The sequence below is a fragment of the Copadichromis virginalis genome, linkage group LG5, assembly GCF_057382275.1.
Source record: "Copadichromis virginalis isolate Kocher_CV1m ecotype Utaka linkage group LG5, C_Virginalis_male_GT1.1, whole genome shotgun sequence".
In the NCBI taxonomy this organism is placed as follows: domain Eukaryota; kingdom Metazoa; phylum Chordata; class Actinopteri; order Cichliformes; family Cichlidae; genus Copadichromis; species Copadichromis virginalis.
Genome location: NC_140622.1, coordinates 25093265 through 25164653, shown reverse-complemented (window position 1 = coordinate 25164653; position 71389 = coordinate 25093265). Strand labels below are relative to the sequence as shown.

General features: G+C 41.3%; 3 protein-coding genes and 3 long non-coding RNA genes across 17 annotated transcripts in view; 2 read left to right on the top strand and 4 right to left on the bottom strand.

Annotated features, from left to right (window-relative positions):
• The window catches only part of LOC146709817 (alpha-1,3-galactosyltransferase 2-like), a 21041-nt gene extending 1633 nt beyond the window's left edge, over positions 1-19408 (bottom strand). Inside the window, exons 1-7 of one of the 5 annotated variants that reach the window (XM_085456955.1) lie at positions 19208-19408; positions 18947-19042; positions 8441-8489; positions 8218-8307; positions 6862-6957; positions 149-286; positions 1-5 (exon numbers count right to left, since the gene is read on the bottom strand). The exon at positions 1-5 is cut by the window's left edge and continues 1633 nt beyond it. In XM_085456955.1, coding sequence (XP_085313081.1) covers positions 1-5; positions 149-286; positions 6862-6957; positions 8218-8307; positions 8441-8445 — 334 coding nt within the window. In that variant the 5' untranslated portion in view covers positions 8446-8489; positions 18947-19042; positions 19208-19408. The other 4 variants (XM_085456959.1, XM_085456957.1, XM_085456958.1 and 1 more) reach the window with 4 other exon arrangements.
• Positions 19409-20454: 1046 nt separating this feature from the next.
• LOC146709816 (uncharacterized) lies at positions 20455-23828 on the bottom strand. Of its 3 annotated transcripts, none has more exons than XR_014920490.1 (4): positions 23697-23828; positions 21929-22076; positions 21506-21674; positions 20455-21394 (listed from the first exon to the last, which is right to left on the bottom strand). It is a non-coding gene; the product is annotated as an uncharacterized LOC146709816 (long non-coding RNA). The 3 variants fall into 3 exon arrangements; XR_014920491.1 differs by lacking the exon at positions 23697-23828 and adding an exon at positions 22199-23689; XR_014920489.1 differs by lacking the exon at positions 23697-23828 and having other exon boundaries at positions 21929-23689.
• Positions 23829-28522: 4694 nt separating this feature from the next.
• znf362a (zinc finger protein 362a) lies at positions 28523-42026 on the bottom strand. Of its 4 annotated transcripts, none has more exons than XM_085456951.1 (9): positions 41865-42026; positions 38618-38681; positions 36294-36534; positions 35909-36034; positions 33946-34270; positions 33497-33721; positions 30941-31019; positions 30685-30843; positions 28523-30598 (listed from the first exon to the last, which is right to left on the bottom strand). In XM_085456951.1, the coding sequence occupies exons 2-9, from the start codon at positions 38678-38680 to the stop codon at positions 30479-30481; spliced, it is 1338 nt and encodes a 445-aa protein (XP_085313077.1). In that variant the 5' UTR covers position 38681; positions 41865-42026; the 3' UTR covers positions 28523-30478. The 4 variants fall into 4 exon arrangements, with proteins under 4 accessions (XP_085313077.1, XP_085313074.1, XP_085313075.1 ...); XM_085456948.1 differs by lacking the exon at positions 41865-42026 and adding an exon at positions 39161-39282; XM_085456949.1 differs by lacking the exon at positions 41865-42026 and adding an exon at positions 39161-39282 and having other exon boundaries at positions 36294-36501.
• Positions 39154-66445, top strand: LOC146709812 (uncharacterized). 3 transcript variants are annotated; one of them, XM_085456953.1, is made up of 4 exons: positions 39154-39210; positions 39465-39540; positions 62673-62822; positions 64894-66445. In XM_085456953.1, exons 2-4 carry the CDS (start codon positions 39471-39473, stop codon positions 65985-65987), a joined length of 1314 nt encoding a protein of 437 aa, XP_085313079.1. In that variant the 5' UTR covers positions 39154-39210; positions 39465-39470; the 3' UTR covers positions 65988-66445. The 3 variants fall into 3 exon arrangements, with proteins under 3 accessions (XP_085313079.1, XP_085313078.1, XP_085313080.1); XM_085456952.1 differs by lacking the exon at positions 39154-39210 and having other exon boundaries at positions 39444-39540; XM_085456954.1 differs by lacking the exons at positions 39154-39210; positions 39465-39540 and adding an exon at positions 62041-62148.
• Positions 52395-55336, top strand: LOC146709814 (uncharacterized). Its single transcript, XR_014920655.1, has 5 exons — positions 52395-53125; positions 53217-53279; positions 53392-53454; positions 53571-53737; positions 55147-55336. It is a non-coding gene; the product is annotated as an uncharacterized LOC146709814 (long non-coding RNA).
• LOC146709813 (uncharacterized) lies at positions 56128-57175 on the bottom strand. Its single transcript, XR_014920654.1, has 4 exons — positions 56810-57175; positions 56656-56718; positions 56481-56543; positions 56128-56364 (listed from the first exon to the last, which is right to left on the bottom strand). It is a non-coding gene; the product is annotated as an uncharacterized LOC146709813 (long non-coding RNA).
• Positions 66446-71389: the final 4944 nt, after the last annotated feature.

The following is a 71389-nucleotide window of genomic DNA, read 5'->3' as shown; positions in this document are numbered from 1 at the left end:
AGTACCTTTGGTGATAGTGGAGAAAAAGAGTTCATGCTTTATTTCACAGTCTCAAACAGTTAGAAGAATAGAGCACAAATATACAGACTAAATGGCAATTAGAAGACCAGGATGTATTTTAAATAGTCATACTAATGTGAAAACAAACCTTCCCACAGCAAACACTGTTAGAGCAACAGAGGATCCTTCCTTCTTGTGGTTCTGGTCGTAAACTTTAGGGTCAAACATCCCCTCCCAGAGAATAGGAGCTTTCCAAGTTGTGCATGTTTGAACGTCAGTTCGAGACCTGAAGTGGAAAGAAATCGGTTAAACACATATTACACTTAAGTTACCACTTAAGTGTGGTGGTTTTATCAGTTTATTTAAAAAAATAAATAAAAATAGAGATGTGGTAAGGCCTACTAATGCCTTGTTTGTGATAATGATCAACTACAACTATTAGTTTCTCTTTGCCAGTGTAGAAATGACTGAACAGTCCTCAGAACGATGGTAAAAGAAGTCAGTGAAGATCAGATAGGAGAACTGTAAATTTTCAAAACTGAAAATTCAAACAATTATACATAAGTATTATTTAGATGTTATGGCAGTAAGGACGGACCCGAACACATATTTCACTCTTCACCCTTTTCTATATTTCGGTTGTCGTCTCTTACAACTCTCAGCTGCAGCTTTTCAGCTGCCAGCCACATAACACGTCCAACAACAACAACTCCTCAGGTCCCGGCACGTTTAATAGGGGAGGGTGATGAGCTGATCGAGCTCAGGTGTGTCCGCCTCCCCCCACAGCCGCGCCACAAACCACGCACCACCACAGATGTGTCACTAGTTCTGTAAGAAAACCAAATCATCCTCAGATGAGTGGAAACTGGTCATAATGTTCTTTTGGGCTCAAGCATGGCTGAACTGGAAACTGCTGGAACATCAACGGCACCGTTTACAGTGAATTGAGTTTTATATCATCATGGACTGAGAGGAGAATACTAAAATTGCCACCATCAAGCTCAGCTCAAATTTCCTGTCAAGCATAGTAGTGGTAGCATCATGCTTTGGGGCCATTTTGCTGCTAGTGGTATTTGGGTATTGTACAAATTAGATGGAGTCACAAAGAAGGAGGACTACTGAAATTAAATCAACAACTGTACAGTGACATTTGGACATAATAGGTGTTGATTTTGGAATAGATAAAGCAGGTTAACATTAAACTGTTTGCAATGTACTTCCCAAAGCCCCAACCTCAAACATATTAAATTTGTGTACTATGCTTAACAGCCAGATTTGTGTCAGGAAAATAACTAATTTAAATAAAATTACCAATTCTGCCAAGAAGAATGCTCAAATATCCAACCAGAATTATACCAGAAGTCTGCTAATGGGAATCAAAAGTGTCTTAGTGAGGTGCAGTTTGCTACGGGACATTTAACCCAGTGTTAGTGGGGGTGTATGCATACCTTTTACTAGTGTAGATTAGAGAAAATCCAAGTAATTTCAAACTAGTTCATCCAAGTCTTTTTTTAAGTCATTAAAGATGTGTGCTATACAATTATTCCACCCTGGAAAATCAGTTCAGTTCAAAACATTCTTAAAATCCCCAAATTGCCATCACAATGGCAGTCCACGCCATCCATGCCACCAATTAATTCTTGGCTTTTGTGAGGGACATGAGTCTAAGACTTCTACGTCAAGCAAAATTTATGCCATCTAAATGATGGCAAATATAATTTATGTTGTAAATTTATGTTGAATGTAGCACCTTGGTTCTGGAGGAACGTTGTGTCGCTTCACTGTGTACTAACTGTATATGGTTGAAGTGACAATAAAGCCAACTTGACTTGACTTGACTATATGAGTCCTATAGTGCCAAGAGGACGTCCTGGGCTTTCTAGTGATGCCAACTTTACATCCATTACGGCTTCCATATTTTATGGCAATAAGGAAGCTTAAGTGCGATTCCCAAAAATTTGTTTGATTCCCAAAAATTTGATTATGTTCATTAGGGGTGCAACGATATTCGTATCGATATTGAACCGTTCGATACAGTGCTTTCGGTTCGGTACGCATATGTATCGAACAATACAACATTTGTAATTTATTTTATCAATTTTCCTTCTGACGATGCTGTCTGTGTTGAGCGCTCAGTGGATCTGCGCTGGACAGTGCAGCCTAGGCGGAGTAGTCGAACACAGATCCACTGAGCGCTCAACACAGACAGCATAGTCAGAAGGAAGAGCGCAGGGCACCTCCCCCACCCTCATTCAGATCTGGCGTTTGGAATTATTTTGGTTTTCATGTGACGTATGACCCTGAAGGTAAGCGAGTCATGGACTAAAGTAAAACAGTATGTTGGATGTGCCATGCAATGCTCAATTACATTGGTGTGAACTAGTGTGCTAGCGCAGTTAGCTCGTTAACGTGTTGGCCGTCTAGCCCCATGCACGGAGCGATCGGCGGTAGCTCGTTAACGGAGATTTGCCGTGTTGTGGCGTTAAGGTCATTTCAACGAGATTAACCTGAAAGCACTAGTGGGAACACAACGAATATGACTGCACATTTACGCAGACATCATCCTAGTGCAAAGACCAAAACAACAAGCATGCTACTAACTTTAGCCGAGTCATTTAGACAGCTGTTAGCACATGATTCTCCTTATGCTGCTGAGAATATAGCCCAGAAGAAGCGGATAGTATAGCTTTTATTTTGGAAAGAGCCATTTCTCTGTAATAAACTCTCTTTTCCAAAGATGAGTGATTCCTCAATCAGATACAGGGCTTGCAATATCGCTAGCCCGACGTCCTAGCGATTTTTTCAGTCGGGCTACCAAAATCTATCTCTTCCCTGAACGTCGGGCTATTGTAGGAAAAATATATGTCAATGCTTTTGCATTCTTTCAGAAATGTAGCTGGGTAATTATGTCATTGGCATCGGTGAGCCACTGTCAATATGTGACATATTGAAGTCGCGTTTGAATTTGCGCTTGTTTTTTTGCTTTCACTTTGCAATCGTGCGAACTGTGTATAGAGAGCGACAGCACTGATCTGTGAGTGATGATAATTTGTGCACCAATTCCTCTGACATCGTCTTATTAATCGTTAGCTTACTATGCAAACATGACAAGTGAAATCTCCCGCAGCAAGCTTAAACATGTGAGAGGTTGATCGCGCAGAGAATCGCTGAGCTTATGTGAGTGAGTGTGTAAAAGCATTTCAGTTCTGCTGAGCCAAATAAGACAGGTCAGGGTGAAGAAGTGACAGCCAAAGAAAAGCTTACCACAAAACGGAGAAGTTATGACAAATCAGACTATAAGGCAAAAAGAAAGTGCAGCTTTATGGTTTCATGGACAAAAGAATTTCTGTGGCTGCGATATGACGAGCTAAATAACCAGGGCTGCACATAAGTGGTCCGCAGGTGCGCATTCGCTGTCAAAATAAAAAACACGCACAAGGGTTAGGGTTAAATTTAAAAACTGTATTTTTGAGTTAAAATATATATTTATAATTTTAATAAATGACAAATTAAAAAGGCATGAACATTTTTTTGTATCGAAAAAATATCGAACCGTGACACCAAAGTATCGAACCGAACCGAACCGTGAATTTTGTGTATCGTTGCACCCCTAATGTTCATCTGGATGCAGCTTTTTCAGTGGGAGAAACATTTTGTCACTCATCCAAGTGACTTTAGTCTCAGCTGCAGGGTCACTTCAGGTTTCCCCAACCTTATAAAGAGTATATTTACATAATGATTGAAACTAGCACCACTGGTGAACAATGGGCCATGAGTAGGGATGGGTATCGTTTAGGTTTTATCCGATACCGGTGCCAAATCGGTACTTTTGAAACGGTGCCGGTGCTCAAACGGTGCTCAAACCGGTGCTTAAAGAATGGAGAACACAAACTTTGTCCAAAAACCTCTCATGTTCAGCTGTTTTTTGTAAAAAGATAACAATGTTAGCCTTTTCTGCAGCTATGGGGCATATATGGTATCACTCTTGGCTGGAAGCAGTGCTTAAACAATGGAAAAAACACAAACTTTGTCCTAAACCTCTCATGTTTAACTGTTTTCCACTTTTTCTTTGGTCATTTTAGCCTTTTTGGCCAGGGTGAAGGGAGTATCTGCCAAACAAGAGGACAGCCGCATGTAGCTATGATGATGTTTGCTAGTTCACCTTACATGCATTAATGTAATAACGTGGTTAGCCTACTCAACGTAAATTACACACGAACAACATTAAGCTACTCACGCAGAGAAGAACGGCTGCTGCTGCCATCATCATCCTCATCATTTCTGCTACACTGGCAGGGCTAGGGGCCAGGACTCTACTCTTCGGGTTCTTGGATGATGTTGCATAACAGGTAACCCACCCGCAGTAGATGTGCTCGGTGTGAGGTCTCGCAGCAAGCTATCAAATACGGCGCATTTCTGGGCTTTTAAAAAAACGCTATGCGTCGCCAGGTGTTTCATCGGATTCGAGGTGTTACCTCCTTTGACAGTATCACAGTATCAGCTTAAAGCACTTGTTGCAGGCTGCTGAGTTTGCATATTTTGCTGTGAAGTACAGCCATACTTTTGACCGCTTTGCCTTGGACATTTTTAATCTGTAGCTCTGCTCTAAAAGAACGTACGTACCTGGGCCCACCTACTATTCTCGGAAACGTAAAATGATTGGCTAGAAGTGTATCACAGCTCAGGAAAAAAAAGCACCGAAATAAAGCACCGAAATGTGCGCTGCTTTTCGGTCTGGTTACTACCGTTTATGTCAGAACCGGTGCCATCATGGCACCGGACACCGGTACCCATCCCTAGCCGTGAGGTCAGTTTTATAGTCAATAATATGCAAATTATCATGCCCATTGATCAACAACCACTAATCAAAGACAATTGATTAATGACCTTTGGTCAATGGCCATGAGAAGCATTCACAGAGAGTTGGGGAACAGCTGCAATAACAAGCTGTAAGCTGGTGAAAGATGTAACCTTGATTCAGAGACGACCTTTTCCTTTTCACATAAATGGCCACATTGATGTTTCACTCAAACCAGCGTTTGCGGTACCCCAGCATTTATGGTACTCATGGCTATTAATCAATACCATTGATCAATGGTCATTAAAACGCCACGTCCAGATGAACAAGATCAAGTTTTGGGGATTTCTCTACCTGGATGATTGAGCAGTTATTCAATACATGTTCTTATGCTTAATTTGGTATAATTTCTGAAATGTAATTTCAAAATATAAATTGTATTCAGCATTCTTTGTAGGGGAGAGTAGGGCTTTAAAAAAAAAAAAAAGCAGAGGTGAGACAAAGGATTTTACTTCAAATTGGATAGGGGGAATCAGATGTGTAGGTGTCAGGGGATGAGGTGGAGGAGTCCCAGTTATTAGAGCAGGAAGGTGAGAGCTCAGAGGACATACAAGAAGCCTGAGCAAAGGACAAAGTGACCACACTAGGGGTGGGTTTTTATAATCGATTTATCGATTAAAATCGATTCTGGCTTGGATAACGTAAAATCGATTCATTAAAATCCTGAATCGATTTTTTAATATTAATTTATTTTGCCCGAAATGCCACAATCTCAGGTGAAAGATCACAAAATTTCAACAACCACCAAACAGCTAAGACAGTAAATGAGAGCAGGTACATGGCTTCTGCACAAAGACGTAAACACACAGCGCGGACCCGCGGATCAGAATCAGTGAGATGTCACCTTTCTCAGCTGACGGTCGGGGCTGAAAGCCGACAGCTTGCTGATTCTGATCCGCGGGTCCGCGCTGTGTGTTTACGCCCTTTTTGCGCTGATCATATGGCTGTTAGTTTTATCTCTCTCCAAACAATATTGACCGAACCAGCAGCAAAAAAGATCCAAACTATGCTTCACATAAACATCGTCATGAATTCCCTCTGACTTTTGCTGACTTTTCAGGATAAAAATCACACTTCATGCACAGCTCTCTCTCTCTCTCTCTCTCTTTTCCGCATTGCTTGCTTCCAGGATGTGGGTGTGAATGCCAGAGCACTCTGGCATTAACACCCACATCCTGGAAGCATGGGAGAGGTCATACCTTCTTTTATTGTTTTATGGTAGGATAAATGTATCTATATATGTTTTAGTCTAAGTGCCTGGTTTTTTGATGAACTGCTGGACTTCCAGACCAGCAGGTTTATAATAATAATAATAATAGATTGGATTTATATAGCGCTTTTCAAGGCACCCAAAGCGCTTTACAATGCCATTATTCATTCATTCTCACATTCACACACTGGTGGAGGCAAGCTACAGTTGTAGCCACAGCTGCCCTGGGGCAGACTGACAGAAGCGAGGCTGCCATATCGCGCCATCGGCCCCTCTGGCCAACACCAGTAGGCAGTAAGGTAAAATGTCTTTCCCAAGAACACAACGACCAGGATAGAGAGCCCAGGGATCGAACCGGCGACGTTCCGGTTACAGATACGCTTCCCAACCTCCTGAGCCACGGTCGCCCATGGTCGTTAGGGAAGTCTTTATGGGCGCGCACGCACACACACACACACACACGGTATTCTTTGTCCACATGTACACTTATATGAAACATCATATGTTAATGAACCTATGCATATTCATGTAACCAAAATAAAAGGAGTGCTATGGGGAACCTGGCTGAGAGTCTGACGGAGGTCAAGTGGGTGGAACGACACTTGGCTCCAGGCAGGTCTCCCTCATGCATGAGTAACACAAAGAACTTTGCCTACTTGTGTCTTGCTTTTTGCTGTGTAGTAAATTGTCTTGAATGTTCCAGCGAATAGGTTTATGCTACAAACCTATCAGTGTTTGAGACCAGAAACGGTAGCACCTTGGTTGCCAAAATGAAAAGTCTTGATGGTCTTACCAAAAGTCGAGGCTGACATCAACGCTGTTGTCCAAGGTTGACAGCTTTCCATTTTCCAGTGAGCACTTTTCCATGGGTATGAAACCTATCAAAATACTGATATCAAAAGCATTTTATAGTTTGTTTTCTTAAATGTCATCATCACAATGACAATATGTAATACTCTGTGGTGAGTTAAAGACTGTCAATCCGGTCGTTAAGTGATGACGTGACGAATCCTACTTCCGGGCCTAAAGTAGCTGCGTTTAATATGGCTTTTGTGTTGTTAACATGTTTAATGTTATGTATTTTCTTCTATTTAATCTCAAAAAGCTCCTAAAACAGTCAGTGATCACTGTTGACCTCCCTCGGCTTTTATTACCGCTAATCATTTATTTAAGATCAGTTTTTAAAACCCTGGGATGTAACTACAGCCCAGCCCATGCAGCAGTATATGAATGACTAACCTCGTATTGTGGATGGATTATCTCAGTTGTTCTCCTGGCTGAAGTTTGGTCCTTTTACAGCATCCTGTCATGCGATTACATTTGTTCCTGACCACCGAGAACACTCACGTTAACTTTTATCGAGTGGGAAAAAAGTTAGCTTGTTTATATTATGCTAACATAGTTGTGTCGCTAGCGGTCACGTAGCACATCATTATATACCAGCTAGCCAAACTTCAGTAACCCTACAAACGTCACTGCTGTTTAGTTTTTTGTCTTCATTTATGTTGGAAGTGATAACAGAGCTGTACGTTTTAATTTGTTTCCAAAACCCCGCAGTCAGGACATGCTATATTGTATTTAGATAGAAGCTAGCGAGCTAACTTCCTGCTAACTTCTAAATGTCATAAATTCCGTTTTCATGGATGCCTGGATGTTAAACTCAATTGTTACACCTGGTAGAGCAGAACGCTGATCATTTTATTAAAGATAAAAGACTTTAGACAGTTTTTCAACTCTCAGTAATGCCATAGTGATCGTTTGATATATGGACCTGCAGCGGAGTTTAGGCCCAGACACGGCTAGTGACGTCAGACTTAACGACCCGATAGTACGCACCTTGTTTACTAATGTAATCTAGTCTATATTTAGAAAGAAACATGATTAAGGTTGTTTTATTTAAAGGAACATTTTGGATTATGTTTAGTGGTAATATGTATAATGATATCTCTGTCATTTACCTTACAACAGTGATTCAAACAGAGTGGACACAAGAAAAGCCAGCCACATATTTCAAAAACAACAAAATCTACATCTCCAAAACGATCCCTGTTGGATCCATGTGGTTGTGTTGCAGGAATGCCATTTCAGGGATGTCGAATTAAACTGGCAGCTGAGGGTTTTTTTGTGTTTTTTGTTTAAAGATACTCACTGCATGGATGGACGTGTGAAGTAGAGAGCACAGAGTGCAGCCGGAACCCAGAGCAAACATTTCAGCGTGCACTTTATCTTCTGGAAGCATCTGCAGGTGAAAGGTTCAAAATTAACCATAAATACTGAGACTGAATTTCAATTTTAATTTCAGTAACTGAGCAGAAGAAGTGTTACTGAACAGGCAAAGATGACATAAACACTAACCAGGGTGTTTTTAATACCTCATAGTTCACAGTGCTTCAACTTCACCAGACAACACTGAGAAATAATCTGAGAAAAGACAAAAAGGCATGGGTTTGGCTGAATTGGCAACTCTGACATTATTCTTAAGCTTTGCTATAACTGTTACCTGTAGAACAGCATCAGAAACCAATCTTTTTTTTTAAAAAACAAAAAAACATTTTACATATTTTACATACATATTTTCAGAAGCTTGTATTTAATCTCTATAAGAAACAATCATATTAAGCAGAATGCAAATTACACATTTATTGAGAAAATTACGTGTTTTTATTGGAAATGAAGGGAGGAAAATATATGATTCTCCAAAAGAGAAAAATAAACCAAAACTCCATATTACGGAGTTGACAAGGTGCTGAGGGTGGTGACAATAACAAGATATTATTTCTTTCAAAATGACCATTAAACCTTAGCAACCTTTGTAATATCACAAGACACATCATAACAATTCTGTTTTTGCACATGTCAAGTTCTACATCTTAATAGTTTACCAGCAAGAAGCCGCCTACTACTCCTTGATTCCTAAAGTACTCTGGTTGTGTGTTTAGACCCTGCTGTACTTTCTCTCCTTTTGTCTCTCTGTGCTTTCTTCCAAAAACTTCTCTGCTGCCTTTTTTCCTCTTTCTTTCAGAATCACTGATGTTCTTTATTTTTCTCTTTTTCACTCTATTTCTCCATCTTTGCCTTTCCTTTATGAGAAACTCTTTCTTCAACTCGGGCTGGCTGCTAATTTTTTCTCTCTATATAGTGATGTGCTACATGATTGCTAGCGACACAGCTATGTTAGCAGAATATAAACACAGTGAAGCTGGAGGATGAATGCTAACTTTTTTCCACTTGATAAAAGTTAACGTGATGGTTCCCGATGGCTAGGCTGACAGTGATCACTGACTGTTTTTAGGGGCTTGTTCAGATGTAATAGAACAAGATAAAAAGCATTAAAACATTTTAACAGCACAACAGGCTTAATAAACACAGAGTAGTTTAGGCCCGGAAGCAGGATTCATACATCATCACTTAAAGAACAGCTCTCGGGGTACAGCTAGCTCAGTAGATGCCACATGATCAGAAGGTTGGGCGTACAAATCCAACGAACAGCGGCTATCCTGGATTTGTAGCTGCCCACTGCATCACTGAGTGAATGGGTTAAATGCAGAAGACTAAGCATTTTCCTACAGGATTAATGATGTACACATAAACAATGAGATTCAAGATAAGACAAATTTGATAATATTTGACACCAGGGCCGTGCAGAGAGGTTTAAAGGGGCGGGTGCTCAAAGTTAAAAAGGGGCACATTGAACCAGGCTGAATAACAACAACACACATTCATCAAGAATCTAATATGGGAAGGGCAGGGCTGTGTTGATCTGAGACTGTAGACATTAAAAAGTCCATAGGAGAGATGGTAGCTGATTAAACAAGTGTCATGAGATAATAACAAAATGCAAAGATTGGTGACAGCACTTGGAACCATAAGGCAACAAAAACTGTGAGAAATAAATTAGGCTCTGCCTGTGAATCACTCTTTGCTTCTCTTCTTCCTTCCATCCCATCATTTCATATATCACTCTCCACTTGCTGTCTGAGAACAAGGCACAACTTGCTATTGCAATAAACTATAATCTAATTATCCACACCTAACAACTCCAGCACTTAATCTGTAATAAAATGATGACAGAAAAATGTTATAGCCCTGCCTTTAGTAGCCTCATACAGCTCCTACTGTTTCCTCCTCATGTCCTTACCAGGCACGTCTGGACGATGTTATATCATGAGTAATAATTTAAAAAAAAAATCCATTTACATAAAACACACACATGCGCGCACACACAGTGACATTTTAGACCTTCTTCAGAATACTGTATATACTATGGGCATCAAAGTGCTGATCCAGTATCTTTTTTTTTTTTTTTTTTTATTACTAGAGCTACAATAATAAAGCAATGAGGAGGGGGAAGTAATAAATATGAAATAATGTATTTATGATGATTCCATTTGTTTCACTATCCACTCTGTGCAGGGCAAAGCTTATTACATTTTTAAACTGTAGAGATACAATCATTTTACTGCTGTAAAATCCTAATTTTGTCTTATTTAAAATATAAATCTAATATAATCTGCTTCTTAATGTATGTTCTTTAAAATACAGCTTGTGTTTTTAAATATATTATAATTATAATAATTATTATGTGGACATGCATATTAGATCGTTTTTAGTGAAATATAATCCCCCCAGAAAGGCAGGAAAAGCCCGGAAACTTACTTTAAAACTAAATATGTTCCCTAAAACGGTGACAGAGCTACAAACCCATGACAGCCTTACACAGGTAGCCAGCAGCTATGACCAGCACTACTTGTGCAGTTAATAAAAGGACAGGTAATGTTTGTCGCGCTGTTGCACACACAGCACGCTCATTTGTTTCAGTTCGTCAGTTGCAACAAGACAACTTACCAACGTGTACGTAATAAGCTAATACTCCTGTGTGCTACACACTACAGTGTGCGCTGTACACCTACTCAGGCACGTGCAGAGGGGGGGACTAGAGGGGCTTGAGCACCCGCCCCTTTCCTGATGGGTGCCCAAAGTGCCCTTTTGTTGAGGCAACTTTTTAAAAAAAAATTATTTATTTTTTTATGTGTGTGCGTGCGGAGTTCTGTCTGTGCCCCTCAACAATAATATTTAACTATTAATCACAGTTTTGCTAAATAAAAGGATCTGGCTTGCATCAGTCACATGATCACTATTAACCAATGATCGCCCTTGACGGCAGAATGCGCTGGTTACGAGCCGGGAACGAGCTCACAAAGAGCACGCGCATTTGTTGCGGTCCGGAGCTGTAGGAGAAACACAAGTTAACTCAGAGACACGGACTGATGCGACAAACCCAGTAATACAGGTTTTGTCACTGATGCATTCGTTTCCTGTAAAGTAGTAACAAAGCAGCAGAGATGAGTTGGGGATTTTTCTTTCTTGCAATCAGGATAGCTCAGTAGGTAGAGTGGTGGCCCCATGATCGGAAGGTCGGGGGTTCAACTCCATTGAACGGCTACCCTGAGGTACCCCTGAGCAAGGTACCGTCCCTACACACTGCTCCCCGGGCGCTGCATTGGTGGCTGCCCACTGCTTCACTGGGTGAATGGGTTAAATGCAGAGGAACTATTTCCCTATGGGCACTAACACATACACATTATTATTACATCAGCCTGTGTCTCTGAGTTAACTTGTGTTGCTCCTACAGCAGAGTGAAGCTGACCCCCCACCCACTTGAAACGTAAAGGCAAATAGGCGGAGCGGTTAGTGCTACGTTTGTGCAGATTTGTGCAGGTAAAATTAGCGTTTGTGCTGCTACGGTTTCCGAGATATTAAACTTTATTTTATAGGTCATTCAAAGGTCACCATCCCCCCAGACTGCTCCAAAACGGGCCAAAATGGTCTACTTTTTTAGTGCTACGTTTGTGCTGGTTTGTGCAGGTAAAATTAGCGTTTGTGCTGCTTCTGTTTTAAAGATATTAATGAAAATGTAAAGGTCAACCAGCCCCCCCACATTACCCAAATCCAACAAAAGTGGTATCAAACGTTTGTGCTACGTTTGTGCTGGTTTGTGCTGCAAAGATTTTCGTTTGTGCTGCTATCATTTTAAAGATATTAATAACAATTTCTAGAGGTCATCAGAGGTCAACCAGCCCCCCCACATTAATTAAATCAAACAAAATGGGTGTCAATCAACTGTGCTACGTTTGTGCTGGTTTGTGCTGCTAAAATTTTCGTTTGTGCTGCTTCTGTTTTAAAGATATTAATGAAAATGTAAAGGTCAAAAGGTCAACCAGCCCCCCCACATTACCCAAATCCAACAAAAGTGGTATCAAACGTTTGTGCTACGTTTGTGCTGGTTTGTGCTGCAGAAATTTTTGTTTGTGCCGTTATTATTTTAAAGATATTAACAAAAATTTCTAGAGGTCAACCAGCCCCCCCATATTAATGGAATCAAACAAAATGGATGTCAAACGTTTGTGCTGGTTTGTGCTGCAAAAATGTTTGTTTGTGCTGCTAACATTTTAAAATGTTTAATAAAATAACGTCTTGATGCGTGCTTAATCATCCAGGTAAGTAAATCCCAAAAGGTTGATTCTGTTCATCTGGACATTTTCAGTTGGAGAAACGTTTCGTCACTCATCCAAGTGACTTCTTCAGTCTCAGCTGACTGTAGGTTTCCCCAACCATATAAACAGTACATTTGCATAGTGAAGGAAACTAGCGCCACTGAATGAACAATGTGCCGGGGGGTTAATTCCATGATTGTTAGTATGCAAATTCTTATGACCATTGATCAATGACAACTAATCAAAGCCTATTGATCAATGGCCATGAGTACCATTCACAGAAAGTGGGGAATGGCTACAATCACAGCATTGTAGGATGGCGAAAGATGTACCCTTGGGCCCCCCTTCTCGATCCAGAGATGGTCAGCATCCTGACAGCCCGATGGACGAAGCTGTCTCTCAGTCTGCTGGTTCTGCCCCGGAGGCTCTTCAGTATCCTTCCTGATGGCAGCAAACTGAAGACGCTGTTGAAGGGATGAGTGGAGTCACCTGTAATGGAGACGACCTTCCAGATGAGGCAGGTGCAGTAGATCTCCTGGGGAGGGAGGCAAGAGAGGTCCCCACAATGCTCTCGGCTGCTCTCACTACCCGTTGTCATTTTTTCCTGCAGAACCCAATGCAGGAGTCATACCACACCAGTGATGCAGCTGGTGAGGATACTCTCAACTGTGCCTCTGTAAAAGGTGCTCATAATGGGGGTTGAATCTCTTGTGCTTCTCAGTTTGCAGAGGAAGTAGAGTCACTGTTGGTCTTCTCCACATTCAGGGACAGGTTGTTGTTGCTGTACCACTCTGGCAGATGGTTAACTTCACCCCTGTAGTAGATCTCGTCGTGGGTCAGCAGAGTGAAGAGAAGGGAGCTCAACACACATCCTTGGGTAGCCCCCGTATTCCGTGTTCTTGGGCTGGAGGTGTTGCTGTTGACCCGTACTGTCTGCTGTCTTCCTGTCAAGAAATCTAGCAGCCCGTTATACAGCAAGGTGCTGATCCCCAGCAGATCCAGTTTGTGAATGAGTTGCTGGGGAATGATGGTGTTGAATGCTGAACTGAAGTCTATGAACAGCACTCTGACATATGAGTCTCTAGTGTTCAGATGTGTGAGGGCTGAGTGAGGGGCAGTTGAAATTCCATCATCGGTTGAGCGTTTTGACCGGTATGCGAACTGAAATGGATCCAGGTTGGGGGAAAGCAATAATTTGATTTGATGCATGACTAACCGTTCAAAGCACTTAACTTAATAATGATGGAGGTGAGTTTGACAGGACGGTAGTCCTTAAAGCAGGAGATAGATGACTTCTTGGGTTCAGTAATGATGGTGGAGGGATCTCCACACACTGTCTGGGGATTGTGTCACCACGGTCTGTAGAGTGGGCTTGTAGTCTGTGATGGTTTGTATTCCTTGCCACTGCCTCCAAGTATCTCTGCTGTCGCTGAAGCTTTGCTGTAGCTGATGCCACGTGACAGGTTTGCCCTTGCTGTTCTTAGACTCACCTAATTCCCGGCTCTGAAGGCTTGCATTTTTCAACTTTAGGAGCATTTAAACCTGACCTGTGAGCCATGGTTTCTGATTGGCCCAGACAGTGATAGTCCTGGTCTCTGTGACATCATCGATGCATTTTGGGATGTAGGCAGTGACAGTTTCTGTATATTCCTGAAAGTCTGTGGTGTTGTCGTGTGTGGCGGCCTGTGGTGGAAAAGCAGTGCCTCTGAGGACCCTTCTGGCCACACCTGTACCTGCTTACGAACTGGTTTGGTGACTTTGACCAGGGGCCTGTGGGAACCCATGGCACACCTAGATTTCTGCCTGTACTGACCCTTATGCAAAATAGGTGGAATTAAGACAGTTCCAAAAGCAAACACAACTGATCAGTGCTGAGAGTGGTCCTGTTGCTGAGGTTGGGATGATCCTGTAATCTCTTATGAACGACCTCCAACGCTTCTATGACTGGGATGCAAGTGAAGACAGATGTAACATCTCTCTCTCACTGTACATGTACTGTTTATAAAATTAGGGAAACATAACCTGCACAAACAAAATAATTTGCAGGACAAATGTTTGACATCAATTTTGTTCGATTTGAAGAAGGTAGGGGGGGCAACTTCACTCACGGGTGTTTATAAGGTTGGGGAAACCTGCAGTCAGCTGAGACTGAAGAAGTCACTTGGATGAGTGACGAAACGTTTCTCCAACTGTAAATGTCCAGATGAACAGAATCAACCTTTTGGGATTTACTTACCTGGATGATTAAGCACGCATCAAGACGTTATTTTATTAAACATTTTAAAATGTTAGCAGCACAAACAAACATTTTTGCAGCACAAACCAGCACAAACGTTTGACATCCATTTTGTTTGATTCCATTAATATGGGGGGGCTGGTTGACCTCTAGAAATTTTTGTTAATATCTTTAAAATAATAACGGCACAAACAAAAATTTCTGCAGCACAAACCAGCACAAACGTAGCACAAACGTTTGATACCACTTTTGTTGGATTTGGGTAATGTGGGGGGGCTGGTTGACCTTTTGACCTTTACATTTTCATTAATATCTTTAAAACAGAAGCAGCACAAACGAAAATTTTAGCAGCACAAACCAGCACAAACGTAGCACAGTTGATTGACACCCATTTTGTTTGATTTAATTAATGTGGGGGGGCTGGTTGACCTCTGATGACCTCTAGAAATTGTTATTAATATCTTTAAAATGATAGCAGCACAAACGAAAATCTTTGCAGCACAAACCAGCACAAACGTAGCACAAACGTTTGATACCACTTTTGTTGGATTTGGGTAATGTGGGGGGGCTGGTTGACCTTTACATTTTCATTAATATCTTTAAAACAGAAGCAGCACAAACGCTAATTTTACCTGCACAAACCAGCACAAACGTAGCACTAAAAAAGTAGACCATTTTGGTTTGTTTTGGAGCAGTCTGGGGGGATGGTGATGTCATCAGCAAAAAATATAACTTTTAATATCTCAGATACTGTAGCAGCACAAACGCTAATTTTACCTGCACAAACCAGCACAAACGTAGCACTAAAAAAGTAGACCATTTTGGCCCGTTTTGGAGCAGTCTGGGGGGATGGTGACCTTTGAATGACCTATAAAATAAAGTTTAATATCTCGGAAACCGTAGCAGCACAAACGCTGATTTTACCTGCACAAACCAGCACAAACGTAGCACTAAAAAAGTAGACCATTTTGGCCCGTTTTGGAGCAGTCTGGGGGGATGGTGACCTTTGAATGACCTATAAAATAAAGTTTAATATCTCGGAAACCGTAGCAGCACAAACGCTAATTTTACCTGCACAAATCTGCACAAACGTAGCACTAAAAAAGTAGACCATTTTGGTTTGTTTTGGAGCAGTCTGGGGGGATGGTGATGTCATCAGCAAAAAATATAACTTTTAATATCTCAGATACTGTAGCAGCACAAACGCTAATTTTACCTGCACAAACCAGCACAAACGTAGCACTAAAAAAGTAGACCATTTTGGCCCGTTTTGGAGCAGTCTGGGGGGATGGTGACCTTTGAATGACCTATAAAATAAAGTTTAATATCTCGGAAACCGTAGCAGCACAAACGCTAATTTTACCTGCACAAATCTGCACAAACGTAGCACTAACCGCTCCGCCTATTTGCCTTTACGTTTCAAGTGGGTGGGGGGGTCAGCTTCACTCTGCTTGAGTAAACTTGTGTTTCTCCTACAGCTCCGGACCGCTAAAAATGCGCGTGCTCTTTGTGAGCTCGTTCCCGGCTCGTAACCAGCGCGTTCTGCCGTCAAGGGCGATCATTGGTTAAATGTGATCATGTGACTGATGCAAGCCAGATCCTTTTATTTAGCAAAACTGTGATTAATAGTTAAATATTATTGTTGAGGGGCACAGACAGGACTCCGCACGCACACACACATTAAAAAATAAATTTTTTTTTTTTAAAAGTTGCCTCAACAAAAGGGCACTTTGGACACCCATCAGGAAAGGGGCGGGTGCTCAAGCCCCCTCTAGCCCCCCCCCCCCTGCACGTGCCTGTTTGACACATCTGTAAAGCAGAAATATCAGTAAAATACACAGGAAGTAATATATCTGAAATATTAGTAAAAAATAACTTAATATAATGGTAAATAGCACACTTTTATGGCATTTGTCAACACCATTAGAAAAAGGGTCAATACCATCAGACAAAAATCCTGATGGTGTGTTGACAAAATACTTTCTCTCATAACACATGTTTTTCTGACAGAAGCCATCTTGTTTTTCATCAGTTGCTTATGGCCTCTACAATCTACCTAAATTAAGCTCTTTTTACAAAAAAAATAAAATCAAAAATAAAATCTTGGATTACATCGACTTTGGTGTTGACACACTATGGTTGTGACACAGAGTTTTATCAGAAAGGTGTGCAATAAATGAAATTAAAAAAAAATAAAATTATCACAGCAGTGACCTCATGGCATGTGTATCAAACAGGAAGTGGTAAAGGGGTCCTCAGAGTGTAAGCTACCCATAATAATTCCTGATTCTTTTGTACTTTTAAAAAAATCTGATGGTGTTGACAAAAACTCTGGACACCATTTTAATCACTTAGAAAATATGTAAAAATACATTTTCAATTGCATATTTTGATATTATATAAGGTATTGACTTAAATACTTAGTGACGAGAGCCATGATGTTTAATTTTACATTACTTTTAATTTTTTTTCTGTATTTTAATATTATCACAACTGCTTCTGGACAATGGATTTTTAGGGTGCTGGTAATGTATTGTACCACTTAAAATAAATAAATATGTATAATAAAATGCAAAATCATACTTTTGTTGTATACAAATTGCCTTGGTTTGTCTTTTTGGCATCGTGGCTACATTTCTGTAGAAGTGTATTGGGGTTGCAATTAGTAGTAGTGCATAGCGTTTCATGATCGTGCTCTAAAGTAGCTTGTTTATCCCAAATTTCTTGTGCAGCCTGTAAAGGTGGCCCAGTCTGTAGGTTTAGCAGTCCAATGGAGTTGATTCATGTAGTTTGTTCAGTTCTTGTGCTGCGGCCGGTGAGATGTTACGCATTCTTTAAAGATTCCTTTGAACGTGTTGTTTTCTCTCATAAATAATATAAAACAAAAAAGCAAGCAAGGTCTGTAATGTCATTGCAGGATTTCTATTTTTACATTTTTCATTAAACAAACCAAAACGTATTTTGAACTCATTCTGATGTCGGCATTTACTCTGGCGAACGTGCAAGAAGAGGCAATATTACGTCCAACTGGGAAATGAAGAGACCTAAAACGACCTAAAAACCCTATATTTATCTTCAGTTTAAGTAAAGAAGAAGAGGAAAAACTTCCTATAAGGAACCGAGATGAAAAAAATAACCTACCTGTGAGTCGCCGACCCCCTTAAGGAAAATTTTAAAAACCAAACAGGCTACCACTTCAGGAGGAAGATTCGTTGTCGCGTTGTGGCTCACAGAAGAGCCTCCGTGCTCACAGATAAAATTGGCTCAGGACGGGGCTCAGTTTAAAGCAAAAGCAACGTATATATCCGCTTTCCTTTACACTATTCGCTCCAATAGAAAGCTTAAGCGTTAAAACGGCCGTGAAGTCTTCTGCGAATCTCCCGATATTTAAAAATATAAACTATATAAATAAAGCGGTCTTGCTTTGTTTTAGCTAAAACGAAATTTTGAACTAAGGATGGCAACTTCTTCCGTGGTGGAAACAAACATCCATGCTTTTAAAGCTCTCTGTAGATGCACGAAGAGAGAAATGCTCACACATTTCGTTTCTTCAGAATCATAAATATTTTGACACACCTGTACTAGGTTCCTTGGCTCAGTTTTATTTTCTTCCATCTTGTACAAATATCCACAGTTGTGTCCCCACGTGGCCCATTAGTTGATGTAATCACGCCTTTCGTCTTCTGTCTGCTTTTGGGCAAAAATACCTCCTCGGAATATTCAGTGTCGCCTGTGACACTCAATCATTTCCTTTATCATAGAAGTGCGAACAACTAAAGACGAGCCACTGCGCGCAGCCATTACGCACTGCTGTGTGGCTCATGTTACCTGTTATCTTTAATTCAACAGAAGGTGATGTAGGTTACAACACGATCTTACCGCTATTAGCAACATTAAAGACGTAAAAGGTGTTATTCAGAGGGCAACCTAGCGTGAAAAACAATTTTCTCACGATATTAAATTACATTTTTCGGTTTTCTTGCTTGTCTTTGCGCGTTGGGTTTTCTCTCTAGCTCACAGATCTCATCCTCTCTGACAGGTCAAATAAAGTAACAGCCGCCATAAACATTCAGGGATTTATGTTATTATATTGCAATTCTGAAACAAATGAACCAATATTCAAATAAAGATTGGAGAACAGTGATTACCTGTAGTTTTAGAGATGGCAGGAAATCGCAGTCTGTCTCACTAACGGGTTACAACAAGTGACAGGAGTGCCATAAAATGCCTTTGTGTTTCCGTGTCTGTAGTTCATGAAGAAAAAAGCCTAAATTAAGAATACCGCAAAGATGAGCCGTCGTTTTAGATCATGCTGTATTATCTCCAAGATCTGGAGATGAAGCTTAAACTAAAACTTAAAACAATGGTCCACATACTGATCACAAACACATTTTCAGTAGATTACTCACAGAATAAATGCACTTGTGTAAATCATGCGCATTGTTCAGTGAGACACAATAGCGAGGTCATAGGTCCTCCTCTCCAATATGGCAGAAGCGAGGCAAAGAGAAACTTCACCAGTCATCATTTCCTTGTTTTGCAGGAACATTTAATCAAACTCTGGGTCGGTTACACCTGTCTTCGGCAAGTTACTCTGTGATGCATCCATTGGTGTGTGTGAATGTTAGCTATAAAGAGGGGAAGAGGGGCGGTGTTGGTGTGAATGGATGATCATGAGCATAGTGTAAAGGCATTGAGTGCTGAGATAGAGCAGAAAAGTGCTAAATGAGAACCGTTCTACAAATTTTATTTATTTATTTTTTACCATAGATAGAAATCTGCTTGACAGACAGGTGGACCCACATGTTTTCATGCTGTACAGAGCAAAAACAGCATATCACCTTCTCTGTCTTACTCTCTCTCTCTCTCTCACACACACACACACAGTGAGTCACATTCACACTTTTAACCTTGATCATAACATCACGCCGCTCACTACTCTACATTACAATAGTCTAACTAAAGTAACATAAAGACAACGGTGGCCCCTTGAAGTCCAAGGGATGCTTATTGCATAATTCACAGAATAACGAGCACATTTATTTACAGAATTTCTCATTTAATAAGTTCCCAGTGACCAATTTCTAGATAAATCCATAACCCCCCACACACATATTCCACTGTGGGGGCATGTTTTCAACATAGAAGTGGAAACAAATGTTTTAGTCCATTACAAAAACACAAACTATTCACCAAGGAAACTTAATCTTTCTGACCTTACACTGTAAAAGAACAAAAAAAAAAAAAAACCTGTAGATTTTACGGTGAAACGCTGGCAGCTGTGGTTGCCAGAAATCTACCGTAAAATTACGGGTGAAACATTTTCTTCTTTAACGGTAACAAGGTATTGTTATTGTTGATTTTACGGTTAAAAACAGTGCTAGGGTCAATATTTTACCGTAGAAGAAAATGTTTTAACTTGAAGAAAAAATAATGTTTTTCTCTAGAATTAACATGAAAATAACATATAAAATAAAGTTTGTGACAGAAAACAACATTTTTTCCCTGTAAAATTAACTATCAAAAAATAATAAAATACAATTTTATTCTGTAACCGTTTTTAGACTAGAGTGCTCTTAAGTGTTCTACTCTGTAAGCTTAATACACAAACCATGATTTTATTCAAATTACTAAATGTAACACAAAAATGTCCACCTTAAATTTCCAAAAAAGTATTTTATTTAACATCTTTGATGTTTTGAACATCAAACATTTACATTTGTACTCAACAAATCACAAATAGTTACTAGTTATCTCCATGACAGTAACAGTGAGGAATCACAGAATTCTTACAAGTTCTGTTCAAACTGTGCAAAACCAGTGCTGTAAGTTGAGCACACATTATACTTCACATTACCTTTAGCAGACAATTCAGACACCTTTAAGTGTTTTGGTGCTGTTCTCACTACATAAATGTCAGTACACGTAGAATCTTGACTTTTCAAATTATCCAAATACAAATATAGAGAATTAAACATTTTTTCTATAATTGAAAGAAAATCTGAATTGAAGAAATTACAGGAACAAGTTTACACCCACATATTTTGCACACAGAACTGAGCAGTAAACCTGAAAATGTACATCTTAAAACTGCATCAGGTAACAAACAAAAACTTTACACTTGTTTTGAGAACTTCAACTGCAAATTTTTGGATAACTACAAAATGCCAGCAATGTACATGCAGCATACTTTTACACTATTGGAATACAAATATCTTTAAAACTGGGAAAATTAAAATCCAAGAAACAAAATCGCAGGTTTACCACATTTTTACCAGATACATTTTTCAGATATAAAACAGTGAATCAAAAGTAGACCATGTACTTTTACAAATTGTGTCTAGTAAAACTTCACATTGTTAAACTTCCCACTCACAATCAGAAATGTAACAATTGTTTCAAAAACAGAACATCTGTAGAGTATGTAACATAGTATACCTTTATCACTTTGTCTCAAACAAGAGGGTTAGGACTAGATCCACTCATGGTCAGCAATGTCCGAGATGAGAGTGAGGACTCTGGGATTGACTGAGAACACTTTTTTCTTCTTGGATTCAACCTTGGTGCCTCTCTCAGAATTTATAGAAAAGAAACACCTTCATGAAAAAAGGGCGAGAGAGATTGAGGAAATTAACAACCTGAGGTGGGATATCAAATGGCCAAGTTTGAAAAGCACAAAAATAAATCCATAATAAAATAAATTTTACCGTTGAAGGAACTCCAGTGTTGATCGCAGTTCTACAGGGTAGTGTATGTTAAAGCAGTAGTAACTGCCAAACATTAGGCAGATAGCAGAGGTGAAGGTTGTGATGCGGTCGTTGACAGTCTTCTTGTCAATGCTCAACATGAATGTCTCAGCAGCGAAGCAGGAGGAACCTGAGAATTAAAACAACAACAACAACAAATTAAAAACTTTAATAACAAGAGCTTTAATGTCAGTCATATATAGAAATACAGAGATACTTGTTACATGGATCATAGGATGAGTTATGTTACTAGTTGAACTTATATGGTTGTGTTATCCAGTGTATTAGTGAGGAAGCAACAGAACATGAAACTAAACAAGCCAAGAGTACAAGAACAGTTACAACAGAAAAAAAAAAAAGTTGAATTTTGCTCTTTCAGCTTACCGCAAACAATGATGAAGGGTGTTAGTGGGATGTTGAGTAGAGAGAAGTACACAGCCAAAACCTTGTGCTTCTTTTTGGCAGAACCAAGTGGGTTCACTACTTCAAATCCATCCTGGTATAGAACCAGCTTGAGGCAATGTGGATTTTCCTGAAAAAATTTGTTTGACACAAACACGTTACCATCACAACAGTCCCTGAGAACATCTGGTCTTGAAACATTATTAAGATTCACTGATATGAGACCTTGCCAAAAACTTGATTCCAACATACCCTTCAAAATATTTAGCAGAGGAACACAATAGGCAAATCTCTCCATCCTGTTCTCGTCCCTGCCCAAAAACACTTTTCTGGGTTCAACATACTTGAACACATCTTTAAAGCACTGGACTCTTGAATAAGCAGTTCTCAGGGGCCCAGTGTGACAAGCTGAGAACAAGTCAGATTGTTTTACTGTGTCACAGATTTTTATGTCTTCATCTGAAACTGACATATCTTTTAGAAGTGACTATAGAGGCCAAGCCTACGCTTGAAGCCACTGAGGTGGTCGTTAATGGGGGTGACGCGATGTCACTGGTATGCATGAATTAAGTTAACAGTCCAATAATTCCAGCAGTATGTATCTTGTCCTTTTTGTTCTTTATTCCGTATCGACTTAGCATAACAGCGCAACGGTCACAAACTGTTTGCCTTCTCAATGACACACCTGACGCCTATTACGTGCGTCTCTTATCATCTCGTCCATAAAGTTTTTATATTCTTTATGCAACTGTTCATTGTTGAGAAGTTTTCGTTGTAGACTTTGCAATCTTTGTTTAACTATGGAGAAATTGTTTGGCATCTTTATGTTATCCTTTTTAAAAGGTAACTTCAAACAGTAGTGTCCATCTTCCATTGTTGCAGATTTTTCCATGATCTTCATGAACTTAAGGTCCTCCCTTGACAAACCCTTTTCCTCTGTAACCCTTTCATTAAAGTCATAGTTATATTGACTTTTCAACATTTCCTCCAGCTTACAAACAGATATCCTATTTACAACTGTTGGTGGGTGCTCGCTGTCCAAGTTGCTTTTACCATCTTCCATGGGCCCACTTATGACCCAACCCAATGCTGTTCTTATAGCATATGGGCCATTCCCCTGGCTATGAATGACCTTAGTCTATTCAATGTATACATCTGTCCCAATTCATGTATATTTTGTATTTCTTCAACAATGGTTTGAATGGTAGATGCTGGCAGAAGATGCTGTCCCTGTAGTTTAATGTAAAACATACATGCATGTCTGAGATACAGGTCACTGAAATTAGACCCAGCAGCATATCCAGAAAACACCTGCTTACAACTTACTTCAACACATTTAAAAATACACCGGGGTTCATTACGATGCAGTCTGCAATGCAAAACATAAGCTTTCACGGACTGAACCGATTCTCCACATATGCTGCAAAAATACATAATCAATATGACACAGCTGCGAGGCTAGCTAACTTAAAGCTTCAGCCGGATGTCAAACAAGGCGGGAAAATCCAGGCTGCATTTAGACAAAGCATTAAAATATAGCTATACTAATTAGACGGTTTCCATTAATACACCCATCTCCAAAACACGTCTCAAAACGCGCACTGCTGGTTTTGCAAGGCTCTTTTCAGCCTGATGTAGCTAACGCTAATGCTAGAAACGAGCTAAAGCTAACGTAAATTTATCATTTGTGCCTTCACTGCCTGCAACACAATGCTGTCGATAAATAAACCAAGTTGGATTATTTTCTTACCGTAGTAACTGAAGACGAGCTGTAGCAGACGTTAAATTAAAAAAAAAAAGAGAGAAACAAGTCCACGAAAATGAAGATAGCGTGCTGCCGTAGTCCAAAGAAAAACTTGTGTGTGGAGCTGTACAGACGTTATCTGCGGTGGAGCCTGATGCAGTGCGCTGATTGGCCCGTTTGAAATCAGGCGCCTTGATGTGAAACGGTGCTCTAAACGTCAGGGGAAAACGCCTAGTTTTGGGAGGAGGTGCTTTTAAAATCTTTTTTCTTCATAAGATAATTAACTATGAATAAATAGAACAGACAACAGATTATTGTTTTAACACTTTTGGGATTAAATGAATTCACTCAATAATATAGTATGTCTATCATTAGCTGTAGGTCTCTCAAGTTGTTGTTAGCTTTTACATTTTAAACTCATGGTTTATTGAGTTCAACAGTTTTGTACATTATGACTTAGTAGGGTAGCTCAAATAAGTCAAAAGATATAGACCAAAACCATGTCCATTACAGAAGACATAAATAAAGAGGCTGGTTCTCAGGAGGTTATATATTGGAGCTCATAGTATTTCCACTTAACTTAGATTCAGTTGGCTTCTGTCAAAATGTAAATGATCTAACCCACTACTTTAATCCCACTCTTGATATTTTTCTGACATACGTCATAGAAACTGGGCATTTAACAGTATTCCCTGAAAACCCTCTTTTGTCTGATCATTTAAAATGTAACCTTTGTGCCCTCCTCAAATTTTGCACCCTTTCGACACCTTGTGGACAAAAATACACACAAAATCGGCCATAAAATCATCATACAAAATATATATTTTCTGCTTTTTAAAAAAAAAATCACTTAATCACCTCGAGCCCTTTTCCAAATGATCGAACGTTAAATTATTTTCATGATTTTAAGATTTTAAACACCAGTTTAAACAGTTGAAAGCAGAATTTAATTTGTAAAACCAGATTAACAGATAAAATTATACCAATGAACCATCCAGTGTAAGACCAGCAAAGAATGGTGAATCAGAGAACAAAGTACATATGGTCAGTGTTGGGAAGATTACTTTTAAAATGTATTCCACTACAGAATACATGCCCCAAAACGTATTTTGTAACATATTATTACCGCGGAAGCACTAGCTGGTAGTCAGGCCATACGCGTGTCTTAGTGCAGTTGAACATAATCCACAAAGTCCGCTTGTAGTCGAAAAACAAACAGGCAAACATTTATTTCCACAGTTTGAAATACAGTGATCCATTTGGATGTTCCTGTACACTGTAAACACGGTAAGAAACGTTTTTTCTCCACAGCTAGTTAAAGCCCCCGTAGCTCCACACTGCCCGTCGCTCCCCCCGTGCACAGTTACCGTGTGTTAAAGGAACAGTATGTAAAAATTAAATAAGGCAAGAAAAAATACAATTTAACTGTAAATCTTACACTAAACAAATTATAAAGTAAAAACTGAAATTCCCCATTATCTTACACTTATCCTTATCCAAAATGATTCAAATTATTAACAAATATACACTCTGTGCAATCTGGATAAACTAAGAGATGATTAGACCTTTATCCTATACACATATTCCGTTATGTTACTCAATAAGTGTAACGTATTCTGAATACTTTGGATTACTTAATATATTATCATGCTTTTTACAACTACAGGACTATTGCTGTGTGATTTTTGCAGGGATCTCGTAAAGAAAACTGTTCGGCGCAGATAGAAAAAAGGTCCACGGCTCCCTACCGTAGTAAAGGGACCTCTGGCTAAAACGTCGGGTTGTGTGTCGGGCTAATAATTGAAAACTAGCTTTACTTTGTCTGGGTCAACTTTGCTAGCGAGAGACAGAGAGAGGCGGTGAAAGGCTGCTCCAACAGGTTTCGGAGGAAAACACGAACACAGTGTACAGTCAATTCTTAATAGCTTACACTGCCCATGAGGCTACATTTGTCAGGTCTCTGTGTGCGGACAGGTGGAGATGTGGATCCAAATGGAGGACTTTGAGACGGAAACGTAACTGAGGACCACAGCTTTATTGCTGGCACCAAACAAAAACAGAAATCAAACCATGAAACCGCAAACTGGAACACACAGGCAGGATCTGAGGGTACGACGCGACACTGAGCACAGGAAAACACAGGGCTAATATACACAGGGTGGTAATCAGGGAATGGGCAACCGGAGGGAGACACAGCTGGGAGAAATAGGACTAACGAGACAGGAGGAGCAAAGCTGGACACTGACATAAGACACAATCCTTCAAAATAAACAAAAAGAAACAAAACAAAAAACAAGGAGCAAGAGTCCAGAATAGTCCATAAAACAAGAAAACTATTCAAGAACTCAAGAGTCCAGGAATACATCATTGATACAAAACAAAACTGGACTGGAGCTTAACACAAGTCCAAGAAAAGTTCAGGGGGTCGACCCGGAGGTTGACAGCACAGGGCCAAAACAGTTCAGGGGGCTGGCCATGTGGACAGCAGCAGCAGCGACACAGACAAAACCAATCAGGTGGCCGGCCACGTGGAATGCAGTGGCGGCGACAAAGCAGGTCCAGAGGCCGGCCGCGAAGCCAGCGGCGGCGACAGGACAGGTCCGGAGGCCGGCCACGTGGAAGGCAGCAGGGGCGACGACCTCGTTCAGAAGGCCGACCTCGATGACCATGTCATCCAACTAGAGGCCTGGAAAGCAGCCAGCAAAGGCGAGGTGGTACAGGCCGAGCTGGACCTGAGGACGGTGTAGCAATGGCAGGACCAGGTGAGCCAGGACCAGGCGAGGATGAAGACACACAGGCGAGGCAGGACCAGGCTCGCATGAAGGCGTGACGGCTGCGGGACCAGGCAGTGATGCTGCAGGCAGTGATGCTGCTGTTTCTTTGTTAGAGTTCTGTCTTTTGGTTTATGTCTGTCTTCTCTAGTTGCTCTGCCTCCCCTGTCAGCTGTATCCCCTTGTCTAGTTCGCGTCTCTGTGTATCCTTAGTTGTTATATCCCCGTGTCCAGTCAGTGTCTGTGTCTGCCCTGGTCCCACGTCTCTGTTCCCTCTGTAGTGCCTGCATGTGAGTCTGTGTCTTTGTTCAGTCTGTGTTTTGTGTTTCCTGTTTTACTTTGAAGGTCTCTGTCTTATCTCTTTGGGGTGGCTGTAGCTCAGGTGGCAGAGCAGGTCAGCCACTACTCAGAAGGTCGGTGGTTCGATCCCAGGCTGCCTCCTGGCTGCATGCCAAATATCTTTGGGCAAGATACTAACCCCGTGTTTGCCTACTGGTGGTGGTCAGAGGGCCCGGTGGCGCCTGTGTCCGGCAGCCTCGCCTCTGTCAGTGCGCCCCAGGGCAGCTGTGGCTACAATGTAGCTTGCCATCGCCAATGTGTGTGTGAATGGGTGAATGACTGAATGTAGTGTGAAGCGCTTTGGGGTCCTTAGGGACTAGAAAAGCGCTATACAAATGCAGGCCATTTACCATTCAGTGTGTTCAGTTGACGCTTCCTTGTCTCGTCAGTTCTGATTTGCCCCAGCTGTGTTTCCCTCCTGTTACCCATTCCCTGATTGCTCCCTCTGTGTATTTAAGCCCTGTGTTTCTCTGTGTCTGTGTCGCGATCTACCGTTTACCTAGCTGTGTGTTCTGTCAGTCCTCCGGTTTAAAGTTTATTTTGATTTTTTCCAGTTATGTTATATTTTGAGTTTTACATTAAAGCTGTTTTGAGTTCACGACTGTCTCCGGAGTCTGCACCTTGGGTCCTATTCCTGTCTGCACACAGCCACACATAACAGTGTAGGCCTGATTATTGTTATTATCCCAATCACGATGCTGTCTGTTAACATCTCCTGTAGGACATGTGCTTGAAAGGTTTGCCCAGCCTCCCTCTCCCAACTTTATCACCGGCAGGTGCCTCAGCTCCGCCATGGCGTCTGAAAAAATGTTTGTTTTTTTTCCTTTTTATTCTTAAGACGATTGTACAGCTTAAAGCATCATCTTCTTTTCAACCAGACTGTGCTCCTACATTTCAGCCTTTTGTCTCATTAGTTGGGTTTGGAACATTTTTTTGGGAGCAACTGAAATACAAATGAGTGGTGAATGTAGTTAATCAGAATTGCCAGGACAGACATAAGAGCAACTGGAAAAGTCACATTTCAAAGCATAAAGTGACTACTGTCTGGAAGCAACTTCATTGCACACTGTGTGAAGTTGGAAGTACACAATGATAGTGCTCACAGTGATCAGAGACTTTAGTTGTACAACTGCACTTTCTTGATTTTATTCCACATCAATTTCATAAACTCATAATGCAAATACAAGCTCTTTGCTCCTGTTTGCATCAACAACAATGTGTAGTTTGAGACATGCCCCCGCAGTTGTCACTAAAGAAATTCAGCTGCACTTTTATTTTCTTTTTGAACAGCCCTAAACCATTTTTTTTCTTTAAAGGAAGTTACAAAAACATAGTCGACATCTGTCTAAAGTGTGAAGAACAAAATAAGTGGTGTGAAATCGACACCCTACAAACACGTTTACCAGAGAAGTTGGTCTAATGGACCAGTGTGACATGACTTTTGCTATGAACACTGATAAGGTGACTTGTACAGTATTTTCTTTCATTAGTTTACAGTCAGTCACAACTTTGTTGTATTGGACTAAATGTGCAATGTTTGCTCAGTTCCACTATGGTTCACCTAGCTCTGAGCAGGTGACCTATATGCCTAAAGGACTCCTGTAAGTGAGTGAGTTTGAGTTCCTGCGACTCATTCCTCCCCACCTCTGTCACCGGAAGTCTTTTTTTCTTGCTTATTTTGTTTATGTGCAACCACAAAAGCGAAGAGGGGAGGGGAAAAAAGACTTTTACAACTATTTAATATAAAATGGGTTGACAGTAGGTATAGTTTATTTACAGTATACGTCATGCTATAACATAAAAGGCAAATGTAAAGCCAACAACAAAATGAAATGTAGAATTGTAACTAAATTAAGGCTTAAATGCATATAAAATGACAAAATATTCATTCATAAATCAATTAAAAAAATACATATTCAAATAAGGCTGATGCTTTGATTACACAACCAAGAAGGAAAAAGCTTATTGTCAAATAATGGTGGTGGAAGTCTTGCCACCACATTGGTTTATTTTAAGACCAGATTAAATACAAAACAGACAAAACAAATAGCGCACAACACACACACTCACACACACACACACAAACAAATATAAATTTGGCAAGATAAGTGATTATACATTGCCATTTTTTCAGTTTTAACTTAAACTGAGAGTAACACATGTTTGGGTTACAACATATAACATTTTTTAACTCCACCCATAAGAAGCAAAAACCTCTGATTTTAAATTTGGCCCCTGTGAAGCACTGTACTGCTTCCATCTTGCATTTTCCATTTGCACTGCCCATCAGAGTCACACATACATGTGCAGGTTCTGTGTCAAATGGACTTCTATGTTGAGCATCATCTTGGTGTTCAGCGGAACAGTCCACGGTATTCATGCCCCAAGGTGGCGCATCAGGTTGAGAGCATGACCAGGAGCATACTCATTTATCTTTAACCATAAGCCTTCAATTCATAACACAGAGCTTTACAGTCACTTTCTGAGAGATATCTAGAATCTTCAGCGTAAACAACCTGAACTGTGACGTTAGCCCATGGGGCATTGCAGACACGGCAGTTTCCCACCAGTGTTTGCCCTCCACCCCCTGCATGTGCACTTGTTTCCCAAAACATTTAACTTGTGAGTAAATGAGTGAAATTCAGTCCACCGTTTACTCCCAGGTCCTGGGAGCAATCTAAAGTTAACAGAAGCACAAAAAGTGACTCAGAGGTGAAATAGAAGATAACCTTGAAAGCTAGAGTGATTAAAGGTTATCACGTGAGGGCTGTTTTTGGTATTTTGCCTTTTATGGGTGGAGTAATGAAACATTGTTCCTTGCATTTGTAACACTACTGAATGCAGAAACTCTTGCATTCGTTGTATGACAGCTTCTATTTCATTTTTCAGTGGCTTGGAGGTTTATTTAGTATATTTTTATGAGACACTTTATAACAGTGCTCATCATTCAGAACTTTTAAACCTTGACCAGATTAAACTGAGTTCTCCAGGATTGCTTTGAGCATATTTGTTTAACAATACAAAAACTAAAATTTAAAAAAGAAGAAGAAAAGAATTAAAAACTAAATTTGATAATGAGTCACAGCGGCTCAGATTGAACTTGGCAGCAGGCTGAAAATAATAAGAATAATAAGATGTGTGTATTACGGTCATGTGGTTGATGAAACGTTGCTGACGAAGCTGACATGAGAAGTGGCACGATATACATGAATAGCTACACAGTATATAAGCATTCACTTTTATGTTAACTTGGCCACTCAGCTAATGGAAGACTATTTCTGATGCAAATATATTTATTTTGTAAAGAGTAAAGAAAGTAAAGGACTGTATAAAAAAGACAAATAAATCTGTGAAACACACAAAAAAAAGGTTAAAAAGGTTTTCCATGTAGCTGCCTGGAGCATTTTTTTTTCCTGTGAAGTCACATAGAAAAATGAAATTTTAGGCCTGTGATTTTCAGGCCGGAAAGTGCTGAGAAATCATCTTTGGATGCCCCCGATAATACTGTCTGGTCAGCAAGGAAGGACAGGAGGATATACTCAATAAAAGAGCACCTCGTCACAAAATACTGGCAATCTGGCACATTTTTTTGGATCCCAGTAGCGGGCTGTGTGGTTCATCAGAGGACCAAAGTGACGATGTCACAGAAAACAGGAGGGCAGGAGACGCGTGAAGGGCTCAGATGAGGGAGATCCGTATAGGGATGGCGGGAGAGTCTGTCCTGTGATGAGGGGAGTGATGAGACACCACGTGTTCCACCACTGCGTGTTTAGACATGTGTTTCATAAGGTAGGTCTCCTGAGAAGAAGCAGAGGAAAGCTATTTAGATGTGACCGTTGCCCCTTAATTGAGGCTTAAAAATATGACTCGGGTTTTGAACTCACAGAGGTGTACGACCTGCCGCACATGCTGCAGCAGTAGGCCTTGGCGTTTTTTATGGCATGTGCAGACAAGTGGATTTGAAGTGAGGCAGAGTCTGAGTAGGCACGGTAACAGTTGGAACATTTGAAGGGCTTGTCTTTGTTGTGCTGCCTCTGGTGAGACTTTAGAGAGAAAACACACGCACACAAAGCCAAATGGTCATCAGGCAAGTTTAAGGGGAAAAAAAAAAAAAGTACGTCAGAGTTCATGTTTACCTACCTGCAGATTAGACAGCTGCGTAAAAGCTTTTTCACATCCAGGATGGGCACATTTATAAGGCCGATCCCCTGTGTGGATTCTGAAACGAGAAAAATGAACCAACAGGTGAGACGGGAAGCCGGCAGCTTGCAGATGTTTGCAATCTACTTAGTTTTGAATGAATTCAAATGATTGCTCAAGTTACAAGGACGTCTGCACAGCAATGAATAATAAGTGTCGTCAGTGAGGTTAATTCGGTCATGGAAAGTGGAAAAAAAAAAAAAAAAAAAAGCCAGCAAAAAGCAACACAGATGCTTGAAAGAATGGTCAACCTTTAGAATAAAGTCTCTCCTTTGAAGCAAGAAAGAGACTTCTTTCCACTTTTAGGTCTGTACTTGATGATGGCGATGTGACGTATATGCATGTGTCCTCAGAAGCCTTATTTAATACTGTGTTGTTTGGTCAGGCTGGGTGGTCTCCTTTGTCATGTCATGAACTGGTAACTCATTTATAAGGCTATTCTTGATTTGTTCACATCTTACTCACTGACTTACATTCACCAAAAAGTTGAATTTAATTCAATTTCCTTTATATAGCATCAAATCACAACAACAGTTGCTTCAAGGTGCTTTACACAGTAAGGTAAAGACCCTATAATGATAAAAAAAAAATAAAAAAAAAAATAGAGAAATCCCCAACAATCATATGACCCCCTATGAGCAAGTGCTTTGGCGACAGTGGGAAGGAAAAACTCCCTTTTAACAGGAAGAAACCTCCAGCAGAACCAGGCTCAGGGAGGGGCGGCCATCCGCTGCGGCCGGTTGGGGATGAGGCAAGGAAGACGGGACAGGAGACACGCGGTGTTAAAGAACCAAAGATTAATAATGTGAGAAGTTATTGGTTATTCCTTTAGTTTTCCCCAAAGGTTTGTACTGAATTTGGAAAAAGAGCAATCAAATTTTCAGCTTCTTTCTCCTTAAATCAGCTGCAGAATCAACTAAAACTTAAGGAACCGGTCTCAATTAATGAATTTAAGGCAATTTCAAGTGAGTTCAATGCAATTACTTTAGCCTGCAAATGTTTTTGCTGGAATATTATTACCTAGAAAATTACTTTTATTGACACCCGAGGTTTATATATTTTGGTTGTTTCTGCATTTATTTATTTATTTATTTACAGCTGATTGCAAAGAGAAACTGTGACCATAATCTTCTCTTGTCCAAAGTACGTATTCAGTATAAGTTCATGTAATTATCTGTCAAGGTGAAAAATGAAGCTGCCTTCATGACATGAAAATCTCTAAGTTCAACACACTTAGCTTACCCATTACTCTCACGTCATGTTAAAACCATGTGGACTTCTGATGGTTCTGCCTCTTGTGGACGCTCTCTATATAATCATGTTCATGACTTCTTGCTAATTAGTTTTGAGATTTTCCATCAGTTGATTCATTTTTAGTATTACACGACTTTTCATTCTTTTGTTGCTTGCATCAAACTTCATAATGAACATTGTAAAGAAAACTATACTATTTCTTAGTGTCTGGCTTTATTATGTTGTCATGGGACTATTTAAATTAAATACAGAGTTTAAATGAGTTTAAAAAAAGATGCATTTTCTTTTCTTTGCTTGTACCTGGTTGGCTGCCCTTTTGCTTTGAACAGCTTTTAATCTTTACGGCATAGATTAATCGAGGTACTGAAAACATTCCTCAGAGATTTTGAACCATATTTATATGAGAGCATCACAGTTGCTGCACATTTGTCCGCTACACATCAACGATGCCAATCTTGCCACCACAAAGTTGCTCTATTTGATTGATATTAGGAGACTGTGGAAGGCCATTTGAGTACAGTGAATTCACTGTCATGCTCGTGAAACCAGTTTGAGGTGATTTGAACTTTGTGTAATGGTGTGTTATCCTGCTGAAAGTAGGCATCTAAGTACAGATGGGACTAAGGGGTCCAAACCATGCCAGGGAAATATCCCTCACACCATTACACCATAGTTTATGCCAAATTCTTACCCTACAGTCCCGATGTCATATCAGAATTTATGAATCTGAGGCCAGACAATATTTATTCCAATACACTGTAGTCCAGTTTTGGTGAAGTTCAGTTTCCTGCTCTTAGCTGACAGGAGTGGCATCTGGTGTGGTCTTCTTCTACTATAAGCTCATCTGCTTCAAGGTCAAAAGTAATGTTTGTTCAGAGAAGTAGTTGAACAGTCAAAGCTAATAAAATGAATGTTTATTTGTACATGTCACAGAGAATTCCAATCTTTTTGAAAACTGGGCTGCACAACAGGCTCAAACGTCAGCTCCTGTTCTTACAAGTTACCATTATTTATAGAGCCAGTTCACGTTAAATACAAAATAAATATGTCAAGTTCAAGCATATATTTTCTCTCCTGTTGTAATATTAAGTGATTATCCTCGTTAGGAAACACTGAGCTGTAGGGGAAGATCCAGATGTCACGTTAAAATAGGACTCGTGCATTTATGTTCCCTGTGCTTTTAGAAGATGACAACATAATTGCGAAACAAACTATCACAAATACACTGTAAACATTTCAGACCTGGTGTGCTGCTGAAGGTGGGAGAGCTGGCGAAAACATTTCTCACAGTAGGTACAGCGATAAGGTTTGACGCCCAGGTGTATGCGCAGGTGCTGGGCTAGGTAGGACGCGTTCGCAAAGGACTTGGTGCAGTGAGGGCACTTGTGAGCCTTCGCCTCTGTGTGTGTTTTGGAGTGAATCTGCATGTCTGACTTAGAGAAGAAGGTCAGCGGACAAACTTTACACCTGCGTCAAAAACAGAAACAGAGATGCACTTGTGAATATTCTTCCAACCCCCATTGTTTCAAAAAACAGCAGAAGTGTTGCCAAACCCCTTTGCATGTTAACGCCATGAGGAAGCTGTTAAAGCTATGAGGAAGCTGTTAAAGCTATGAGGAAGTTCTTTCTTGTATTAATACTTAATACTAACTAATACTAATGAGCTGCTGTAAATGCAGGTCTTTTGCTACCTGTAGGTTTTTCCCTCTTTGGCAGCAATGGTGATGCACGACTGGTCGTTGCCTGAGGCTAGAAATGGGTAGGGCACCACCAAAAGAGATGACCCATTCTCTGCCTTTATCTTCTTGCGTCCTCGTTCCTGCTTTGGAGGAGGACCGAGGAGTCCCACGAGTCCACCGCTGTTTTTCCCAGGCTCCATGCCGTGGCCGGCCAACCCTGAGATGAGGTGAGGGGAGGGAGCTCCACCCAGCCGGCTGTGGCTGCTTGAGGTGGGCGTGGTGGGGGTGATGATCTCCGAGGTGTTTAGGTTGCCTGTTCTGGATGCCAGCGCCACACCTAACAGATGGAAGACAAAGACATGATTGCAAAGCGTTTACCTTTCAGCTGGCATAAATCCAGAGAGGATCAAATAGATATTAAAAGATATTTCATATTTCCTGGGGTCTCCAAATGTTTCATTTTCATTTAACGGTGAAGATAGCATCTGTCTAGTGATTCATTAGCTTGTAGAACAACCTTTAACACCAATAACTTGAATTAAACGTTTTCTCTTTGACACCACTCTTCTTTACAGTGTGTCTTCGGTTCGCTGAGGTGAAATTAAGGTACTGCCACAAAATTTTGAGGTGTGGACTTTGTAACACTGTGATTTTTTCTTTTTCAGCCTTTCTGTTGTAGATGTTGCTGCTCTGCTCGTGATCTATCTTGTCCCGTTGCTGAATCTGGAATATTTTGGTATACAGAGGAGCTCATAGTTGACTTTAGGACCTCAAGGTGCCTCTTGCTGAAAAACAAGCCCAAATCATCTCCCCTCCACTACCATGCTTGACAGTTGCTATGAGGGGAGTGTGTTTAAATACTGTGCCTTATGGTCAAACATCCCCACTTTGTTTCAGGACTGATTTGTTCAGATGCAACTTTTCAAACCTAAGGTGTGCTGCTATGTTGTTTTCAGAGAATAGAGGTTTTCTTCCAACAATCCTTCAAGCTAGTTCAGTTTCTCTGAGCATTGCACGGTCTGACCTCGGGGTGAATTTGCTGGGACATCCACTCCTGGCAGGAATGTGGCCTTGTGTTCACACACATACCTGAATGCTTCAGACCAGCAAACCAACAAAACTTCTACTTTTATAGAGCTGCTCTCACTTGCTGATCGTCAATTATTCACATATTAGCAGCACCTGGTTTCTACTTACCCTTTAACTTCACATGGAAGCAGTAAAAGTGTACTAGTGTTTCCACTTTTTCACAGGACTGCACACACAAGTATTATTTGCCTGGCAATAGGACTGGCATGACTTCATTAAGCCGTGACACAGTTTAGGCACCTGGACACAATAATGCTGCACGTTGTAGCATGCCACAGAAAATCTATAAATTTGCATGTACAATCAAATGGAAATAACTTGATGCTGCATCTGAGTTTAGTTGATCCATTTTACAATGATAAATATCCCAGTCTGCGGGTGCTTAAGAGCACAGGTAGAGTTTAAACTGCAGTTCCTTAGTTTAGGTTACCATGTGGCTTTGCTCACATTGTCCACATCCATCCATCCATTTAAATTCTCTCATCTTAAAATACAATGTATTCATTATAAAGCTGTGAAATCTTAGTGTTTAAAGTTAGCTCTGTAAATATGGTAAAAGGTAAATGGCTGTTATCGAACACTTTGCTACTCAACTTAAGCACTTTATAAAATATGCCTCATTGACACCCATTCATTCAATCACATTTTCTGAACCTAAATGCTTTCTAGCTAACATTTATACACATTGATACACCAAGATGAATACACCGAGAGCATCTTGGAGATCTGTATCTCACCAAGGATACTTTGGCATGGAGACTGGACCAGCCAGCCACCAACCTTTCGATTAGGTTGACCTGCTCTACCTCCTGAGCTACAGCCACACCCATAAATATGTTTGTAATTCTAAATAATCAATAAAATCTGCAGAAATCTGCATGGTTACCTGAGACGTGGTTTGTTCTGGAAGGATGATCTATGAGTTGACGCAGATGCCAGTCTTCCCATAATCCTCTGGCTTTTATAGCTGCCTTGTCATCTAGATTCAAGTTTACATCTCCAAGAATACGGCCTGAAAGACAACCACACACACACAGCCTGTGTAATTACAGACTAAATGCAATGAAATGACATTACAGTAAAATTATTAAAGAAATTTCACCAAATTTGAAGAATACACACACATATATGTGCGCCCTTACATAACTGTAACTTCCTGATATGTGGACATGTGAATAGACTTTTCATTACTAATTATATTAGCCTTTAATGAGGCAAATGACTCTTTGCAGGAGACTAAGGAAACTGGTGTGTACTTAGCGCTGGAGTACCTGTGACTGAGCTGGAGGCAGGGCGGGCGTGCAGGGCGATATCAGGCTGAGATGGGCTGTGGTTGTGAAGAACAGGCATCTGCTGGGCTTTGGATATCCCATGCTGGCCGCCTTCTGGCTGGCTGGAGGTAGCCAATAGAGGCTGCTGGGAAGGGGCTGAAGCAGGGGGCAGATGATGCGGTCTGATCTTCTCCGCCATCAGCTGCTCCTTGATTTTATTGATCAATACTAGGTTATCCAGCTGACAGCCAGAAAACAACATTTGTGACAAGAAAACAGCCATCAGTTCAGTCAGTCAGTTCATAAGGAAATGGTTCCCTCTTGTGGCTAACACCTGATATTACATGCGTTTCCAGCCATTTCCCTTTGGAGGCGCTTTTTTAAAAATGATTTTTAAAACCAGAAAGAAGCCCAAATAGGTAGTAGCTACTGAATAATGCAGAAAAAAATTAAAAATAAAACGTGACTTCCTCTGAGTGATCTTCAACAATCCTTGGTTTCAAGGTTTGTATGACTGTTATTTAAACATACACTTACACTTTCTCTATATTCATTTTATTGACAGTATTCAGATGGGAAGATTTATGCTAACTGTGTTGCCAAAACTAATCGGCAGTTAGCACAACTTAGCTTAAAGAATGGAAAAAATGTTTTAAAAAATAAAAAACTAGCCTAGCTCTCTCCAAATTAAAAAGCTTTTCCCCAACATGCCACACCTGTTTAACTGCAATAAATAAAAAACAAACAAACATGAAAACAAATCAGAATGTAGTTTTACCCGAAGTTATGTGTATATCTTAGCCACACAATGCTAAGCTATAAAATATTTCAGTGCTAACCACCTTCAAAATCACAGCTTTTTAAATATTAAATATTGTTTTTTCCCCAGGTTAATCGAATTACATATCAACATTTAAGGATTTAGTTGTGCTCATGTTTTTATTTAAATCACTGTACATACACTAGTTATGTGCTTTTTAAAAAAAGAAAAATTCATGCTAGGCTAAGCTAAATACTTTCTGGTTGTAGCTCTATATTTAACAAACAAATATTAAAATTTAATTATGTCAGAAAAACTAATAAATGTTTCCAAGTGCAGTAAGGTGCAAACATCTTAAGCTGCCCCTCATTTCTGTATGTTTTGCTAGGAAAATAGATACAGGCAAGGTGATTTACTAAAACGTGCTAGCATAAAGGTCAAACATACTTTTTTTAAGTGTACATTTCTAACAAGCTTAAAGGCAAATATTTTCCAAGGCAGTGTTTAATTTTCAAGGTTGCCATTCACAACCTGAACTGTTAGGCAAGCTTTCTTTCTTTAAGTAGTCTTCAGGAATAGTTCTCCAGACTTCTTCAAGGACATTCAAAGCTCTTCTTTGTGTGTTGGCTGCCTTTTTTTTCTAGTCTCTATTGTGATGATTTCACACTGCTTCAATTTTGTTGTGGTATGGGCTCTGGAGAGACCAATCCAATCTATGACTGATAGAGTTGCACTGAGTTTTTATATCCAGGTATTCTTTTAATGCATTGGCAGTGTGTTTGGGATCATTTTCAGACTTTGAAATGCTTTCCAGTTGGTATTGCATGGTGGTTCAGCCAACTGCATTCATAATTCATCAATTTTGACAAGATCTGCAACAGTACTGGCTAAAATGTAGCACCAAAGTACGAAAGCTGCTCCACTGTATTTTACGCATGACTGTAAACACTCACCTCTCCACCTTTATCATGATCTCTGCCATATATATATATATATATATATATATATACACACACATCAGTTTTTTTTTTTCTCCCTGGTTCCCTCCTTAAGAATGACTTCTCATCAGCCACCCTTCCATTGTACACAAACCCAAGATATACCAGGTTTTCAGTTAATACCTCTTTTGGAATTACCTTGTTGGTGTAAAAATACTGTTTTATGCCTTCAAACTGTTTTAATTTTTCATAGATCGTTATATTTAGACACCACACTGGTTGATCGCTCGAGTTTGGTGCTTTGTTTAACCTTGACTGATTCATAAATCTGTTCCTCTGACAATGGTCAGGTACAAGGACTGGACTGAAAAGTGAAAACGCAGCCATGGTCCAAAGAACAACTTTAAGAGTCTGGACAACTACTGCCCAAGACCTATTTAAAACACTACAACAACACCTGGCTCTTTGGAAGCAAATTATGAAGAAATGAAATATTGAATGCTCTATTTGTCTAGATCATTTAAAAAAATATATTTTTAAAACAAAAACAAAAAATATTCTAAACAGTCATGTAGAGTGTAGTGTTAAGATGTTTAGAAACAAGGATGAATACCACAGTCACTCACCTGACCAGGCATGGCAGGAGGGGGAGGCCAAAAATAAGGGTTGTTAAAGCGGGGTTCAGCCATCCTGAAATAAATACATAGGGGTTATAAAAAAGGTGAACGGTGCTCTAAATGCTCAGGACTGAGGAAACATCTGTAGTCAAGCTTACAAGACAGGGATATCCACATTTACGTGTGATACCTTATCCCTGGTTCCACAGGTGAATGATTGTTTTTAAGTTTTAAATAACAATGCAGGAAGTTATTTTGAGCACCCTTCACTGATTACCAGTTTGCGGCTCCTCAGATTGATCTTGTTTGAACCCACTGTTGTGAGAATCCTGGTAAAACGATGTCCTATATATATTTATGTGTGGATCTGTTGTTCATGTAGCACACAGTGGTTAAAACATGTGTCAGTAGCTCTCCACCCGTGCAGCAGCTGACTGTTAGATGTGATAATTTGAGATAATCTTTTCCAGTCTTGTGACAGCATTTTCAAAGAAACCCTGTATGAGTCCTCCTGCTTCCCGAAAAGTGTGTGAGAAAATGCTGTTTTCTCACACTTCATCTTCATCACTGATAGCAGGGAGGATGCTTCCAAGTTGCATTCGGTGAGTTTTTTCTTTTTTTTGGGGGGGGGGGGGGGGGGGGGGGGGGAGTGATGTCAGGCTTTTCCTTAAGATCTCCAACCACAAGTCAGCATGATGGGCATGCTGCCCGAGAGAGAGGGTCACGCAAGATTACGACAGCCAGCTGGAGGAACAGTTATCAGAGAAAACAGAAATGTTAGAAGCAAAGTGGCTCAGATCGTAATCACCCGCTTTTTCTGTCTCCACCTTGACACATGGGGCCCCGACTGGTTAAGAGTCTGATGGGCAACAGAGCAAAGTTTGCACAGAGTACAGCAAGACCCAAAAGACAGCCAGTGCCTAAACCAGAAGGTCAGTAATCCAATTATAAACACAGACTACAAGTATTGCTTCGCAGACACAACATGCTACACTCATTTGTAAATGACTCAGCTGTTAACCTTAATTGTTTTCTTCCCTGGTTGACTACGATGGCACAATGCGAGCACAAACCTAGCAGTGCTTTATCGAGAAGCTGGTTTGACGAGGTGGGCAGAAACGCTCCTATTTTTCAGGCAGAGAACGTTACTAACTGCTCAAGTCCTGACCCGAAGGCCTTTCTTTCCATAACTTCTCTTTTCAACCCTGTATGAAGTTCTTTTTAAAACATTTCGCATTGCATGCTTTGGCACACATCCCCATTCCTAAGTCTGTTTGGCTTAGCAGAGGCAGAACAGAGTCCACATGAGTGAGCCAAGAGAAACAAAACTGATATGTTCAGGGGTACGAGCGTACAGTGCACCCCACAAAATATTTCTCTAATGATGCCAGCGGGGATACGTTTCAGTTCCCGGACCATTTCTGTCTTAAGGCAGCAGGCACAGTTTAGCAGTCCGTCTGGCAGCGGACAGCTTTGTGTCACTTTCAGACGCGACATCCTGACACACTGAAAACGCATGCAACAGCAGCGAAATGCTCAAGTCGTCAGCAGTCAATCCGCAGGTTAATTTTTACGTCCTATACAGTCAGGACTGCATTGCTTTGCTCATTTAAGGACTGATTGTGCCAATTTTGGCCAGATTAGTTTCATTTTTTGTAGTACTGCATCTGACCTTGAGTATGGCAAGTTAAAGGTGTAATTATTTCCAGTCTATGGTTACTCTTGCTACAAAAGAAAAGTTAATCCAGGTGTTCAAGTTTAAAATAAAAAAATAAAAAAAAAAAATCACACGATGCAACAGCATGAAACGTCACTTAATAATGCTGTTTAAAACTCTGAGGTTACTGTGACACTTTTAAAATGTTACTGGTTTTATTCAGAAGAAATAAACTCCTGCAGGTGATGAATTAATTAAATCATATGATGCACTTGGACACATCACACTTCTAGGCTAATGTGGCAGCTTTAGGCTTTTACCGTGACAAGGTCTGACCTGTCACCTTCTGAAATGTAGGTTTTAAACATGTTCATGTTTACAGCTGCAGACATGGCAGATTAAAGTTCCCTATTTTGGGTTCGTTACTATTTATACCGTGATACTTTGTGGTTATTATGACTATTTATTAATAGATTAGCAATGTTAATAAGAGAAAGGGGTGTGAATATACACCCAGAAAATAGAAATCATGAAGCGGTCTTTTGTAGCTTAAATAATTGGGTTAAATAACATTTTCCTTCGACTTTTAAAGCTTTAATAAGGCTTCAAAAACAATCACGGTAAACATGCTTCATGCTGTTAATTTTGCATGAACTGTTATTGAATAAGTAGACTAATATATCTGCACATTTTTAGAGTCTAACGATCACACAGTTGGTTAGTCAGTCTCGGTCTGCTGGCAGCACATTTTAAATCCAGAACATCCTCTTTAAACCTCAATATTTCAGCTTTAAAAATAGATCAGACTTCGAGATTGCCTCTAAAAATTGAAATCCAACTTTCCCTGAAACAAAAGTTGGCGTTAACTTTCCCCATTTCTGTACCCGCTCTGCTTTTTTAACTCTCCGTTAAAAACAAAAAAGGGATCCGCTGTGCAAATCTTAACCCGAGCAGCTTTAAACACGAGCCGTTCCCTCCGGAGAGACACGATCCTCCGCTCTCCTCGGCCTGTCCGCCGCCTCTCCCACATTCTCAGACAGTTTATTAAAAAATTTCAGACAAAAGGAAAACAAAAATGGCAGCCCAGTCTTATTTTTATAAGCACTGGACGCCATATTCTGCAGATCCGAATATTATAAGCAGATAATTCTCCGGATGTGATTAAACGCTGCTGCGACGCATCTGCTAGCGGCATGTTTGCATTAAGCGTACGAATGATTGTTTACTTTGATTTGCAGGTTTGAATAGCCCGGCTCGGGGAGGAGGAAAAAAAAAAAAGCCCTGACACTTCCTACAACAATCATCATGCCTTTGCTGAATGCTCTGCAGCTGCTGAGCCATAAATCCAAACGTCGATGATAATCCTGACGCGCCGTGGAAGCTTTAAGTGGCACTGCGGCCGAAAAACGAAGTGATTATTCGCCATTAATGCGCTGCAAATGCGCTTTTTTGTAATTCCAACTTTTGCATGACTTAAATAAAAACGGTGACGAAGCGACACGGAGCAGCTGCGTGTGTGTGTGAGCGAGAGAGAGAGGGGGTAAGGAGGGTAAAAAAAGCAAAAAGAGGCAGAGAAATTGCATCGAGTGGCCAACGTACCTGAACCAGCGAGCAAGGAAACAATTTTTAAAAAAGGATTAGAGTCTTCTTTCTGCTCGCTCTCAGTCGGACTTCAAATCTTCCGGGTCGCCTGCTGTTCACTTCTGGGTGCTGCAGGCGAGGAATTGTTCAATGTAAAAACACTGCGCTCAAACAGATTTTTTAACCCATTTTCTGGCTTCTGGTTTCCTCGCAGATGTTGTGCGCATTTGCGCTGTAGCGTTAGATACACAATGGAAAAGTTCACATTTATCTGTGCACTGATTGTTTTGGCAGTAAGACATTTTATCTTATTTTATTTTATTTAATGTTATATTATATATTTGCATATGAAAGGGTGTCTCTTTCTTGTGTCATCGCTGAGAACAGGTGTGCACACAAATAATAAAACACAAGTCCAGCTGAGGTTTTTTTTATATTTGCTTTTGGTTTTGTTCGGTTTTTTTCCTCCATCAGAGAGAGAGAGAGAGAGAGAGGTGGGGTAACAAGTGCGCAGCCTAACAGTGGGATTTGCCCTATGCAGGTGTAATCTGTTACACGGTCTGTAAAAAGCTGGCGCCCGTGTGTAGGAGATCACGATGGTCATGCACACATATGAAGTGTAATCCTCTCAGCAGCAGCAGCATGACAGGCTGCTAATATGCTCTGTGCTTAGCTCAGCAGGAGATGGCACTGCTGCCACAGAGAGGGCTTCAGCTGATGGTGAAGGTTTTGCCTCAATGATGAAAACAGGAGATATTTAGCATAGTCCCTTTACATTAGGGAATGGGACATCTCTAAACTACCACTGGTCATTTATTACTGGAGGTAATGCCTGTGGTGGTTTATTGTACAATCCATTATTTAAGGGGACGATTGAGGCAGTATAAAACTGTCAGTGTGGTTCTCCAAAAGTTGATTCTGTCCATCTGGAACTACATCCAGATGAACAGAATCAACTTTTGGAGATTTATTTACCTGGATGATTGAGCGTGCATCAAGATGTCAGTGTGGTTCTTTAGTGATTGAAGAAAGGGGCTCATTAGTACGAAGTGAATCTTCTAAAAATTGTAATTTAATTATTTAATGTTTTTAGGTTTTTACATGCCCTCTCACTCTTCTTTGAGGTAATACTAGCATGTATTGAAGTAATCTCAGACTTTTATGTTTTTAGCAGCAGACATGCTGAACTGAAAATGGGGCTGTCGGTTTTTACAAACAAAGGTTTTGTTTAAATAAGAATAGGATTTGTGTTTTTTTTCATAGCGTTCATGGTCCATCCTGTGAAGTGCAAAAACACTGTACTGTTTCTTTGTCACTGGGCAGAAATGAGTTTGAAGGAGACAAGTTCAAAGGTGGTGAGTTTGGATTTTGCTTCAAAACAATTAATGTGTTAATGTGATGTTTTAGTAAGGTGGGTCATTTTTAATCCATTTGGTTGCTAGGATACTCGAGGAAGTAATAATATAGGATGTAGATAAGAACCTTCAATGGTCTATGATGTACCTGTGAGACAGGTTTGGTGTCCTGAGTGACTAGGAGGATGTATGTGGAGTATGTGGACAGATGGAGGTTTGGAAGAGTCTAATGAAGAATTACTGCTGGTCTGTTTTTTATTTTGTTTTGTTTTGTTTTTCCCTTGGTGATGACATACTGCATGGCTACATTTGCACCACATATAGTAGTAATTAGCACTTTTTCTTGGATTTTGTTCCTTGTGTGAAACGTCTGTTTGATCAGATGTGAGAGCCACGGAGTGCTTTCTTTCTTTCTTTTTTGTAAAATTAAATTTTTGAACTGTATTTGCACATGAATGTGAATATTTTCTTTAGTGATTTATCTTTTACCGCATACAGAAATTTGTCCGTGTTGCTTTAACTTTTTTTCCAGCCCGTCACACTGCACAATGTCACAGCCATCAGTGTTAGCTTTAGTCCTGTGGCAGGGTGGAGCAAACCAACTTGCTTATAACAGTTAAAGCGCTTAGATTGATGCCTGTTCTTCAGTGTGATGTTTTACTGCAGGTGTAACATATACTTTATGCTATAAAATGCTGAATTGTAAGCTTGGCTTTGACACAAAAATCTCTCTAAAAAAAGAATTTCAAGGGACAATCCCAACATTTTTAAACAGCATGGCACATTTATGGATTATATTTGACAAACATTGTTTGAAAGCACACATGCTCGTGATTTAATTGCTGTAAACTGTTTTATGCCAATATCACACCGGCGGTCGTTCTTTACTTTCTGATAAGACTGTTTACACAGCTGAGTGTGCTTCTTACCTTTTCTGTTGACTGTAGGGGTCCATTTTTGTTTGACGCGCTGAGCTGCACTTGATGCTTCAAGCTTTTTGTCTTTGCTTGTAAAAGTAGGCTGAATATTTGGTGTTAATCTAATAATATCCAGCAACATACAACGGAGCCTTAATAAGATCAGATGATTTAGTCCAGGACTGCTGCATTCTTGGGGTTTTTAACCTGCCAACAAGCAGCCTTAATGAATGATTTTCTTTAATGTGTCATTTACTAACATGCTGCAGCTCTCTTTACTCTCTGCATCCTCTTAACTATATTTGCTGTTAGCATAAGCGTAAGCGCTCACACACACAAACATTCAAATCTATGTAAAATGCATATCTCAGTGGGACTTCACCTCTTCCATCTTTGAAATGAGTCAGACAGAGAAAACAAAATGCATTCAAATGCCACTAAATACAAAGCAGGTGCACATAGAGAGCAGTGGGCTCTGATTTAATTGGCAGATCTCTGACTCCACATTTGTGGCTCTTACTTGGGCTGAAAGTAAATGTGGTCAGCTCATATTTGCCAAGGAATAACACTATAACATAGGTAATGGCTGCATTTTTCCTTTTTTGTTTGTTGCCTCAAAGTTTAATTCCAACATACATACAAATTTATCTTAACTAACACATCCAGCTGTTTTTCATGGTGGCTGCAGCCAAAGCAGAGGTGCCCATGCCACCGCTTTCCCCCTTCCACCTCCTCCTGGTCTTCTGGGAGGCACCAAGGATTCTCTCACCTAGTCAGATGCAAACTAAAGTGTTCCTTTCACCCTGTTTTGATTTAAACTAAGCAAAATGTTTGGAAATGAGTTGCTGATTTATTATGGGAAATAATTCAATTTGCAAATGTCATCATTATTGTTACATAAGATGTTGAAAATGCATTTGTATTTCATCATCTATTTAAAATCACATTTAACACCCCAGTCTAACAGCTAGCTAATTGTGACGCCAGCGTTCTTTTCTCCTGTATGATCAAAGTTTTTGGGAGTACTCTATTACAAATAAATGATAAACAAACACACACACACACACACACACACACACACACACACACACACACACACACACACACACACACACACACACACACACACACACACTTCACTGTGTATTTATCACATTTCACTTTCTGCTTTAGCTTCTCTATAGTTATCTGTCCTGTCTGTCTTGTGTTCACTTTTACTTCCTCTTGTTTCCCTGATTGTTTGCACCTGTGTTGTTCCCCAGCTATATTCACTTCCCGTGGGGAGCCACATGTATTTAAGTAGCCAGTTTTCTACTTATCGTTTGTCAGTGTATTTGTTATTCCACCCCGAGATGTTTCTAACATGTTTTGTATTTGTTTCCTGGATTAATTTTTTCTTTGGACCATTTCCTACTATGCTTGAAGTTTTAGTTCTGTCTGCCTGAGTTTAAGTCTGCATTTGGGGTCCTCTGACACACACACATCATGACACTATTATGCCATAGAAATCGGTGTTGGGGTCTCTCATGAATAGGCTCAGTTTTTAGGAACGCTTTTGTAAGTTTAGATGGTTCCTTCACTGTATTTTTCAGGATATCTGGGCTCTCACTTAGAGATAGAAGGAAAAGCTCAATCTTTCAGAGGGACTCTGAATAAAGCCATTGCTCCTCCGGATCAAAAGCAGCCAGTTCAGGTGGTAACCAGGCATCCTAGTCAGGTGACTGCTGGACGCCTCATAGGTGAGGTGTTACAGGTATTTCCTATTAGCAGAATGGCCACGGGGGAAACCCAGGACTCGCTAAAGATATTACATCTTTCAGCTGACTTGTAAATGACTTAGGTTCCCACCTGATGAGCTGATAGAGATAGTCATAGTGAGGGAACTTGGGGCTTCTCTGCTCAGACTGCTGCCCCCCAAAACACAAACCCGGATAAGTGGTAGAAAATACATGATTGGCTTTTCAGGCAGCCACTAAAATGGATGTCAAAATTTCAAGCCTAGACTGCCCTTGGAGGACATCACAAGATTATTTTCCTTTTGTTCCATTATATATATATATATATATGTATGTATGTATGTATGTATGTATGTATGTATGTATATATATATATATATATATATATATATATATATATATATATATATATATATATATATATATATATATATATATATATATATATATATATATATATATATATATATATATATATATATATATATATATATACGGCAGCTGGATAGCGGCAGCTGGATAGCGTAGTGGTTAAACTACACGCCTTTGGAACAGAGGATCGCAAGTTCGATTCCTGCCTGGGGCGTCTGTATCCAGTAAGGGTCCTAAGGCTAGACCCCCTATGCTAAGCAAGCCTACCGCAGACATGAGCGAGACAGATAAATATGAAGGCATGCCGGCTCGGACGTCGCCCGGATCAACAAGGTCCGCGTCAGGTGTTGAGGAACCAGGGCACCCTGACGAAAAGTGGGCTACTGGAACAAGAAGGCATCGGTGGGCAAGGGACGAAAACAGGGCGTTGTTGGAATGCTACTACGCAAGTAACCCCGGCGGAAGGGGCTACATGAATAGGATGAGGGACCTATGGATTCTTCGATACCCAACATCCACAATGACGGCGAAACAACTAGTAGCTCAGTGTTCCAACATTCGAAAGAAGGGACTGCTCTCACAGCTAGAGATTGACGAGGTACAACACAAATGCTACGGCAAGGAGGAGTCAGGACGCCAGGTCAGGGGGGAGATATCATCACCCCCACCCGAGATTGGGTACATAGCCCCAAGTGCGATAGGAGAAGGATCGTTGAGTGCGAGAGGAACTGACCTGAAAAATAGGATCATGGCCAAGCTTGAAACCTGGATCCCCCGTAGCCGGTTACCAAGATTACGTGAAGTACCCTCAGAAGGTCTGCTAGATGATGTTAATGCAGCACTACGGGCAATACCTACAACCACGATTACCGACACTAACAAGCTGATCTACAATACGGCAGCAGTGATCAGTGAGATGCTTGGCTACAAGTTGAACAGCCACAAGGGGCAGTACCCTCCATGGAGAAGGAGGCTAGAGGGCAAGATCAAAGTAGCACGGAGGGAGGTTAGCCAACTAACGGAGTTGCAGAAAGGTGCGACAAATAAGGTGCCTAAGAAATACAGCAAGCTGTCCATACCTGAGGCCTTGGAAACTGCCAAGCAAAGACTCACAGCCTTGGCCAGCCGCTTGAGGAGGTACACCAGAGAGATAGAAGGCAGGAGAATAAACCAGCTGTTCTCCACAGAACCAGCAAAGGTGTACTCTCAGTGGCAAGGGAACAATAAGAGAACAGCACCACCAAGGCTGGAGACGGAGCAATACTGGAAGAGCATATGGGAGAAGGATGCAACCCATAACGGCAATGCTCAGTGGCTAGTGGATCTGAGGGCAGACCACAGCGACCTCCCTGAACAGGGTCCAGTAACCATCACAGTGGCAGATATCCAAGAAAGGGTCTCCAGTATGAAGAGTTGGACAGCACCAGGGCCCGACATGGTTCACGCCTACTGGCTGAAGAAGCTGACTGCACTCCACGAGCGTCTGGCAGCACAAATGAACCAGCTGCTAGTTAACGAGAGACACCCGGAATGGCTAACTGAAGGCCGGACGGTCCTGATCCCCAAGGACCCCAAGAAGGGACCGGTCCCCTCCAACTACCGACCAATAACCTGCCTCAGTACTACATGGAAGCTCCTGTCAGGCATCATATCGGCTAAGATGAACAGGCACATGGGTCAATACATGAGCGGGACACAGAAAGGAATTGGCAAGAATACCAGAGGTGCAAAACACCAGCTACTGGTAGACAGAACAATCAGCCGAGACTGCAAGACCAGACTGACCAACCTGTGCACTGCCTGGATTGATTACAAGAAGGCCTATGACTCAATGCCCCACAGCTGGATACTGGAATGCCTAGAATTGTACAAGATCAATGGGACCCTAAGAGCCTTCATCAGGAACTCAATGGGGATGTGGCGTACAACACTAGAGGCCAACTCCAAGCCCATAGCACAAGTTACCATCAAGTGCGGGATCTACCAAGGAGATGCTCTGTCCCCACTGCTGTTCTGCATAGGCCTGAACCCCCTCAGTGAGATCATTAACAAGACTGGCTACGGATACCGACTACGGAACGGAGCAGTTGTCAGCCACCTCCTGTACATGGATGACATCAAGCTGTATGCCAAGAGTGAACGAGACATCGATTCACTGATCCACACTACCAGGCTATACAGCAATGACATTGGAATGTCGTTCGGACTGGAGAAGTGTAGTCGGATGGTAACAAAGAGAGGGAAGGTAGTCAGAACTGAGGGGATTGAACTACCAGAAGGCAACATTGCAGACATAGAGGACAGTTACAAGTACCTGGGGATCCCGCAGGCAAATGGGAACCATGAAGAGGCCGCTAGAAAGGCTGCAACCACCAAGTACCTGCAGAGGGTCAGGCAAGTCCTGAGGAGTCAGCTGAATGGTAAGAACAAGATCCGGGCCATCAACACATACGCCCTGCCCGTGATCAGGTACCCTGCTGGGGTAATAAGCTGGCCAAAGGAGGAGATAGAAGCCACTGACATAAAGACAAGAAAGCTCCTGACCATGCATGGAGGGTTTCACCCCAAGTCCAGCACCCTGAGGCTGTACGCTAAGCGGAAGGAAGGGGGCCGGGGACTGGTGAGTGTCAGCACCACAGTCCAGGATGAGACAAGGAACATCCAAGAATACATTGGGAAGATGGCCCCAACTGACCGAGTGCTCAGTGAATACCTCAGGCAGCAGAAACCCAAGAAAGAGGAGGGAGACGAGGAACCATCATGGAAGGACAGGCCCCTGCACGGTATGTACCACCGGCAGATAGAGGAGGTGGCTGATATCCAGAAATCCTACCAGTGGCTGGACAAAGCTGGACTGAAAGACAGCACAGAGGCACTAATCATGGCAGCACAAGAACAAGCTCTGAGTACAAGATCCATAGAGGCTGGGGTCTATCACACCAGGCAAGACCCCAGGTGCAGGCTGTGTAAAGATGCCCCAGAGACTATCCAGCACATAACAGCAGGGTGCAAGATGCTAGCAGGCAAGGCATACATGGAACGCCATAACCAAGTGGCCGGCATAGTGTACAGGAACATCTGTGCCGAGTATAACCTAGAAGTCCCGAGGTCAAAATGGGAGATGCCCCCAAGGGTGGTGGAGAATGACCGAGCTAAGATCCTGTGGGACTTCCAGATACAGACGGACAAAATGGTGGTGGCTAACCAACCGGACATAGTGGTGGTAGACAAACAGAAGAAGACGGCCGTAGTGATCGATGTAGCGGTTCCGAATGACAGCAATATCAGGAAGAAGGAACACGAGAAGCTGGAGAAATACCAAGGGCTCAGAGAAGAGCTCGAGAGGATGTGGAGGGTGAAGGTAACGGTGGTCCCCGTGGTAATCGGAGCACTAGGTGCGGTGACTCCCAAGCTAGGCGAGTGGCTCCAGCAGATCCCGGGAAAAACATCGGAGATCTCTGTCCAGAAGAGCGCAGTCCTGGGAACAGCTAAGATACTGCGCAGGACCCTCAAGCTCCCAGGCCTCTGGTAGAGGACCCGAGCTTGAAGGATAAACCGCCCGCAGGGGCGTGCTGGGTGTTTTTTTTTTTATACACACACACACACACACACCGATATATATATATGCCTCCAAACGCAGCTGGATAGCGTAGTGGTTAGACTACACGCCTTGGGAACAGAGGATCGCAAGTTCGATTCCTGCCTGGGGCGTCTGTATCCAGTAGGGGTCCTAAGGCTAGACCCCCTATGCTAAGCGAGCCTACCGCAGACATGAGCGAGACAAATAAATATGAAGGCATGCCGGCTCGGACGTCGCCCGGATCAACAAGGTCCGCGTCAGGTGTTGAGGAACCAGGGCACCCTGACGAAAAGTGGGCTACTGGAACAAGAAGGCATCGGTGGGCAAGAGACGAAAACAGGGCGTTGTTGGAATGCTACTACGCAAGTAACCCCGGCGGAAGGGGCTACATGAATAGGATGAGGGACCTGTGGATTCTTCGATACCCAACATCCACAATGACGGCGAAACAACTAGTAGCTCAGTGTTCCAACATTCGAAAGAAGGGACTGCTCTCACCGCTAGAGATTGACGAGGTACAACACAAATGCTACGGCAAGGAGGAGTCAGGACGCCAGGTCAGGGGGGCGATATCATCACCCCCACCCGAGATTGGGTACATAGCCCCAAGTGCGATAGGAGAAGGATCGTTGAGTGCGAGAGGAACTGACCTGAAAAATAGGATCATGGCCAAGCTTGAAACCTGGATCCCCCGTAGCCGGTTACCAAGATTACGTGAAGTACCCTCAGAAGGTCTGCTAGATGATGTTAATGCAGCACTACGGGCAATACCTACAACCACGATTACCGACACTAACAAGCTGATCTACAATACGGCATCAGTGAGATGCTTGGCTACAAGTTGAACAGCGACAAGGGGCAGTACCCTCCATGGAGAAGGAGGCTAGAGGGCAAGATCAAAGTAGCACGGAGGGAGGTTAGCCAACTAACGGAGTTGCAGCAAGGTGTGACAAATAAGGTGCCTAAGAAATACAGCAAGCTGTCCATACCTGAGGCCTTGGAAACTGCCAAGCAAAGACTCACAGCCTTGGCCAGCCGCTTGAGGAGGTACACCAGAGAGATAGAAGGCAGGAGAATAAACCAGCTGTTCTCCACAGAACCAGCAAAGGTGTACTCTCAGTGGCAAGGGAACAATAAGAGAACAGCACCACCAAGGCTGGAGACGGAGCAATACTGGAAGAGCATATGGGAGAAGGATGCAACCCATAACGGCAATGCTCAGTGGCTAGAGGATCTGAGGGCAGAGTAGTAATACGATGGCACCTGTCCAAGATGGCGGCCAACCAAACCGGTTTGACCGGTTTCGTGCGTGTGCGCGTTCAGTAATACGATGGCACTAGTCCAAGATGGCGGCCAACCAAACCGATTTGACCAGTTTCGTGCGTGTGCGCATGCGCGTTCAGTAATACGATGGCACTAGTCCAAGATGGCGGCCAACCAAACCGATTTGACCAGTTTCGTGTGTGTGCGCATGCGCGTTCAGGTGTGGAAATACCACAGGGGATCAGAGGGGTTATATGAGTTTGTGTTTTTAACGGGGTTTTAATTTAATCAAACCATAGGGTTTTTAATTAAACTATTTTTATCACTTAGGTGTATCGCAACATTCAGTTATGCATGTGTTCTTAAAAGCAATTCTTTGTTTCTTGTTTCATTCTTGGCGGAGTGGAAGCTGTTTTGGTTCACAGTGCGCCTTAACAAAGAGGGTGTGCTCTAGTCAAAAGTGTTGGTAATAGTGTTTTAATCACACTATTTTTCTAAATCTGACAATGTCTCAGCTTGCAGTGAGGCATGCATTTTATTTTATAAATGGCACAAATGGGAATTTCTTCTGAATGGGTGATGTCAGCATGTTCACAAGCGTTTCATTTAATCAAACCCCTAGTTTTAATTTAACTAGTTTTTACACATCTACTGGGGTTTCTTTCCAGGGTTGATGCGATCATTTTATTTAAAAATCGGGATTTCGGAATGTTGAACTAAGAGTGAGACAAAGCCAGCCAGCTAGTTTTTAACACAGTAAATGTTACAAATAGCATTCAGTCCTTTAGAAAATAAATGCTATAAGCAGCCAGTATCGCTCTTTTCAAACTAATCGTCTTTTAAATACACTCATTTTGTGATTCCGGTGTCAACACCTTGCACCGATGCAAGCATTTTATTTAATTAAAAACGGATCAAACGGGCCATTTCTTCTGTAAGGGGTTTCATGGTTTCAGAGTAGTTTTTAACACAACAGATAGTCGCAAATAACATTCAGCAAACGCTACAGTGATACTTCTAAAACGCTGCACACAATGTCGTCTTTTCCCCCAAAGCAACCAGTATCGCTCTTTTCAAACTAATCGTCTTTAAATACACTCATTTTGTTGACAAAGCCAGCCAGCTAGTTTTTAACACAGTAAATGTCACAAATAGCATTCAGTCCTTTAGAAAATAAATGCTATAAGCAGCCAGTATCGCTCTTTTCAAACTAATCTTCTTTTAAATACACTCATTTTGTGATTCCGGTGTCACACCTTGCACCGATGCAAGCATTTTATTTATTTAAAAACGGATCAAACGGGCCATTTCTTGTGTAAGGGGTTTCATGGTTTCAGAGTAGTTTTTAACACAACAGATAGTCACAAATAACATTCAGCCCTTTAGAAAATAAACGCTACAGTGATACTTCTAAAACCAGTCGCCCAGACCCGCTCCAACTTTTCAACAGCTGGCTAATTGTTTGAATTTGTTCAGGATTGTAAAAGCCCACCGTGGGTATCACTAGTTGAGAGTACCATGCGAACAAGGGCCCAGCCTATTGTTTAAAGTGGCCGGTATTGGCTCTTTTTGTAATTCCTCGACAAGGTAAATGGGGCAGGTGTACCAGTCGGGTGGCGACCCCGCCTATTGTCTGAAGTATCGGCTCCTTTGTAATTCCTTGAGAAGACAAAAGCCCTGAAGGGTCTCATTTAAATTGATTGGAGACATACCTTTTCTTTTTGGAAACACCCACCCTATATAAAAAAAACACGCTCAGAGCCCGAAACCCTGAGCCATTTACGCCTCAAGATTCGCTGCAGAGCACACCATTTTCTTTGCGATCATCAACACTAACATCGTTCTTTATAACATGGCCATCGTAAACGGTAAGTAAAACAAAACCTATTATTGGATTTTTAAAAAGTGTTATGTTAACATATTATAGGATATTCAAACTATTTTTTTTCCCTAAAACAAAAGCTTAATTTTTAGGAGTTCGGGAGAACGGCCCAGGGCCCTTTTCTTTAGAAACGGGCGCTTTTACAGCTGGAACTAGTCCTCTAACAGGCACAAGGTGTGTACAGCATTACTGGATTTTAAAACGTATGTATGTTTTAAACTAGCGATTGTTTTAAATTATGTAATAACGTTTTTGTTTGTTCCAGGGTTAACAAACTGAGCAGGAAAACATTCAGACACCGCGACCACAGAGCCCAACCTTACATCAGGTGTGTATACAACGGGATGTATAGTTGTGTATTATTTTTTCAAAAGAAAAAAAAATTAAAAAGAGGTTTAAACAATTACAAATGTTCTAAACTGACCGTTTTACACCTACAGAGCCACGCCAGAGAACCGGGTGTGTGGAGAAGCAGGACCATCCCGAATAACGCACACTACAAGGTAAGCATAGGCATATATAAATTAGATAAAAAGAGATAGAGAGGGAGACACGCTTATTCAGTTTGAAATGGGTACATGTATAAAATGTTTTAACACATGTCTATCTATCTTCACAGACTGCAGAACAGCACCCCTCCTCATAATGATCAGGACACCGTACGATTCCAGACGTTTTTGGAATGTTTAAGCAGTATCGACCTCCCAGAACAACAAAAACCTGGAGCTTTGTGCAACAGTGGAGAGTCAGAACAGATCTTCATCAGCGAACCTGCAACACCCCCGAGTGAGTGGCTACCTCGCGATTTCTCTGATGTTTTTGAGTACAGTATATCAGATTTTGATCTAGTTCATATACCCACCACCCCAGAATGTGACAGAAATAGCATTGATTCACACATAGATTTCGAAGAAGGCGGCATAACAGACTCTCAAATATCACCGGCGTATGATGCTTACATGAAGCTTCCAGACGCTCAGCCTGCTGAACAGAGTCATATAGCTTCAATAGCTGATAAATTATGTTTGATTGAAGCTAGACTCAATCAATACCACCAAGAAGCACAGGTACAAAGGCAACAGTTTACCAAATTCATAAACAAAGTGTGTAGTACATTAGACAACATCTGCTATGTTCTATTTAAACCCAGATTCCTTTTATAGTTTGCAGTGAAATTTCTTAAACCATTGTTTAATGGGACAGAAGTACAAGTCACTCTTTACTAACACACTGTAGATAAGTTTATTGCTGAACGACACAGCTAGCAGTCCCACACACTCTTTAGATTTTTGAAGTTTTGTGTGTGATGGTTTTGCCTCTCACACCTTACCCCTTTCTCCCAGTATCACAACAGTATGACTCCCAAAGTACGACTCAGTAAACAAACAAGGACTCTAAACTCAGAACAGAAAGATACAGTTGAAAGATTAGTGATATCTTTTATGATGCGTAATAAACTACACCCTCTTCTTCTCTGTATTTATGTTGTTTGTGTGCGTGCGTGCGTGCTAAAACCAGAACAGAAAGATAAAATTGGAAGATCAAAGATTAAGGTTTGTGTTTTTATAGCACAAAGTAAACTGTCCCCTTGTCTTCTAGGCCTTGGCGTGCGTACCTTAGAAGTCAGATTATACGTTAGTCATACTTCCAAAAACATTTTGAATTCCATTTATAACTGTGATGTCAAGCTGATATCAGACATCTTGTGCTCACCAGGAGCATGTATCCCCAACTTCAAAACCTTAAGGTGTCAAATTCACAAACCCAACATGGGCTCATACAACACAGGGGCCAGAAGTGCATGTCACCCTTTACTGACAAACTGTAAATAAGTTCAATACAGGGCAACGCGGCTAACAGCCTTGGAAACGCTTTACATGAAATAAAACTTTTTAGAAAACCCTTTACAAGAATAAATGTGATGATCTGTTTTACCTGAATCAAATGTATTAGTTTGTTTACTTGAAATAAAATTTATTTTTGAAACCCCGTACATGAAGTAAAAAGTATCATGTTGCAAGTTCTGGCTTTAATATTTCCAGCTGATAAGGAGACGTTTTGCATTTCAAACGCTACATATCCTACCCGCCCTTTAAGATCATCCCACTTCAGGATCACGCCCCACCTTCTGTTATTTTAAAACAAGACCGCCGTCTCATTCCTCCAAAACCTTTTTTTTTTTAATCTCAAAACAGCGAGAAGGATGGACTCTGCACCCCTGCGTCACACTGAGGAGGAGGACAGTTCCTCGGACGAGGGCTCATTAGTACCTGACACGCCCGGTTACTATAGCCCCTTGGAGAAGCAGCAGCAGCAAGCCGTCGAGCTTGACGGTCGGGCATCTTCTTTATTTATCGATACCGTGAAAACAGCTGTGTATCACCTAGTCAACCTAGTAAACATACTCCTGGTTGAGCATACGATTTCTGCTTACAACTTAGAATCTCAGTTCTAAATGAAATTAAAAATGTTTTTGTAAGTATGGCTAATGTATACTTTGACTTCTAAGGCATTCACACACACGCACGCACGCACGCACACAAACAACATAAATACAGAGAAGAAGAGGGTGTAGTTTATTACGCATCATAAAAGATATCACTAATCTTTCAACTGTATCTTTCTGTTCTGAGTTTAGAGTCCTTGTTTGTTTACTGAGTCGTACTTTGGGAGTCATACTGTTGTGATACTGGGAGAAAGGGGTAAGGTGTGAGAGGCAAAACCATCACACACAAAACTTCAAAAATCTAAAGAGTGTGTGGGACTGCTAGCTGTGTCGTTCAGCAATAAACTTATCTACAGTGTGTTAGTAAAGAGTGACTTGTACTTCTGTCCCATTAAACAATGGTTTAAGAAATTTCACTGCAAACTATAAAAGGAATCTGGGTTTAAATAGAACATAGCAGATGTTGTCTAATGTACTACACACTTTGTTTATGAATTTGGTAAACTGTTGCCTTTGTACCTGTGCTTCTTGGTGGTATTGATTGAGTCTAGCTTCAATCAAACATAATTTATCAGCTATTGAAGCTATATGACTCTGTTCAGCAGGCTGAGCGTCTGGAAGCTTCATGTAAGCATCATACGCCGGTGATATTTGAGAGTCTGTTATGCCGCCTTCTTCGAAATCTATGTGTGAATCAATGCTATTTCTGTCACATTCTGGGGTGGTGGGTATATGAACTAGATCAAAATCTGATATACTGTACTCAAAAACATCAGAGAAATCGCGAGGTAGCCACTCACTCGGGGGTGTTGCAGGTTCGCTGATGAAGATCTGTTCTGACTCTCCACTGTTGCACAAAGCTCCAGGTTTTTGTTGTTCTGGGAGGTCGATACTGCTTAAACATTCCAAAAACGTCTGGAATCGTACGGTGTCCTGATCATTATGAGGAGGGGTGCTGTTCTGCAGTCTGTGAAGATAGATAGACATGTGTTAAAACATTTTATACATGTACCCATTTCAAACTGAATAAGCGTGTCTCCCTCTCTATCTCTTTTTATCTAATTTATATATGCCTATGCTTACCTTGTAGTGTGCGTTATTCGGGATGGTCCTGCTTCTCCACACACCCGGTTCTCTGGCGTGGCTCTGTAGGTGTAAAACGGTCAGTTTAGAACATTTGTAATTGTTTAAACCTCTTTTTAATTTTTTTTTCTTTTGAAAAAATAATACACAACTATACATCCCGTTGTATACACACCTGATGTAAGGTTGGGCTCTGTGGTCGCGGTGTCTGAATGTTTTCCTGCTCAGTTTGTTAACCCTGGAACAAACAAAAACGTTATTACATAATTTAAAACAATCGCTAGTTTAAAACATACATACGTTTTAAAATCCAGTAATGCTGTACACACCTTGTGCCTGTTAGAGGACTAGTTCCAGCTGTAAAAGCGCCCGTTTCTAAAGAAAAGGGCCCTGGGCCGTTCTCCCGAACTCCTAAAAATTAAGCTTTTGTTTTAGGGAAAAAAAATAGTTTGAATATCCTATAATATGTTAACATAACACTTTTTAAAAATCCAATAATAGGTTTTGTTTTACTTACCGTTTACGATGGCCATGTTATAAAGAACGATGTTAGTGTTGATGATCGCAAAGAAAATGGTGTGCTCTGCAGCGAATCTTGAGGCGTAAATGGCTCAGGGTTTCGGGCTCTGAGCGTGTTTTTTTTATATAGGGTGGGTGTTTCCAAAAAGAAAAGGTATGTCTCCAATCAATTTAAATGAGACCCTTCAAGGCTTTTGTCTTCTCAAGGAATTACAAAGGAGCCGATACTTCAGACAATAGGCGGGGTCGCCACCCGACTGGTACACCTGCCCCATTTACCTTGTCGAGGAATTACAAAAAGAGCCAATACCGGCCACTTTAAACAATAGGCTGGGCCCTTGTTCGCATGGTACTCTCAACTAGTGATACCCACGGTGGGCTTTTACAATCCTGAACAAATTCAAACAATTAGCCAGCTGTTGAAAAGTTGGAGCGGGTCTGGGCGAATGGTTTTAGAAGTATCACTGTAGCGTTTATTTTCTAAAGGGCTGAATGTTATTTGTGACTATCTGTTGTGTTAAAAACTACTCTGAAACCATGAAACCCCTTACAGAAGAAATGGCCCGTTTGATCCGTTTTTAATTAAATAAAATGCTTGCATCGGTGCAAGGTGTGACACCAGAATCACAAAATGAGTGTATTTAAAAGAAGATTAGTTTGAAAAGAGCGATACTGGCTGCTTATAGCATTTATTTTCTAAAGGACTGAATGCTATTTGTAACATTTACTGTGTTAAAAACTAGCTGGCTGGCTTTGTCTCACTCTTAGTTCAACATTCCGAAATCCCGATTTTTAAATAAAATGATCGCATCAACCCTGGAAAGAAACCCCAGTAGATGTGTAAAAACTAGTTAAATTAAAACTAGGGGTTTGATTAAATGAAACGCTTGTGAACATGCTGACATCACCCATTCAGAAGAAATTCCCATTTGTGCCATTTATAAAATAAAATGCATGCCTCACTGCAAGCTGAGACATTGTCAGATTTAGAAAATTAGTGTGATTAAAACACTATTACCAACACTTTTGACTAGAGCACACCCTCTTTGTTAAGGCGCACTGTGAACCAAAACAGCTTCCACTCCGCCAAGAATGAAACAAGAAACAAAGAATTGCTTTTAAGAACACATGCATAACTGAATGTTGCGATACACCTAAGTGATAAAAATAGTTTAATTAAAAACCCTATGGTTTGATTAAATTAAAACCCCGTTAAAAACACAAACTCATATAACCCCTCTGATCCCCTGTGGTATTTCCACACCTGAACGCGCATGCGCACACACACGAAACTGGTCAAATCGGTTTGGTTGGCCGCCATCTTGGACAGGTGCCATCGTATTACTACTGGGCAGACCACAGCGACCTCCCTGAACAGGGTCCAGTAACCATCACAGTGGCAGATATCCAAGAAAGGGTCTCCAGTATGAAGAGTTGGACAGCACCAGGGCCCGACATGGTTCACGCCTACTGGCTGAAGAAGCTGACTGCACTCCACGAGCGTCTGGCAGCACAAATGAACCAGCTGCTAGTTAACGAGAGACACCCGGAATGGCTAACTGAAGGCCGGACGGTCCTGATCCCCAAGGACCCCAAGAAGGGACCGGTCCCCTCCAACTACCGACCAATAACCTGCCTCAGTACTACATGGAAGCTCCTGTCAGGCATCATATCGGCTAAGATGAACAGGCACATGGGTCAATACATGAGCGGGACACAGAAAGGAATTGGCAAGAATACCAGAGGCGCAAAACACCAGCTACTGGTAGACAGAACAATCAGCCGAGACTGCAAGACCAGACTGACCAACCTGTGCACTGCCTGGATTGATTACAAGAAGGCCTATGACTCAATGCCCCACAGCTGGATACTGGAATGCCTAGAATTGTACAAGATCAATGGGACCCTAAGAGCCTTCATCAGGAACTCAATGGGGATGTGGCGTACAACACTAGAGGCCAACTCCAAGCCCATAGCACAAGTCACCATCAAGTGCGGGATCTACCAAGGAGATGCTCTGTCCCCACTGCTGTTCTGCATAGGCCTGAACCCCCTCAGTGAGATCATTAACAAGACTGGCTACGGATACCGACTACGGAACGAAGCAGTTGTCAGCCACCTCCTGTACATGGATGACATCAAGCTGTATGCCAAGAGTGAACGAGACATCGATTCACTGATCCACACTACCAGGCTATACAGCAATGACATTGGAATGTCTTTCGGACTGGAGAAGTGTAGTCGGATGGTAACAAAGAGAGGGAAGGTAGTCAGAACTGAGGGGATTGAACTACCAGAAGGCAACATTGCAGACATAGAGGACAGTTACAAGTACCTGGGGATCCAGCAGGCAAATGGGAACCATGAAGAGGCCGCTAGAAAGGCTGCAACCACCAAGTACCTGCAGAGGTACTTCAGCTGACTCCTCAGGCAAGTCCTGAGGAGTCAGCTGAATGGTAAGAACAAGATCTGGGCCATCAACACGTACGCCCTGCCCGTGATCAGGTACCCTGCTGGGGTAATAGGCTGGCCAAAGGAGGAGATAGAAGCCACTGACATAAAGACAAGAAAGCTCCTTACCATGCATGGAGGGTTTCACCCCAAGTCCAGCACCCTGAGGCTGTACGCTAAGCGGAAGGAAGGGGGCCGGGGACTGGTGAGTGTCAGCACCACAGTCCAGGATGAGACAAGGAACATCCAAGAATACATTGGGAAGATGGCCCCAACTGACCGAGTGCTCAGTGAATACCTCAGGCAGCAGAAACCCAAGAAAGAGGAGGGAAACGAGGAACCATCATGGAAGGACAGGCCCCTGCACGGTATGTACCACCGGCAGATAGAGGAGGTGGCTGATATCCAGAAATCCTACCAGTGGCTGGACAAAGCTGGACTGAAAGACAGCACAGAGGCACTAATCATGGCAGCACAAGAACAAGCTCTGAGTACAAGATCCATAGAGGCTGGGGTCTATCACACCAGGCAAGACCCCAGGTGCAGGCTGTGTAAAGATGCCCCAGAGACAATCCAGCACATAACAGCAGGGTGCAAGATGCTAGCAGGCAAGGCATACATGGAACGCCATAACCAAGTGGCCGGCATAGTGTACAGGAACATCTGTGCCGAGTATAACCTGGAAGTCCCGAGGTCAAAATGGGAGATGCCCCCAAGGGTGGTGGAGAATGACCGAGCTAAGATCCTGTGGGACTTCCAGATACAGACGGACAAAATGGTGGTGGCTAACCAACCGGACATAGTGGTGGTAGACAAACAGAAGAAGACGGCCGTAGTGATCGATGTAGCGGTTCCGAATGACAGCAATATCAGGAAGAAGGAACACGAGAAGCTGGAGAAATACCAAGGGCTCAGAGAAGAGCTCGAGAGGATGTGGAGGGTGAAGGTAACGGTGGTCCCCGTGGTAATCGGAGCACTAGGTGCGGTGACTCCCAAGCTAGGCGAGTGGCTCCAGCAGATCCCAGGAATAACATCGGAGATCTCTGTCCAGAAGAGCGCAGTCCTGGGAACAGCTAAGATACTGCGCAGGACCCTCAAGCTCCCAGGCCTCTGGTAGAGGACCCGAGCTTGAAGGATAAACCGCCCGCAGGGGCGTGCTGGGTGTTTATATATATATATATATATGTATATATCCCCTCAGAATTATTTTTCCAGTTCATGAGGACTGTTTTCTTGGCTATGCATAGGGCAGTGAAGATCATATGGGCTATATTCTTTTCTGAAGTGACATTATCTAAGCTGCCCAGTAGACACACTAAGGGGGAAGTTGGAATGTTACATTTCAGACACTTTGATAAGTCTTCACATATCTCGCGCCAAAACTTTTGCACTGGTGGACAGAACCAAAGAGCGTGGATGTAATTGTCTGGTGTATTGCCTTGACAGTGTGAGCAGTTGTTGGAAGATGTAAAGCCCATCTTGAACATCCGATGACCTGTATAGTGCACTCTATGAAGTATTTTGTATTGTATTAATTGCAGACTGGGATTTTTAATTAATTTAAAAGTTTTTAAGCAAATCTGAGACCAGAAGTTTTGGTCTAGGTTGACTGATAAATCTGCTTCCCACTTTGCAGTAGGAAGGGATATTGATTCATCTAATTTAGAAAGTGTCTCAACCTGAGCATTTGAAGCTTATCTGCTCAGAACAAAGTTGCACAAATCTTTTTGGTGGTGCAGCATTTTTAAAGACAAGATGAACATCTGAGCACAAGATGACCTTCTGAAAAGTAAATGTTCTTTTTTTGCTAAGGATATCACAGTGACGTTGCTGTGTTAGGGATTCCTGTCAAGAACATTTGCTTGTTTATAAAATGACCTCATTGGTTTTAAAGATAAAGATGCAGTAGCTGATGAGAAATTATCAACACACTGCCTGCTTCAGTGAGTTGCTTTCTATATAATTAAAGATAACTATGCTGTGTTTTAATTTATTACTCTTGATGTGCTTTAAAAGCTAAGCGTAGGGCATAAAATCCTATGAAGATGCACTTTATTTACACTTCATTTCTCAATATAAAAGAGCAGAAGTAATCAGGCAGTTTTCACCACAAGTATTTTATAGACCCTGCATACCACATTATTTATCTATCTATTGGATACAGAGGACCAATATATCTCTACAAACAGAGCATTACTGGAAACCAGTATAATAACTAATCACTTGTGATGCCTAAATAGGATCAAGTGATTAAAATATAGCATTGAGAAGGTAATAAATAACAAATTGTATTTCTATTTTCAGTGACCTATAGTTTAATCCAGCTTTATAAGACTGCATGCATCATGTATGCATTTAAAGTACCCTTTGAACTACCAAAAGTGCAGTATGTACAGGCTCAAGACACAGAAATGTTTTCTTTACAAGCAAACATACACCCACTTTGCATCACACCCTGCTGGTTCCGTACTCGTTCGACAGGTTTTCTCGTCAGCACAAACAACGCCACACCCTCGCAGTTCTCTCACCTCCACTGTCCAGGTGCAGGGATCACAGAGAGGGGTGGGGGAGGCAAAGGGGAGGAAGGAGGAGGGTCATTATCCCCTTTGAGGGTGGAGCAAAAGGGGAGGCGAAGAAAGCGGATGAAGCATTTGAAGCTCATATTGACATGTGGCTCTGTAGGCTCCTGTGTGCACAGGTAAGAACGAATGAACTTTGTGGTAGATTGATACTATCTGGTGCTTGTAGATTTCCACCTGTAGCCGTGTGGTAGAGGTGGCGGGAGTGTTTACACAGGTTAAACCAGTTTCATTGCCAGGAAGTGGACATGCTGGCAGTCAGGTCACAGCAAAGTTTACTGTACATTTGCACCTGTTCACATTACTGAATGTGAACTGCATTTATTACTATTTATTTCTTATCTTGCCTTTGAAAGACATAATTTTGGAAAAAATGTAAATAGAATTAATATTTACCCGACATGACATGAACCTATTCCTAGAATTTTCTTTTCAGTCATTTGCAAACAGCCTTCAGTTCCAGGGTTCAGTGTTAATGTAAACAACTAAATATTGACTGTGAAGCATGTTGGCAGTTGAATGACCATGTAAAACATAGATTTGACTTTGCAAGATGTTCCAGAAATGTTTGTATTTGTCATCCCTGAATTCTTCCACCCTGAGACAAGAAGCCATTTTAATATGTCAACCCTGTTTTTTTCAGCCATGGATGGTGTGTTGGAAGGCGCGGCTGTGTTGTGTGCATGTAAACTGGCCTGCAGTCTACTCTTCCTGCCCTCATTGGCCGACTCCTACAGTGCTGTCAGTTTCTGCTGCTGCTGCCTCCTCGTCTTCACAGACTTCCTGGTCACAGGTGAGGGCTTGATTAGGACACTGCAGGATTCTAACCAGTGTTTCCAGTTCCCCCACAGCCCTCTTATACAAACTGAATCACTTGAATTAGTTTAAAATATCAGAAGGTGTTTCCAACAACCTGTATGTTCAAGTTTCCAAATAATTTTTATTTTTTAAGATTAACCTTACCTCACAGCAGAATCTTGGTTTTACTGACCTCCAGTGGCTTAAGCACTCACCATGCAATGGTGATTTGCAGGCGTTACCCAAGGCCTGTGACATCATTGCTGGGCGTGGCTATAGGTGCAGCAAATAATGAATCAAATAGAATAATGATGCCTCGATGGCCTTACAGAAATAGTGAATTTGTTGATCCAGTTCACTCTCTGTAATAAATGCACTGCAGACACAACAGAAAGGAGATGCTGTGAAACGTCACACGTTTTATTTATTGCCAGTGGCTGAGATGTGGCAGTATGTAGCCACAGGCTTTGATCACAGCTGCAGCTGCTCTGCCTGGGATCTGGTGGCTGAGGATGGGATTAATGCTCAGGCTTCAGCAGCATTTGCTGTTGAATCTGCGGACTGTGGATGGGTGCCTCTGTCGATGGAGGAAAACATTTCTGTGAGGTTTCTGATTAAACTGTTAGAGTGTGAGGACTGAAGGAGCATTTTGAAGCAAAGCATGTTTTGCCCTCCCTACGCTTCAAAATGCTGGAGTCAGCAGGAGCCATGAGAAGTTACTGTTTTTCTACATCACAAAAAATTAAACAAAAGTTGGAAAGGTTTGCTTTAAACTTACTTTCAATACATTTGTTTACTGTTGAACTTTTTAAATCTTAAAGTCATGTAACACTTGACAAAGTCAATGAGTATATATCCTCCTAAATGTTTCAGCGGGGTCTCAATTCATAGATTAACAGCACTTCATAAATACTGTGTTTTCCCATATTTCAAAAATATTTCAAAATCCATGGTCCAATCAAATCTGAAAACCTGCCTTATATCCTTCTGCAAGAGGTCTAAACTCTGACAGGTGATGACTTTTGTACTTTTATTGTCTATAATTTGCTTTTATTGAACATGGAAAAAAGAAACTCTGTATCTATTAAGAAATGCAGCTGGTGTTTCTTAACAGAGACATGTTACAACTCATTCTTTTTAGTACAAAGAGATCTCGGGTAAATACGAGCAGTGGTTTCACAACTCCGACCTGAGTCGGTCTAATCAGCTTTAAGAACCAAAATGCCTGGTAAATTAATTGGGAGCCTGTTTAATCTAATTTATAATAACCTCATCTATAATAAATGTTTATATTAATAAGGTGAATAGACATCAAAGCAGCAATATCTACCAAACAAACTTGAGAAGAATAAAGAAGTATGAATTTAAAAAAGATATAAAAGTGTTTTTCATGTTCACTGTAAGTAAAATGGCAAAGGAAATGAACTTGTATCTTCATCTGAGAGCTACAGATTAAATAATTATTGTAATCTTTGAGTTTGGGTTGTTGTTGTTACTTTACTTTTGGAACTTCGGATGAACATTTTCACAATTTTCTGATAGAACAAGAAAACAAATGACAGATTCTAGAATAATAAATATGTACAAGTTGCTGTTATGTGAGATGTAGTGATCCTGGAACTAGTTCCACTCGCTGCCAGACGCCTTTTTATTTACATGATAAGAGATGCAAATGCTATTGTTTGCTAAAATAAAGATAAATAAAACAGACCTTATGTAAATTTCACCAGTCCTTTTGGTTTTGGCTGGGGCAGTGGTTTAGGAGGCAAGACACATGAACTCCTACACAGTTACCCGAGTTATTCATACTTCAATCGGTCAAACTGTGTTTGTATGGAGGGGTGTGTTCGGATAAAAAATGATTTGCGGGCTGAGTTACCTTACACCTATATTAGGATGAAGTGTTTTTCAGAGCTTTGTCTTTAATAAAATGGCAGAATATTTATTTTAAGTTACTTTATTAAACCAACCCTTTCTCTTCTTTGTGATATCTAATTACCTGGTCTTATCCAGTCATCTAACCCACTGACTCTGACACTTTTTCTTTGTGTTTTGTGTTTCTGCAGCTTTTCTGAGTTGCCTTTGGATCTTTGACTCTTGGCTGACTGACTTGACTCCATCAGGGGATTTTATTGCCCTGCGCTTCCTGCTCTTTCTCAGCCAAACCTATGGAGGGGTGCTGCTGCTGACCGCACCTCTGATCGCTGTGGAGACTGTGATCAGACTCCTGTGGCCTTGTGTTGTCGTCCCTCTTAGGACAGCGAGGCGGACAGCAGGCTCTGATGGACAGTGTTGTGATGGGAAAGAGGAGGAAGAGGAAGACAGCAGCGGCTCAGATGAAGACATACGGTCTCATGTTGTCGGCTACCTCTGCTGCCTGTCAGTGTGGGTCATTGTCGCCCTCAATGTCAGGGGGCAATGGAAGCTGGAGGAAGTGTGGGCTGCTGCCTGTCTCCACACAAATAGCTCCCTTGTCAGATGTCTGCCCAGCCTCTTCAGCCCCATTCCTAGCGGCATAAATCTCTGCTGGTCCATGGGCTTCTTCCTCCTTCTGCTCCTGCTGACCACGAGCAGCACAGGCCTTCAAAGGAGACGCCAAGGCCATTCGCTGATGTTCAGAGTCTTCAATAAAGGCGACTGTCACTGCCAAGAACTCATTCCAGAGTCGTCCGCACCCCTCAAGCCTGTAAAACCAGGGATGTTGGTGTCTGAGCCAGCACAGCATGTTGACCCAGAGAAAACAGAGAGCAGCTGTACTGTTCATACAGCCTGGAACAGCTGGCAGATGTTGACATGCAACCATGGAGACTTTGTCCTTATTTCCCCAATGTGTTTGTCTGGAAAGAAGGGAAGTCAGGAGCAAGAAATGGCAAGGAGAGATGTATCTGTGGCATTTATCACAGAGGAAAACGTGGACTCACAGTGCAGGAGCTGGTGTGGGTGGCGACAGTGGGGTTTTCCCAGCCTCGGGGTGAATGTAATGATAGGGTTGGTATGTGTGCTCTCCATATTTGCGCTGCCTCTCAACCTAAGCGTGAATGTTGTTCTCGTCAGGACTATTGAGACTCTGCTGGAGCTGTGTATCAAATCTGTACTTTCATCAAACATAGCGGCAAACACAAGAGACACGTCTACCTCTGGTGATGAAACACTCATTTAACGCCAAACAAATGGGGAGAGAAAGTGGAACCTGATTGGTCGCCGTTTGCAACACAGTCATCAGATTACAGCTGGCTTGGCTGTTAACACTGGCTTGAATAGAGCACAAATGCACATTTGCGTGCAGCTATTCACATGTGAGGAGTAATATGTGGAAACTGCTGATAGCTGTTGAGGAGGCAGGTTGAGGCGTGCTTGGTAGAAAGACTCTAAAAACCTCGACTGGAACAGATGGCTGGAAGGCCTCTCCTTACTATTCAGAGCTTTGGGATCTGCCACTATTTGTCATTACATAGTGGGTTACAAAACAAGCCACTCCAGTATAAATAAGACTAATACAGGCGCAAACACTGTTTTGAAAGTTATGAACGGGATGAATTAATATGAGTCTGCTGATGCTCCATCACATAATGCTTGTTTAAAGCTGCATATAAATAAATGCTGAGTGACTGCAGGGCACACCGGGAATTCTTTTGGTTTTCTTTGTAGGTTTGTTCCAAAGGATTCAACTGAAGCTGAAGTATGTGAACTTGAATACTTATTATTCAAGTTATTCGGAAGTTAACAATCACAATTGCGCATTGAAATAGAACAAATGATCACTTTATAAAAGCAGCGTGAAGCATTAAATCTGTGATTTCTGTTTCTTTGCCATGTTTCTGCTTTCTGTGACCTGTTAGCTGCTTACTTACTATCCACTTCACTAGGGACACCTGTTCAACTGCTCATTAACACCAATCACCAGTCAACTGGCAGCAACTCTATGCATTTAGGCTTGTGGACATGGTCTTAACAACCAACTGAAGAATGGGGAAGAAAGATCTGGGTGAACATGCTGGCGTTGTTGATGCCAGACAGGCTGGTCTGACAATTTCAGAAGCTGCAGATATGCTGGGATTTTCCCACTTAACCATAAGTATTTCTCCATAAAAGAGAAAATATAGAAAATGGTCCGAGGAGAATGGCCAGACTGCTTCAGCCTCTTGGGAACACTCAAAGAACATTACAACCAAGGTGTGCAGAAGAGCATCTTCTTGAACCTTAAAGCAGATGGGCTACAATAGCAGAAGACCACACGTGGTTCCAATCCTGTCAGCTAAGAACAGGAAACTGAGGCTATCATCACACAGGTTCCCCAAAATTGGACAATAAATGATTGGTAAAATGTTGCCTGATCTGATCAGATGGTAGGGTCAAAATTTGGTGTTAATAACATGAAAGGTTGCATCCATCCTGCCTGGTATCAGTGGCTCAGGCTGGTGGTGAAGGTAAGTGTGAGGGATATCTTTTGGCACATTTTGGGTCACTTTGCATCATCTGAGTATCATTTAAACACCAAAGCGTACCTGAGTATTGTTTCTGGCACACTGTACCCATCTTCTGATGGCTGCTTCAAGCAGGATAAAGCATCATGTCACAAGCTCAAATCATCTCAAACTGCTTTGTTGAACGTGACAATGAGTTCACTGTACTCAAATGGCCTCCACTGTCAACAGATCTCAATCCATCTCTGGGATTTTGTGGAACAACAGATTCACATCATGGATGTGCCGAAAGCAAATCCGCAGCACCCGTGTGATGCTATGATATCAATACGGACCAAAACCTCAGAGGAATGTTTCCACCACCTTGTTCAATTAAAAATTTCAAAAGCATTGAACCCTGTAGTAGCAAGGTGTTTTTAATAAAATGTCCAATGAGTGTCTTCTTGTAATACTTATTTATGAGTAATAAGACCTCTTTTTATAGTAAATGCTTTTACTTTATATATTTTTACTGACTACATTTTCAATGCAGGAATTTTGAAAATAATCAAATTTTATTCTGTTTAAATTTGTGCTTTTACTTAAAAACAGGCACAGAAATTATTTCCACTCTCGTTTCTGTCCTTTAAGTTGAACATTAACTTTGCACAGACTGGAATAGGTACCTTTGCTCTTTCAAAAAGTACCAAAGAAGTACCATTCAGCCCCACTAAATCTCTCTGACAGCTGAAGTTGTTCCCGTGTTACCTGTTTCTGTTGTTGGTGACTTGTTTGACTTTCATCTGGTTGTCTGGCAACAAGTCCCTGCAAAAACTAAAACCTGGCTCTTAAAGTCTGTGATTCTACAGAAGAATCTTCTTTTGTACGCATTGGCTAAACAAACAAAATGTAAGGTGTTATTAGTGAGGCTTAGAGATAACTGACGATAGGTTCTAGTTTCTTTCATATTAGTGGTGTCAAAGTCATTCATGTTCATGCCCCCCCCCCCCCTCCGCTGGTTCTGGCCTGCAGGCTGTACACTTGACACCTCTGCTTTAGAAACAAAACTGACTTGGTCCTCTGGCAATATCTTCATATTTAAAAGGCATGTATCCTGCTCAGAAAAGGTTATCGGGTTTTCCTGTCCAGACACATGAGACAGCACATTTCTCAAACATTTAAAAAAAAAGAAAAAGGAAACCCAAAACAACTTTGGACCAGTTTCGCAAATGGTAGAGCCGCTTTAGACCAATAGGTCTCAAATTGTTCTGGCATGCTCTCTTTAGTTAGTTTTGGCGTTTCAGTGATTAAAAAAAATTCAAATGAAAGTTTTAGAGGAATAACTTTCAAATTAATCTTAATTTACTCCAATTTTGTGTGTCTTCTCTTGTCTCTGCACTTTATTGAGACATCTACAGTTCAGTTCATACGTTTGAGGACAGTGAGGCCTTTTTTTTGCCTTTGTACACGACTACAGACTATTTAAATCAAACAATCATCATGTGATTTAAGTGCAGACTTTAAGCTTTAATTCAAGTGACTGAGCAAAAGTTTTCCATCAACTGTTTAGGTGTTACAGACATTTTCAGTGGCTCAGAAATAATTGGATAATTAACTGACAGGCCATTTCGTGTTCAGGTTCCCTGGTTGTTTCATAACAAATGAAGCAGATAAATGAGCTGAAGTTAAATCCAAGTGTTGATCTTGTCAGTGAAAAGTGAAGAATGACATTTTCTGGCTGAAAAAAATGTGGAAAAACTTTAAGAGTTGCTAAATCATCAATCACATTCCTGAAAAGAAGGAATGCACCGGCCAGCTCAGCAATATCAAAAGATCTGAAAGACCACAGTAGACTGCTAAAGTGGATGATGACAGAATTATTTCCGTCTTTAAGAAGAACACCTTCATAACGTCCATCCAAGTCAAGGTGTATCATTTTTTTTTTTTAGATCTACAATCAAGAGACGCCTTCATGTATGGAAATATAGACTGTTTACAACAAGGTGCAAACCACTGGTTACACTCAAGAACAAGGAGGACAGATTACAGGGTGGGCCATTTATATGGATACACTGTAATAAAATGGGAATGGTTGGTTTCATGAGTTATTTACAAGTTTCTCTTTGTTCACAGATGGGTGGTCTCGTAGGGTGTCTTGCATTGAAATCTGCTGCAATGACCCGGTTACTGCGTTCACCAGATATCAACACAATTTCGATCCGCTCCTCACGTGTTAACCTCTTCAACATGTCAATGGCTGCGAACAAAGAGAAACGTGTAAATAACTCATGAAAGAATAAAGTTACGTTGAAACCGAGCACACCATTGCTTTTCTTGTGACATTACCAATAAGTTTGATGTGTCACATGGCCGTCTTCCTATTGAAAAAACAAAAGTTGTATCCAAGATGGCCGACTTCTAAATGGCCACCATGGTCACCACCCATCTTGAGGTGTTTGCCCCCTCACATATACTAATGTGCCACAAACAGGACTTTAATATCACCAACCATTCCCATTTTATTACGGTGTATCCATATAAATTGCCCACCCTGTAGATTAGACTTTGACAAAAAATATCTGCAGGAACCTGCACGGTTCTGTTCTTCAGAGCGATGAAACTAAGATAAACGTGTACCAGAATGATGAGAAAAGAAATAGATGGAGGAGGGAAACGGCTCATCTGAAGCCAGAGATCTGTCAAACATGATCGACATAGCGTTGTGGCATCGGCATGCATGGCTGCAGGGAACCAGGCTACTAGCGTTTATTTGATGATGATGATGATATATAGCAGCAGTCACATCATCACATCTGAAGTCTACAGATTCAGACTAATGCTGAGTGCTTCGCAGTGCTAATGAATAATGACCCAAAGCATACTGCTAAAGAAAAGTAAAGAAGTTGGGCATATTCTTGAATGGCCAAGTCAGATAGCTGATCACAATCCAGCAGTGTAGCTTTTTTCAATAAATGCAAAACTGGAGGCAGAGAGACTCACAAACAAGCAGCACCTTCAGCAGAACATCATTAACTGCAAAGGATTTTCATCCACGTAATAAAAACAATTAAAATTCTGCTAGTTTGTTCAATTAATTCTGAACATTTTGAGAAAATGGGGGACTATTTATAAAAAAATACATTTAAAAAAAGACTATAATTCCTGAACAATTAATGCTTTACTTTTGTCAAATACCTTAAATTAAAGCTGGAAGCCTGTGCTTCACATACTGATTCTTTGATTTAAAATCCCCTGCAGTGGTGTGCATAGACAAAATTAAAAACAAACAAACAAAAAAACCAAATCTGTGTCACTATCCAAAAACTTAGGGACCAAACTATAGTTTATCTTCTGCTTTATCTTCTGACTTCTCTAGAGGAGACATGGAAACGATTTTTTCCCCCTTTTAATACTGCTTCAGGTTTCTACTTCAACTATTTGCATAAAAAATGTCTGTGTTCTTCTTTTAATGATGAACAATTCAGATAAAAATTGACATGATGTAGCAGCCAAAACTTAGGGAAACGTGCCAACACCAGAGGGCACTCTGCTACAACAACAAACCCTGACTTCGCTGTGTTCAGTGCTTCAGCATGTAACAGGAGAAGCATGAGGAGGACTCAGGAAACAGGATGAAGGTGAATTAGGCTGTCTCCTCTCTGATTGAGCTAAACACCTTCGCACTGCTTCTTTTACGGTGTAGAGACTTGTGCTGACAAATACACTGACTCATGCAAGATTATACAAGAAGGTCAATTTCTCTGTGTGTCCGCTGTGGACAGTGCAGGGGAGAGGGTGTGAATGTGTGTGAAAGCGAGAGGGAGGATTTTTTTTATTTTATATAAGTAGATGATGACATTTAATTGGAAAAGTTGCTTCAAATTTCCTCATTTCTGAAGTTCTTACTATTCAGTGCTGGAACTGTGATCTATGAGGAGGGTGGAAAGAACAACAGACTGTATTTTTATACAAGATTTGAGATAATTTTCTTCCTAATGGCGTAACATTTTATTGCCTTAACAAGACACCCACAAGTGTTTTATCTTCTCCCAGCTAGATGAGTAATCCTCTGCTTCACCTACACAACTTTTTTTTTCTTTTCTGTTTTTAATTTCTGAGACAGGATGAAGGCAAGATTTTGTCATTTCTTTAATGAGCC

Excerpts from the sequence above, each read along its gene's own strand:
- znf362a (XM_085456948.1), bottom strand. The coding sequence starts at position 39,207 with ATGCAACTTGGAAGCATCCTCCCTGCTATCAGTGATGAAGATGAAGT. Across the intron at positions 36,535-38,617 it reads CTCCTGCCATGCCTGGTCAG|CTGGATAACCTAGTATTGAT; the intron begins GTGAGTGACTGT and ends TCTGGCTGTCAG. Across the intron at positions 36,035-36,293 it reads TGCCTCCAGCTCAGTCACAG|GCCGTATTCTTGGAGATGTA; the intron begins GTACTCCAGCGC and ends GTTGTCTTTCAG.
- LOC146709812 (XM_085456952.1), top strand. The coding sequence starts at position 39,444 with ATGGGGCCCCGACTGGTTAAGAGTCTGATGGGCAACAGAGCAAAGTTT. Across the intron at positions 39,541-62,672 it reads GCCAGTGCCTAAACCAGAAG|CCATGGATGGTGTGTTGGAA; the intron begins GTCAGTAATCCA and ends TGTTTTTTTCAG. Across the intron at positions 62,823-64,893 it reads CACAGACTTCCTGGTCACAG|CTTTTCTGAGTTGCCTTTGG; the intron begins GTGAGGGCTTGA and ends GTGTTTCTGCAG.